We start from the raw sequence: 72,089 nt of genomic DNA, 5'->3' as shown, positions 1-72,089 counted from the left end.
CAGCAGACACATTCCTCCTGTACGTGTGTATCCACTGCCCTCCTGATGTTCTACTTCCCCAGCGCTGTTCGATAGAACTGTAAGACAAAGCTTATTTTTCCATGGGTTCTTCAAGCTAGAATCAGAATTGGAAACCTGATAACATTGAAGTTGTGTATTGCATCATATTCTCACCACATGATGACTCTCCCATTGTTGCTAATTCTGTTTACAGTTGTAGTTGATTATATGCTGTACAGTAAGGGTGACACCTAGACTGATTTGGTAAAGGAGATTTACAGATGTGGAGTTTAACACTCTACAATACTGAGCTAACACACAAGAGAAGAACATCAACGAAAAGAATAAAAAAGAACAGGATCTATTATTTCTGCATTACTGTGGGGATAAACTGAAAAAAAGCAGTTTTTTTATCCTCGTGGTCTCATGTTCCTGGCTATTACAGTATGCTTCTCGAATAAATTGAGCAGAGATATATTGAGATAAATATTCTACATGTTGGGGCTTTCAGTAATATTATACTCTGAGGACGTGAACTTGGGTAAAAGCTATTATCCTTTAGTGATTTTCTTTATAGGACCTGACAGGAGTAGATGCAGATAAACATAAATAGAAAGTTAGAAAAGGATATTATCTCTCACAATCTTGCAAAGGTGATGCTGATGCTGTAATGGTGTTGGATCTCTGTTTTTTTAAAAACATTTGCAGGTCGGAATCAGAGGTGTAGCCTACATACATGTGGACATACAAGGGTGTGTTTTGTATGCTAAAACCATCCAAATCTCACAAAACAAGCAAGAGCAGGCTGAGATGGAGGCCCTTTGAAACTATTTGGAGGGTAAACAGTGAAGAAAACAAAGGCAAGTAATGGCAGTTGGTCCGCAGTCTGTTGATAAGAGACTGAAAAAAATCTGTGTGATATCAACAAACATGCTTGCTTCAATTAAAATGCGGGTGCTGCAATGAGAACAAAATAAGGTTAAAGCTGACATCAAAGTAGCCTCCAAGTCTGTTTAGTGAAAGAAACATTTAGTTTACATAAAGCAGAGCAAGAGAAATCAAAATCTGCCTGCTGAGGGCCCACATCCAGTACACATGGATTCAACCATGCAGTGAAGACTGAAGTCATTTTATTTAGAGGTTTGCATGCTGTACAAAATTATGATAAAAACATAAAAAGTGACATTTGGCCCCTGAAACATGTTATATTTAAAGTTACAAAGTTTTCTCATTGTGAACAAGTTATTCAACTATTATGAGCATCAAAACTACAAGTCTAAAAACTCTAACAAAAGTCAGAGCACTGCTGTGGAAATCAGGTTTCTGTGTGCTGCATACGAACAAGTAAAACTTGAGATTCTTACAGGTGGCAGTATGGATGGACCTGGTGACACGTAGCCATAGGCTGCTTTATTCAGGGTTAACCCAATGGTTCAATAGTGTGGCTGCAAATCATCTGAATGGCCAAGAAGGCATTACATCTTTGAAAATACGGAGAAGATGATTTTTCCATATAATATTGTATAAATTAAGTAAAACATTTACTCAGCATGCCCAGAAATAAAACCAAAGAAATATCAACAGTAGTCTCCAGACTGCACTGGTTTAGGCATGAGTCTATCAACACAAATATAGTTTCAGAAAGTTCACAAAAATCTGTACAGCAGTTTGAAATATCAATATGATATATTTTCTGTAATTCACAATTTTGTAAACCTTTATTTATGCGTAACAAGACATCTAAGACAAGCAAATGACTTTGGTGTTCTTTAGCTACAGGCTCAATAAAAAAAGTCAAAAGTCATTCAAGAAAATGTCCCAATATATTATTCGGGCAAAAGGTTTGATTTCACTTCTGTTCTTCAGTGCAGCCGGGGCAAACTCATTACCCTCAGTGTTCACAGTGGTCTTTATCAGTAAAGATAAGGAAACTGACCACCCACTAAGGAAAGACACGGGTACATTTTTAGTCCCAATTATAATGATTCTTATTTCAGTGCCTAGATAGGGAAATATAAACCCAAAAATATATTTTATGTGATGGCACTGAGGAGAAAAGTCTCTGCATGAATGTAAACTAACCTGCAGTTAGGCTTATTTATTCAAATGTAACTTTCACATCTAATATTTTGGACTTACACAGAACTAGTATAACAACTCAGTACAACAAAGGTTTGGCACTGATTTGCTAAAGCACAGCCAAGCCTATGAAAATTCTTGATTGGTTGCGAATGTGCAGTACATTCCAGTTTCTGAACAATCCTCCCCACTGGGCAGACATGTCCACTAATGATAGAGACAATGGTTTATGGGCACGGCTGCAACTGTGTTTCCCTCTGAAAAATCTGGAGAGCCGAGTTAAAAGAAAGAAATAATAAAAACGCGACTCTCGAAGGATGTGTCCTTGATCTGTTGTTTTGTTTGTCCACTCTTTTCTACTTCTGCTCTCTCATTTGTTTCCCATGCTGTCGTGAGACAGAGCGCTCAAGGCAATTTCACCACCACCACGCAGGCGCCTGCCCTTCCAATGTTGAGAGGGACCTCCTACAGGAAGACAGAGAGGTTAACATACAGCCTCTCATCTGAGGCTGTCTTTAAAAAAATCCCATTTTACTTCATGCTGCTAAGAGGGTTACAGAGACAAGATTGGAAAACATGTTGCAAAAACACAAGAGCAAGCTATATAATATTTATAGCATTCAACGAATTTCAGCAGATTTAAGCTCCCGAAGGGCATTAACTGGAGCCTTCATGTTACATGTAAAAAGTTTGGCAAAAACAAACCACAAACCCCAAGTTTTTAACTGTTTAAAATGTCACAAGTTCACTCAAACATCATTTGCATGATAATATTTTATTAACCTATAAACAACAAGAACAGAATATTTGCACTGTGTTTTTGTTAAGGTAATAAATTAGCTAAGATGGTGTGATTACCTCAGTCCACTCGTTGTTCTGTGCATCATAGGACTGAACAGTGTTCAGATATGTCTGGCCATCATATCCACCCACAGCATACAGCCTGTCACCCAGCAGGCAAACACCCACCGCGTCTCGAGGAACACTGAGGGAGGACACAGTGGTCCACATGTCTGTCTTTGGGTCATACCTGTAATTATAATATGTGGTCAAATGACTGTTATTGCATTGTGGATCGGTTCACTAAAACTAGATTTGTTGTTAATATTCATTCATGCAATCAGCCTACATCTCAAGAGGAAAATAGCACCCCGTCCGCACTAATTGAGGCACCCTTATGTTTGCCCTCTTTAATCACAGATGTCTGAATGGGCACTAGTGGGAACTCTTTTTCAGCACAGACAGAGAAGCTAATTTAAACTTTAAAAGCAAAGCTGTCTCAAACAGCAGTTGGTAGACGCTGGGTCCTGAGAGAGCTGGACTCATCAGTGAGGGCAGAAGTCACTGCACAAAGATTTATTTCACCAAGCTGACTATTTACATATTGAAAACAAAGACATTGGTGTATTTCTTACATGCAGCGTTATGTTGTTTTTTGGCTTGTGCCTCCTATGCTGGCATTAACAGAATATATCAGAATACTAGATGATTAAGACAACTAAAGTGTTTAAAGTGACACGCAAATCTGATGCAGGTATGTTTGTCTGTTGTATAAAATGCATTGCATTGCTTATCAAAGGAGTATTGAATTACACAATGAAACAACATATGGTGGAAATTATAGATATATATGCGTCTGAGGAGCAGGAAATTTAAATTTTTTAAGTTCATTGGAAAATAATGCAATAAATTACTGTTTGTTGTCTTTAATTATTTTTGGGGAGCAAATGAAAATTAGATATGAACACATTGTGAAATTCTGAGCAGTGAATTAACACTAAAGGTCACATCAGGTTAACACCACCAGATGGTGCCAAATACTATAAAATAAAACTATGTGTGGAAAGTGCGATCTCTTCAGTTGAGTATTGTTGTACAACACAGACGTGTGAAAAATGCAGGAAGAGAGCAGGGTGCAATACAGTTTTATTTCCTTTTTATTCTAATGAGAAAGCCTACAGCCTCGTCCCTACACATGCGTCCTGTCAACTGCAATTCAGAACAATTCACTTACATACTCGAGTTTGTGAATTTTTTTAAGAAGAGAAATTTACCAACCTCTCAACACAATCAGAGAGTCTAGAACAGTGGTTGGAAGCAGGGGCATCATGTCCGCCTACAGCATAAAGGAAGTTGTTGTATGTTGCAACACCCACGCCTCCTCGCCTCTTGGCCATGGGCGCACACGTGCTCCACTTGTTGGTGTGTGGATCAAAACACTCCATCGACCTCAGACATGAGCTTCCGTCTCTGCCACCTACTGCATACAATCTGAGAAATTAGGTGAAATAGGTTCAAAAGCTCAAATATTTGACGTGTACCTGCTGTGATACTAAATCTGACAGGCGAAGCATGCATCAGTTGTCAGATGATTGTAAAAATGTGTGACAGAACAGTGGTAATGTGACCGATTTTATAAAATACAGCATTGAGCGGTGGATAGTATTTTCAAAAGCCTTTTCCTTGTGAGTGTTTTCTCCCAGAAGGATCACATCAGTGCTTTAAGTGCTTATGGCTAACAGACCTGACAGCAAGAAAGTAGAGGCTAGGGAAACAATTTCCTTGTTGTCTATTTTTGACCTAGATGCAGAAATAACTCGGCATCGACTTCTACACTGAATACTGAATTCAGCCGAGCAGCAGCCTCTTTTTTCCTTCGGCACACAAACATATTTAAATTATGATGAGAGCGGGTCTGTTCTTTGCCTAATGTACCTTCAAATAGTGGTGTAAAGCATTTAATACATACATAAAGTGTTTTGCTTTATTAAGCAAAACACAGTGTATAAATTACTGTATTAATCACACCAACAACTGTAAAGTACTGCACACAGCCACGCTAGTTTTTTTGCATTCAAGTTTAATGTTACCAAAAAAAGTTCTTTTGAACGTTATTTTAGAAATTTTTTAATTTCAACTAACTTGCAGATGACTACATCTTCTGGATAACCATTTTATTTACCTTTTATATTTTTGCCAAAGTGGGATTGCAAGGAAGGAAAGAATAACTTTCTGGCAAAACAAAGGTCTTATTTGTAATCAAGTTGTCCAAAATGTGCAAGAATGTGGATGAACCACATGGTCATCATAACACTAGAATAAGTACATTTTACATTAAAATTTCGAACATGGAATCCCTATTTTCATTTTTTTGGGTGTGTGTAAATTTCCTGCGTCTGTTGTGGTTTTACAGATGCCAGCTCAACCTCACAAAACACAAAGACAATGATGTTTGCTGTAAAGTTTGAGGCTGCGCCTTTGATCTCAAAAGGATTTGCTCGCATTTTCTTTTGGATTGATTTAAACAGTCCAACTTACTTTCCATTGAGTGCTGTCACTCCCATAGTGCTCCGTGGTGTAGACATGCTGGCCACGTAGTTCCACTGCCTGGCCTGTGGGTCCCAGCGTTCCACTGTGTTGAGATAGCTCCAGCCATCATGGCCTCCTACAGCATACATGGGGCCTTCTAGAACAGCAATACCTGCACAAATGGATGCAAGAGATAGATAGATAGATAGATAGATAGATAGATAGACAGACAGACAGACAGACAGACAGACAGACAGACAGATAGACAGGTAGATTGACAGATAGATAGACAGATAGATAGATAGATAGATAGATAGATAGATAGATAGATAGATAGATAGATAGATAGATAGATAGATAGATAGATAGATAGATGGATAGATGGATGGATGGATGGATGGATGGATGGATGGATGGATGGACGGACAGACAGACAGACAGACAGACAGATAGATAGATAGACAGATAGATAGATAGATAGATAGATAGATAGATAGATAGATAGATAGATAGATAGATAGATAGATAGATAGATAGATAGATAGATAGATAGATAGATAGATAGATAGATAGATAGATAGATAGATAGATAGAAACAACAGCCAGTCAAACAAAGATGATGTTCTTTGTCAAATTCCCATCACAAAGCATAATGTCAGTACAAGGCAATGTAAACCACCTGCTAGTGAATAGTAAATGAACAGAAATAAAATTAGTTTTCCAGATCAAACTTTTTGTCCTCTCTAAAGTTCCTGGAGAGAGCCAAGGTACTTTTGCTACAGTTCTCATTTTAGGACAGAGCGGAGTGAGTCACACAGCTGACCAAATCTATTCAGAAAACAGGAACTATAAAACTGCATTGTTATTCCTCATTCCCAAGTCACAGAGGAAAGCGGTTTCTACCAGCAACAATGCAGAGGATGTCTTAACACAATGGATTTTTATATTACCACCCTTATTTCGAGGGACCGTGACGGCAAGACTGCACACAGAGAACATCGGCTGACATAAACACTGTCAGACAGAGACTATTCTTGTAGTGAAGTTCCATTTTATCGCTGACTGGCGGTTTTAGAATAAAAAAGAAATACTTTGTTTTTGGTTGTGTTTACCCATAAAACTCACAACAGGAAATGGTCATGCAGGGATGCTAGTACATACTAAATTCAAATATATTCAGGCTTAAAAAACATATGCCACAAGCAAAGCAGCCAGAGATATTCTCTACAGAAAAGATCAAATGCAACAAGGTAATCTGTACAGCGTGATCTCCTGGGCTCACTGATATTGCTAACCACACTGGGTGAGCGAGCTGAATGCTTTGACAAGATCTCCCTGTACTGTTACCCAAACCTGTTTCAACTGCGAATCAAAACGCTTCTGATATGAGATTGACTGGGCAGGAAAGGGTAAGGAAGAGCAGGGCCAGCACAGCCTGACAAGCTTTGATAGGGGAATAGGAAAATATCAAAGCCTTATCTAAAAAAGAAATGTGTATTTTTTTTTTTACATTCCAGCTGTGACAATTTTTGGAGTTTCACGTCACCACGGAGTCTGGCTCAACTAAAAGCTTGAAAATAATTTTTTTTATTGTGAGCATCCTCTACTAACACAAGTGTAAAAGCATGACTGCATTATTGGATATTTGTCGATGACCAAACCAGTTACATTCTTATTGACGAAGTAAATGGAGGTGCAGGTGCTTGACCAAATACACTCACCTAGTCCATGTCTGTGTGTTGACATGGGGGGCATGGTGGACCACACTTTGTTGACTGGATTGTAGCACTCCACCATGTTGGATGTCTTGAGTCCATCTCTCCCTCCAACCACATAGAGCTTGTTGTCTATTACAGCCACGCCAAACTGCAGCCGCCTCCCGTTCATGACCCCAACCTGGACCCAAGTGTCCGTCCGCAGGTCGTACTTCTCTATAGTGGTGGAGCCTAAAACCACACACACAGCAAGTGTCACAGGACCGATACCATTTTTCTGTTTATTGCTAGCCATCTGTATGTACAGTAGCAGGCACACCTTTGGTAGCATCCATCCCTCCCACAGCATAAAGTGCACCCACGGTGGACTTTCTAGGTTTGGTTCTTGGGCTCTGAAACATGGGACGACGCTCAGGCAGAAGATGGTACTTCATGGCCTCCATCAGCAGCTTTTGACATTCCAGATCATCAGAGAACATCTTGTTGTTTTCCAAATCTGCAAGGAGCTACATTTCAAGAAACAAGAATGCATAAATGGTATGTATGTGAAGAACCCATAAAAGAGCTTCCGAGTGGTCAATTTCATAGAATTTGTGGGGAAAGTAATAAACTGTATAGACTGTATAAAGTGTGTGTACTATGTGCTCAATCTCATTCTGGAACAAGACACAGGATCTCTGTGACTGTAGTATATTTAGGGGAACATATGCTTAACACTTATCTTTAGGTTAAAGAAAATGTGATTTTACTGTGATTTTATGGAACATTTCACCACACATTTCAGTTGTATTAATGAAAGTTTTGTATGTAGTTATTGATCTTGTTATGCCCGCAAGTAGTGTCAGCAGCACTGTTACGCTTGTCTTTTCACTCTCTAAGTACCCGTTTCAGAAAAACACAATGTTTCATTTCTATTGTTTATTTTCCTCACAGCAAACAGCTCCCAAATCAATGGATGAGACAACTGATGTATTAGATAATATTTCCTCGAGTCATTTGTCATTTAGAAAAAATTAATGTGCAGCAAACAATAGTGCTGCACATTATGTTTTCTACATCTAGTGACTGTGGAGTAAAATATTAATTCAATGTGCCTAATTCGTTTTGGAGATTCATCTGAAAATGAAAGAGCACAGCAATAATAAAAAGCATATATTTTTATATTTAATGCATTTAGTACTACTATAACAATGATACAAATTTGAAACAATGCTTATTCTCAGATGTTCAGCATTTCAATATGAGCTTTACAGTTTTTACTCAAACATAAACTAGTTATATATAGCATGGCAATGCAGGTAAAGCACATGATTTGTTACACTCTAATTTTTATGTATGGCTAGAGAAGAATATTAGTGTATTTTAAACACAAAAATAATGTAAACAGTATGGCTGATGTCAGTATTTCTGGGTGCACAGCAAATTAAATATTACCAGGTTCCAGGATTTCCACTGTGAGGATTCTTTGCATTTCTTAGATTTTTTCTATGAAAAAACGCATGTCTTTATTATTGAATGTTGCAAAGACAAAGCAAAACATTTAAATACATATATTTTATATTTTACATTTACAATTACATTTAGTCATTTAGCAGACACTTTTTTTCCAAAGAGACTTACAAGTGAAGTACAATGCAGCAAAAATCTAAGTCAAGGAGAAAACATCAAGCAAAGTCCTATCAGAAAAGTGTTTACATTTCATGAGATGCAAGTGCAAGAAGGAGAAGAAAGGAAGTTGTATTTTTTTATATATATAGAATAGATTTAAGTGCATAGTACGGTGCGGAAGAGTTCTGTTTTCAGCTGTTTTTTTAATATTGGGAGTGAGCGTGCAGAGTTTGGTAGCTCGTTCCACCATCTTGGGATCATTGCGTGGGATCATTTAGAGACTAAACAACCTTTGACAGGTATACAGTAACCAAGGCCCAAAAAAAAATCAATCAATAGAGCTATTGTGACAGCACTCACCTGTGGGGGGAGAAGCGGCAGGCGGATGTAGGCAAGCAGCACCCCGAGGTCCTGCTGTCGATGCTGGACATCATGGCGCACCCACATCATCAATGCCTGAAAGATTGTTTCTTCATCTGGAACATTGATGTCATCACTGGAGAGCAGCTTTACAATCTCAGCTGTGGGGAGCAGCAGGAACTCCTGGTTCTGAATGACCTCCAGGAAGTGTTCCTGGAACATAAAGGAGACATGGAGGAGGCAGATTATCATCAGTCATTAGCCGAGGAGTATGTTCGGTGGAGCATTGTGTCTGTTCGTGTGTGTGTGTGTGTGTGTGTGTGTGTGTGTGTGCGCGTTTGTGTGTGTGTGTGTGTGTGTGTGTGTGTGTGTGTGTGTGTGTGTGTGTGTGTGTGTGTGTGTGTGTGTGTGTGTGTGTGTGTGTGTGTCTATACCTGCAAGGGTCACATGGCACAAGGACAGAAAGGTGAGAAAGAAATGAATGAAAAGATATAGATCATACCCATTTGGAGGTCTGTAACTATAATAACCAATACTAGAGCCAATGAAATTATCTCAAATTTCCAAAGAACAGATGAGTGTTCATCTGTTTCACTTAGATCATTAAATTAAATAATTCACACAACAGCAGGCTACAAATCAATCTGGCATAAAGCATCTCCAAAGAAAGCATCTTCATAGGCTTATAAAACGTTTTTTCTACAGATCATACATGGCACCATTAAGCCTTTGTAAGCTCTCTAATGAGAAACAGAAAGATGCTGTACACCAACATTAGTGCCACACTAATACAGTGTCCATCTCTAAGTTTTGTGAAAGCTCTATTGCCTTCCTAAAGATTGATCTTCCAGTTACTGGCCAGAAGCCCAGGCAATATCATAGCACTGCATGGCTGCCTCGTCAAGGACATTGTCTCTGGGCAGTCTCATTGGAGATGATGCTATATAACACAGCCTCCCTCCTCAATGCCTCTATGATATGCCCAACTGTAAACACATGGAAGACATGCAGAGCAATCCTTGGACATGATAACAACCCATGTCCTTTTTGGACAAGGCAGCTAAGCATTAAGCATTAAGCTGCCAGAATAACTTTGATAATTCATGTGCTCATTGTGAAGTGAATGTTCAAGATTTACAGAAACACAAGCATGCCACTGATCATCAACCTGCAACAAATGACAGCTTCTTGGTCTGATCCATTAAGAGAGCACGCTTTAAGGGCTTAACACAGACAGCCTTAATTAAATGAGGGACATCTATTGATCTGTTGTTGTAATGCTGTGGGAGAAATTTCATCCAACTCTTTGACGTTGCTTTAGACCAATTATTTGTAATTACCAGTTCCATACAGCTGACAACCAAATTGAATGCTCAACGCAGTTTTTTCATATCCATTTAAAAGGATCTGTGTTCAGATGCTGGCAAACTCATTGGTGAGTAAACTGCTCGGAAAACAAGATCGGCAGGAGGGGATACTAATTGATTTAACTACTGCAAAAGAGTAATTGTGTAATAACAGTTTTTTCTGAAGAGGAGGAAGGCTGATGTTTAATTGAAGTGAGGCTGCGGGAATTATCTTTCAAGAACTTTTCGATTAACATGCAATTTGCAGAGGCTGGCTACAACCGGCTGCTCTATTTTATTATTTTTTTTCTGAAAATGGGATGTACTTATTAAATCCAAATCACGTAGTGTTTAATAATATTTAACTGAAATATAATTTTTTCTGAAAAGAAATACTGTTTTCTAAAACTATGAAACATAAAAGTTTTATCTGCTCAAACATAAAAGGGCAACAACTGTATGTGATAAAGGAAAAGGCTGTCAGAGGCAGATCTCGCCTGCCATTCTCAACCAGGAAAAACAAGCTTATCAAAACACAACTCTCTCCACTTAGAACCCAGAGGATGGACTTCCAGGAAGCCCACAGCTCTCTATGCTCATTACTGAAGTGATTGAAAAGGAAGTCGGCCCTCTTGTGCTGTTTGATGATTAGATTAACCTCCCGTTCCTGGATGGGTCCTATGTAAACAGGCTGAGCAGATGTCCTTTAACAGATAACGCCTGTCTGTCACTGTCATTTCTATGTGACCAGAAAGATGCTATTTGACAATTACGTTCATGGGTCTTAATCCAATGCAAGTAATCTTATATATAGAATATATATATAAAATATATAGAAGTCACATTTTTACAAGTCTAGCAGTGCACCAATTAACGTGCAGCAAAGTGGTATCTCATACTGACAGACACATAGCCAAATTAGATAAGGTGAATGCATGAAACTTTGCAATTTCTATTCAAATCAGTCATCAACAGCTGAAATTTTATAATAAAATAGTCAAGACACCAACTGTTTCACAGGTTATGGCAGGTTATTTAAATTAGCGAGCTAGAATTCAAAGAATGAACACAAACATTTAAATGCATCTACAGACCAGCCATGGTGTTATTTTAACATATTGTATTTAGTGACTGAATTTACAAAACAATTTCTCTGTGTATAGTCAGATTACACATGATATTAACATTCTGGTAAGTTTCTTTTTATGTGAATGTGCATAATAAAAGTAAATACTAACATAATATTTGTAAATATTCTTGTTCTTTTTATTCCTTCAACTTCTCTGCCTGTGAATGTGGTCTAGTTCTACATTATCCACCCTCATACCATAGTGTAGTTATGAGCCACATTTAGCAGGTCCACGCAGCCCTGGGCGTCTGCAAAGGAGCGAATTCCCAGGCAATTGGAGGGATGAAGCTGTTTCATTAGGAAGTTGCAGCAAACCTGGATGACTTGTGAGAGCTGAAGGAGACAAGCAGCCGCCAATAAACTCTCAATGGTTTCCTCTTTGAGCTCAAGGACACCTGAAATGTCAGGGCAGGAGAAATACATTCTAACGTCATGAGCATATAGCTGAAATAGCTAGCACAGCAGTGGGAGAGGTAAGCTACACTTTAATTAAGTAAACTGCAAGAAATATTTTATATTCACAATATATTACAATCATTGTATGCAAAATAATTGTTAAAAAAAGGGCCTTTTCATAGTATTAATAAATATTTGGGTAATAACATGTTTATTTTTCCATTAAAACCACTTCCAGATGTGGAAGTAGATATTGTGAATGTCCTAATCATTTAATAACAAATTGCATGGCAAGATAGCATAATTTTATGCTGACGCCCTGTCCAGCCAGTCGGCAGAGCAATGAACGCCCTTATCGATCCATTTTATTCATGCAGGATTTCAGATGTCTTTTACTGCTTACAGGGAGCTAGTGAATGTTTTTATAAGCACTTACCAGTGTAGGCAAAATGAACCAGGGATCTGAGAGCCTCTGGATCTACTCCTTCCATCTTTATCTCTTCCTGCTTTGCCTCTCTCACATCGCTTGTGAACATCGCAGCAAAGTAGTCCGACACAGCACTCAGGACCAATCTGCCATAAAGAACACACAAAGAATTGATTATGATGATACTGACTATGTTAAGTGATTAGTGAATCAATTTGAAGATTATGTTCTATGCCTTCAAACACTTTGCATCACAACAAATGTCATAATTTGCAGTGGACTGGATAACATCATCATACTGTTATATTTAATGTGGTTCTCTTTCAAACAGAAATTGAGCAACTTACTGTTCCCCCCGGATTTTGTATCTTTACACATTGTCAGTACCCAAAGAATGAAGTTGCCTCAGCTCGCAGTCCTTCATGTTGCTAATAGTTACACTGTTCGGATTGTCAATTACCATGTCAAGTCATTTGTCTAGCTTGCATGACACATTGGTGGATTCACAGGAAAGGACAGATCATAAGACATTGTAATTGAGTGACACTGTTCATCAATCTGCATCCATATTTCCATAATGTTATGGTTTTTAGGGTACATTTTCTAGAGGTTCCTTTATTTTGTCACAGTCTATTCCTTACTTTGCTGTATCCTTTAAGCAAAACTAAAGCCACATTGAAACCAGAGAGCTCATCATTTCACCCATCTAGGTCATTCTCAAGTACTTTTTCTCTCTTTGCAGTGCATCCTGCTTTCTGTTTCATGAGTCTGTCTGGATGAACTAACAAAATACGCCGGTGGATAGATGTACAAACGTGAGCACTCAGTGAAGACAATGCTTATCAGCATTAAGGGAATATCATGTTATGTGTTCACTCTAAGGCCTGGATACCCAAATATTCACACCCCTATGTAAAGATTCACAGTGTTCTTAGTGTTCTTCCATGTATGAATGTAATGTGGAACTGACGAAGGATAGAGGTGGAATTACAGCAGTTTACATTATTTAGATGCAAACCAGTGAACATGGTGTTTGAATATCTCTCGTGTAAGCTGCCATCTGAAAATCAAAGATTCTTGGCATTTAAAAGATTATAATTTTTTTTAAATCATTCCCCAGATGGGTTGGACAAAATATGTTTCTGCACCTGGTTAATGTCCAGACCAAAGCCACAACATGCATATCCACTACTTAATGAACTGAATCCAAACATGTTTCTGTAGCTCTTAACTAAAGCAGATGCAGGTTTAATTACTAAATCAAAGCAGACAGAAGCACAAACACCAACCTGTGAGCTGGTATTTTGTGATCCCCTGCAATCAAAAGGACATCACACAGCTGCTTGTGCTGGAGGTAGGTCTCCATCTTACGAAAAGTCTGTTCTGCATGGTTTGTGGCCTGGAAAAATTCATCTGAGGAGTTGGTGTTCATTCTAGAGAAAGTGCTCAGAGCCAACCTGTGGAAGACAATCAGAGACAGAGGAAGAAGAAAGTGGTGTGAAGAAATACTGCATCTTTGCACTTAGTGCGGTTAATGTACAATTTTAATGGGAATTGCTGCACTTTCTGAACATTTTTTGCGCCATAAATTATTTACTCTTGCTGGAACATTGCAGCAGGGTTTTCACTTTAAATGTAACCTTTACTTTTCATTTTGGACATAGACAGTGTAATAAATAGCGATTTCCCTTTCAGGGGCACAGACAGAAGAAGGATGAAACAACAAAAATGAAAATTAATGAAGAAGATTTGATTTAATAGAATAAAAATGAATTACTGTCACTCACTATTTATTTCCCCTGTCCTAGTATGACATTTAAAAAAGAAAAATTAAACAGCTGTACACTGCAAGATAAGTGACAAATTATGAATGACACAAAAGAGCTTATTTGGACTTGCTGTGCATCTGCATTTTTCTTGCCACTCTAAGCTGAAATTAGAACTGTTATGGAGTAAAATCCAAGCACAAGTGGATAACTATAAGCACTTCTGTCCACTGGGATGAGTAAGCTGCACCACAATCTATGCAACAGCTTTCCAGACAGAATTTCCCAGTGTCTTTATGTGTCCATTCCTTTTGTGTCTTTTTTCCTGTGAGCGTCTGCAGATCTGTGTATGTGCCTGTGTGTGTGCGTGTGTGTGTATTTGTTTGTGTGTGTGTGTTTTCCAAAGACAGAGGCTTAACAAGAGAATAAGCCTGTTCCTCACAGCATTGTGGTGAGGCTGCCACTGTCCCTACAGACTGTTAGATTACATGCTGTTTTACAGGCATCCAAGTAATCCTTCAGACTCGTGGCAAATAATGCAGCCCAGACACTTTGGTGTCCTTCACAGAGCAAGTCCACTCACTGACATTTAGGGTTGTTTGTTACGCTACATAACAGAGCCAAGTTGGGTCTGACAGAATGTACTGTCATCTCATGGTTCTTCTGCCTTATGAAGACTGATGGTGCTCAAGAAAACGTCACTTCTACTTAAAGCGAGGTTGCAAATACCCACTCTTTACCTCTCATACACTGATATGAAAACTGCATAAACTTGTAAAGTTACTGATATATCAATAAAAATGAAGTAAAACCTGTAATGCTTGGCAGCACAATGTATTGGCTCACACTATAGGACTGATTATGTAGGAAGAATGGAGGGCGTCATGGCCTTTATTGATATTCTGATTAACACACCATTATAAAGTTTTTAGCCGAGTGTGTTATTTTCTAGTCTTTGATTAGCCAAAGCAACAACATTTCCCCCCTGGGAACTGGTTATATTGCACTTCGGTCAGTGCAGTATGCTATAGTCTAATCTTTATTGGGAGACTTTATACTAAATGCAAGAGTAATTTATTGCAGCGCTACATTAATTCCCCAGTGACTCTGAAGTCTTGGAGAGGAACACCAAACAAGACTGAATAAGCAATGGGGCTATAAAACAGAGATGCATTGCCTTTGTATTGGCTCTGAGGTGTGCTCCAAGGATTTTTTCATGCCCACCAATCTCTCCAACACTAATTGCTTTGGTATCACATTCAAGGGAGCAGTAAATTTCTCTGAGGTGTATATTTTGCTTTCAGTAGTCAGTTGGATCATCAGAGATACAGCCCAAGTTTATTGAGGCACTAAAGTCCCCTAACACCTTACACCAGAGAAACTGCTGTAGGGACAATGCTGTACATTGCATATCACTATGCAATTCAAATACAGTCACAGTGCTGTACGGGGCATATGGATTTCTTTTGTAGTCTAAACACTATTTCATTATGTCTATGAGCGCTATGAAAAGTAAAAGATAGCTGACAAAATAAAAAAGCAGTGTGGTTTCCTATTCTACCTTATCCTATCAGATTTTCTTTGGTGAGCACATTTTACTTGTACTCTTGTCATTTTCTCTTCACACCCTCTCAAAGCTATCACGCCACACTGTGCCTAATTGGATCTGACAAAACACTATGCATACTCAAAAAATACTCTGCTAGGTAAGTGAAGTCAAATTTATGCAGTTTTCAAATATGCTGTCAAGACAAAGGCCGTGCTATGGAAACCACATGTGCCATTTTTTAAAACACAACACACACACACACACACACACACACACACACACACACACACAAATAGAGAAATCTCATTATTAAATTATTAACAGATTGATGGGGATTGTGGCACCAAAATTAAAACAGTCATTCATGTTTGATGTCTCTTCCATCTGCTTAAATCAAGTCCTCCATGCGCCGACCCTGCCCTCCTAGATGAACGATTAGACAATTCGAGATGTGCTTTCGTCAGCCCAGATTAGCCCCTAGCTGTAAAGGTTATGAGTCAGATGTGTTGCTGAGGATCTCAGTCTTACTCTAACTACTGTCAGCTCCATCCTTCTACAAGAAAGACAGTCATGCCTGCCAGGGCCAAATGGGAAATGCCTCTCTCAAAATGGATTTTAACAGCCATTTGCCCCTGAAGGCTGCTTGGGCTGGATTGAGAATCCAACAACTCCTACAAAGGCTCATAGAGCCTGTGCCAAGTCTATATATTTCTCTACACTTTGACAGTCAGTAAACTGCCATTCGGCTTTGTGTTGAGACAAGTATACACTCTGAATGTAATAACTTGGTCCTGGCAGTGAGACTGACATGATAACTGCAAAGTAATAGAATATTCTTTCTGCACTTTTCCTGTCTCACCAAGGTTCACAACCCAGCAATCTTCAGATGCCATTGTTATGCCAGATGTACCTGCTAAATATTGACAAGGATGACGGAAATGCAGCTGAATACAGGAACTACTACATCTTTTGAAATCTGCTCTGAATTTAGCCACAGGGTCCTTTATGGTAGAAGGTGAAGTGGAAAATTGACTCTTTTTTTTAAATATTAAATGGTCTGACTATTTAGCTTTTTACAATGCTGCTTCTCATTTACCCATTCACACACACACACACACACACACACACACCGATGATGACTGCAGCCATGCAAGTTGCTTCCCTGTCTATAAGAAATTTTGCACAGATAAAATGAGACATCACTAGTCAAAATAACTTTTATTTTAATATTGAGATTCAGCATATGTGACTTGCACAAACAAGTAAGAGATCTGAAGCAGTGGGTTGATATACTTTGGAATAGACTTTTTATGTATTTAATAACAGCATAAAAATATTTATAATATTTATATACTTATAAGTAATAGGGGGGGTGGCAGTGGCTCTGTTGGTAGAGTGGCAACCCAATGACCATCGGGTCAGAGGTCCGCCGTGCCCCACTCTTGCCATATTTTATAATTATGCATTTTCCTAAAATCTTAACTTAACTCTCATTGTAACAGTGCACGTTAATTACCAAAAAAAATGATATTTTCTAAAATTACATGATTCCATGAAATAATTTGGTTTTGTCTACATTATCTTAATGATCACAGTTGTCCAAGCCTCTGTGATTATTTCCTTAATGCAAATTAATGGATAAGTGCCTCAAGACAATGCAGAACTAATTCTTGGCCATAAAATGTACCTAAAGCTGTGTCAAGAATTATTTTCTTTAAATGAAGTCTATTTTACAGCACCTTAAAGACCCCTTCAATGGTTTTGTCAAATGCAGCCCGAGACCATGCAGTATAAGCCTGGTGGTATTAAGAGCCATCCAACAAATATCTGAATTACTGCTTTTGACAGGGAGAAAGGAGGTGATATATATTTTTTCAAAGGCAGTGAGGAGGGAATTGAGATATCATTCAAACTAACAACCCGCTGACTCAAGCCTTTGTTAGTGTTTATGTGGGAGAGGTCAGGGTTTCCATTCCTTTCAAGTTAACTTCTGTCATACAATCCCCTCCAATGATAGGGAGAGGTTATGAGGACTGAACAAATACACAGTGGGGCAAAGATGGGAAACAAAAAGGTATTAGGCCCTATAGCATGAATATCCCACTTAAGACTTTACAACTCTGTGGATGCATGCCAGTCAATAAGATGATAACAAGAATGATTATAGCTGCAAACCACAGCATTATTAAACAGACTTTTTGAATCACCTTCAGGACTAATGATATTCGCAGTTTAAAATGTGCTAAAAATCATAATCAGCTACATTAAATATGAAGACAAAGACCGGTTTCATTAGATCAGTGTTAATGTTTCTAAAAAGTTCCAAATTTAAATCCATTTTACAATAATCTTAAAGGTCCAAATGAAAGAAATGAAGAAAGTGTTTGGTTGGATTTTTACTAGACATTGTGTGACTGAAACTAATCAACGTACGACACAATGAAGTATTATTCAACTAGGGACGGCTAAAACTTTTGTATTTTTCACAGCCAGAAGAAATCATTTCTAGATTCAGCCTGAGGGATTGTGACAATTTATGTGTCAGGGATTTATGATGTGAGACATAATAGGGCCACCCAGCTGGTGGGGTAAATGAATGTGCATATCTCAGTGATATCCACACATCTGCTTAGCTGCCAATGAACATGCAAGCCACGGTGTGTCACACAGTTTCTAGACTTATTCAATGTGCAACTTCATACATTTGCATATGCAGTACGTCCAAATGTCATTTCCAGCAACTACTCCTTAATTCTTGTCGCTACATTTAAAGTTTTTTAAAGATTCACTGAAAGTGAACATCATCATAAAGAGGCATCATGCAATGTGCATTTGCTCTATATATTTGTCTCATAGTAATCAGAAAACACAGATTACAGTACTTGGTTAATTTCCAGGCAGTGGCTGATAGAGTGATTATTTTATTTATATGAATTGAAGAAAGTAGTGGAACTGTCTGCTAATATACAACATAATGTCAATATTATATCTATGATATGCTGCTGTTAAAAATGGATAATTTCTTTCTTTTCTCTGTACATTTTATTTATTTTCTGTGAAAACTTTTGAAAATTTGGATGCAGAAAGAACCAAACCCATTTAAATAACTAAAATCCATTTAGGTCCGATTCTATATCTGATTCATCGAAATCATAAATGGATATCTCTGCAACCAATCACAGCTAAAGCAAGAATATATTTTATGACCCAACGAACTATTTTATTATTCAATATCATTGTCAAAAAATGATAGCTGCACTGTATTTTACATGGCTAGCATCTTTTATGCGTGCAGTTATCACAAATAGGGACCCCAAAACATGATCATCTGCCAATTGTGTCAACACAAAGGGCAGAACAACAAGTTGGGTCCAAGACTGCATCTTCACTCAGAATAATTCAAGTGCTGCTCAGGGAATGTGATGGTCTGTCACCTTCTGTATTTACTTAATCTACATAGACACATTGACACAGAGGTTATGTATTTACATGTATCTGTTTATTATACTGAGCTCTTCACAAAACAAAGGGTTCATTTTCATTGTTCCCTTCTTCATCACCAGGTGCATGGAGCAAAAGGCCACATGAATCAGTGAGGACCAATAACCTTAGAATGTCACAGACAGGATGAAAGGAGGTCTTTCCATCTTTGATGTTAGGGGCTTTTAGTGTTGTGCTCATACAAACACATCTCGAACCTGCTAACTTCCTTGAAGAAGACAGGGGAAGAGCACAACTTGAAAAAACAGTTTAAATTTATAGCTGACTGTGAGAGTTTGGCATGAAGGTAATGTAAAAAGATTTTGGTGGAAAACGCACTCAGTAACCTGTGCCAGCCACAAGGTAGGATAGCAGTCAGCTCATAAAGTGTTTCTAGAGGCAGTTTAGATAATTTATGTTATTGCACTACTTCCTTTTTTTATAGGTCCAGTAGGTGATGTAATGGCTCTCTCCCACTATCGACTTTTAACTCTGGAATGCATTAGTGTGCTGTGTAAAACTAGATTTTTGTAGGGAAAAGGCAAAAGCATATACTGTTCACATAATCTAGACCACAGCACCAACAAGGGAGCAAAACAAGCCTTGGCTTTTGGTCCACTGAATAATTAAAAGGATGCTTTATTGGTTTATCCTGCCTAACATGCTGTGGACAATGACAGTGAGCTGTTCCCAGGTGAGCCATGGTGGCAGCTGCCTAGTCTGAGTAAATTGGAAAATGATAGCTGTGCATATAATTCAAGCCTAGAATAATTAAGGGGAGCTACATGCACCATGACACTGAAGTACTGTGGACACAGTCTTCAAATATGAAAGTATTTAGTCTCTGAAATGATGAAAACTGATTTTAAGTTTGACTGCTGTGTACTTTATTGTTTAAATGAGGGTTGTTTTCTCCTTCCTAATGAGACAAGACAAGCTTTTGACTTTTTGGTCCTGGGGTGCTACCATCCATCAGAAGCATTTAGGAGCCATACTTTCACCATGAGATGTGAGGGAACCATGTGTTATCAAACTACCATCTCCTAATCTGGTTTCTGTTAATAGAGCATATGATGCCCAAAGTAACTGATGTGGTGCCACATGATCAGTCTGTCTCCTCATTATCTAACATCTAGTAACATGCATACCTCTCTTTGGCCTCCACCTCTACAGGTTCCTCTGTGCTGCTCTTCACATCTTCCTGGAGAGTGTTGGAGTCCTCTTTCCTTGTGGCAATGGGGGAGGAACTGCTTTTTGAAGACTCCTCATTGACCTGGAGTCCCTGGATGGTGTTCTGTTGATGGTGCCATGATTGATGTCCCGCTCTGACATACACAGGCGTGGGCCCTGCTGTTGGTGCCAAGATGCTGTGGACTGGACTGTTATTCTTCCGTATTCCTCCTACACCTCTTTCCCGTGAGTGGCTCTTCAGCCGACCCTGGACAGGCGTCCCTCTGTGGTCCAGGCCATCCTGTTGGATATAGCCTCCCACCCCGCCAACGCCACCACCTCCGCCACCAGCTGAACCTTGGGGTGAATGGCTAAACCAGCGCCAGCGGAGCCTGAGGATCTGCTTTACGTCAAATTCCTTCTTCCCCGACACAGACATCCTCCTCTGGGTTTGGAGACGAAGGCAATAGTACGTTGTTTCCCCAAAAACATGGAGAGCAGAGAAGAGAAGAGCCTTGGTTTCAGTCTGCACTGACTACAATATGCCTCTTCCCTTCCGTTATTGTCTCACTACTATCATGACCACCCCCTCCTCTTTCTATTCTATTACTCCTCCGTTGTTCTTTTAGTGGAGATGGAAAGCAGTCCTCTGCAGCTTTTGTTCCTGTGCCTGAGACTACTACCCTCCCTCTAACTCTCTCTCGCTGTCTTTCTCTCTCTCTTTCCCTCCTGTGCTGCTGCTGTATCTGTTTGCTGTTGCTGCTGCTGCTGCTGCGCCGCTGGAGCTGAGTTAATGCACATGCATGATCCACACTCCTTCCCCTTCCCCTGTCTCGCTTTCTCTTTCTCTCCTTCTCTGCTCTTCTCTCCTCTGCACACACACACTTAAGAGATAGACACATGTACTCTATATATACAATAAAAAAAATCTCCCAAGACCTGACCAGTCCACTCTGCTGCTGTCCCTTTGTAAGTATGTGTGTGTGTGTGTATATATATATATGTGTGTGTGTGTGTGTGTGTGTGTGTGTGTGTGTGTGTGTGTGTGTGTGTGTGTGTGTGTGTGTGTGTGTGTCTGTATGTCTGTGTGTCTGTGTGCATGATATCAGGGCTGTCTGCTTATACTGTGAGGGGAGGTGGGGTATCATGGAGCCAGGATGATGAGGTCACACCTTAACAAAGTAATTCACTGTTTGCTGAAGGAGGGAAAACAGAAGACAACTGACTGCGCTGTATTATTAGGACTACAAATAGGAGCTTGTAATGTATTAACATATGTGAACACAGACACTTACGCATCCATAAACAGGAACAAACTGACATTAGTAACTGTCATAGAAAAACAACAAACATCAATTCCCATTATTAAACAAAACTGAAATTTATTTTACATGAGTGCACATCTGTGCACTCTGCTATTCTATATACATCAAATATAATCCCATAGGGGAAGGTCTCTGTACAGGTGCCCATGCAGAAAAACTATTCTCCCTCAGTCACTGTCTTGAAAGCCCCCTGTGACTGCAAGTGAAAAACTCCATACTGATGAACCTTCAAGGTCAATATGCTGCCTTTTCTCTAGTCAGGGCTTTGGAAAACTCTTTTACATTTCAAAATTAGATGCTGCTTTTACAGTACATGAGCTTAGTAATGCACTACCATTAGTAACGCTTCAAAGGGAAAGAAACAGCATACAAGGTAGTATGACTGCATCAATTAAAAGAGAGAGTACTGAGATAGTTTGTAGAGTTTTCTGTTAACAATTTGGGATCTGGGTGTTTTAAGTACTCTATTATGACCCACTTGTCTAAGGAAACTGTATGTGCATTTGGGACAGGAGGTAATTGGAGTCATGAACTGTGAATCTCAAAAGATTGTGAAACACAACAGGCCCTAATACAGCTGCTGCAAAGCATCTGATCAGGAGTCAACTACATCCACATTGGAGTTTCTCAATCAGTGCTATTGTTCTGCACAAAACAGATGAAAACAGAAAAAAAGCAAACCCTGCACTAACCTGCTGGATTTCAATACTGTATATTCTCTCATCCACTTTATGTTTGAAACAATGGATGCAACCAGCTATTGTGTACCTTACCCCAACTGCCTCTGACAAAATTGTTCAGGTGTTGCTCTCACCTTTACATTTTTCCACTCACAGACATGCAGTTTGTCTTCCCACACAAAAATTCTTGGGCCTGTGCTCATTGAAGCATTTTGGAGTTCATATTCCATACTAATATGAACTGAGAGCCTCACCATAAGTCTCTGTGCTCTTCACACACGTACAAAAACACAGTAGGGCCAAAGGGTATGATTTCTACAGAGACAAGAATATTCCCTCTACTAGGATCAAGAAATACACACTGTGAAATCTTCAGGTCAATGAATAATCAAAATCAAGGGTATGTAGAAACTGCATGAAGAGGAGTAGTTCGAAGGAGTGCGAGTACTAGACTTTGTTTATGCTAATAATATAATACTAATGGATGTGCTTCAAACATTATTTTCACTGTCAAGAGGCAATAAACTGAATTAATAAAAAGAGCTTTCTGTGTATATCAAAACATTTTACACGGCATAATGTAATGTTGGAGCCAAAAAAGATGAGTAAACAGCAATTGATCCCTGCTGGAGGTTCTGATAATTGAAAAGGAATAATATACATGCTGTGATTCAATGTATTCACCACAGCAATGGTTTAGCTGCTCAGGGGTTTTCTTTGTCAGTAAAGAAAGCAATCTTGGTTGCTGACCATTTGTCCTTCTCTTTTCAGCATATCGCTTTACCTTTTGAAAATAGCTTCACCACCGAGGTAATGATCATCTGTCTAAAAATTTCCTGTAAGACCCTTTATTAATCAATAATTTGGGCTTTAATGTTGGTGTACTAATCACTCACTCAGAAAAAATATTGCCTATCCTGAGGTAATTTTGTAACTGAACAATATAATTATGTGGTTTCCGGGTTATTTTCCTCTGGTAACAAATCTTTTGGCACAATTGTTATTCATTAAATGTCACTACTACCATTAGCTGCATGCATAAACTCATAAAATCCAAACTCAGAAACTTTAATATACCGTCTGTTTTTTTATTGGACAGAAATTCCCCTTGTGTTTCCCACACGCTTTTAAAGGAGGCATTTTGCATACATTTGCACAACACAAAATGAAACCAGCTCTAATAACTTTATCTTTGAAGAAACCTGTATGTGCTATGTATTGAAAACATTTTCAGAAAATGAAAGAGATACAAAACATATATTAATAGATAATTCCCCTAAAATATCTCATTTTCAGTGCAAAAACACAGATACATCAACTAATCCTTATGCACTTTAAGGCCTCATCTACCAGTGCATCAAAATGTGTCTTGAAAGACTAGATGTACTAAATTAATAAAAGCCCATTATAGTGAGATATGATCCAATGTACAGTAACAAGCCAGTCAGTTGTCAGGCTGATGTGGAAAACCAGATTATCATCCAACATCTGTATTTCCAGTGAGCATAGCTGCGTGGCTCCATCGCAATTCTTTGCCGTGCAAGATAAGTAGAATAGCTCAGCTTGCACTAGCCATCAAGGTGTAACTATTAAATACCATATGATTTATATCTATTGTAGACCTCATCATTATATGCAATGCTGGAAGGGAATCGTGTCAGAAATTGTAAACTAATAAAAGCAACAAAACACACATGAGTACAAAATTCCTGCTTTTCTATAGCTCCCAGAAATTTGGAAGTGATCTGCTTACAAACCTATTGGGCATAATATTATGTATTATTATTTTTATTATTATTATAGTGGTTCTTATAATGCACTCCAGTATGACTCCAGTACCCACTTTGACCTCAATAATAAACACATAGTAGTATTATCACCTTTCTGTTTCAACCTAAAAACTGAGAAATTATAACATTGTAAAGTAGAATTCATGGCAAGGCCACAATTGGATTCCATTAAATTGCACAGGTGGTCATAATGTTATGCATGGCTGGTGTTAAATGTGTGTGTGTGTGTGTGTGTGTGTGTGTGTGTGTGTGTGTGTGTGTGTGTGTGTGTGTGTGTGTGTGTGTGTGTGTGTGTGTGTGTGTGTGTGTGTGTGTGCGTGCGTGTGCGTGTGTGTGTGTTTGTGTGTGTGTACACACTTTATTTGAAAAGGAAACAGCTGGTAAAATAGTGAGAGTGATGGACACACTTGAATGTCAGATAGTATGGGATCAGCTGGACATTAATGACAGAAGAACTCTGAGAAGTGCTAAAGTTTGGTATAACATCCCAAATATTTACTTCTTTCTTTTCAGGTTATATGGATTGTAATATAAATTGTCAGAGAAGGAAAATCTAGAGTGTTGGGTAATGATCCAGGATTTTATGCAACTAAAAAGAGGCTATCCAAAAAAAAAGGAATTGAAATACACAATCGATACCAATTACAACACCTTCACACGCTCACATATCATGTTCACTCATACATACACACATGTGATGATTTGAACTTTCAGTGCTATACAAAATACCTTCAGATATAAGTATATCTCGAATTGTTTCATGTGTCATCCCTGTCCTGACACTGTAAGTCCATGACCAGGTTGTACTACAAACAAGATACAGCCATTCACTCAATACAGCCATTCACTCACCACCGAGATCAGGAGGAACAAGTTAAAAAGTTGTGAGATTATATGTTTAATGTGTCATGTCGCTGATTTGGCTGATAAAATTACTGTACTTCCAGAATTAAAAGCATATACGATTATAGGCTGATATGATCATAACCAAGGTGGTATCTATTATAATGCATATTAAAAAGCAATATTATTAAAATGCAAGAACTCGTTCTTACCTGATTCTGAGTGTTACTCTTCTGCATTCAAACAGTTAGCTTCTAAAGGACTGGCCAAGACAGCATGTATTCCAATAAATTACGCATTAGAAATGTGCAGCCTGTTCCAACTTTTTCTTCTCCTGTGTTCCTTTTACAGCACAAAGTTGTTTGCCTCTCCAGAAAGGAAAGGGGCTCTTTCCTCTTTTAAAGGAAACTGCTGATAAGTTCCTTCCTCTGCACTGCCACAACAATTGCACTCAGGCATCCAGGAATACTGGGATCACATCCTGTGTTTGAGGCAAACCCCTGCTTTTACAAAGCCTTACCCTATGAACTATGATTGTTTAATAGTTGTATAGCTTTCACCAAGATGACAAACTGCAGCTTTAATTTAGTTAAAGTATTTACCAAATATATAGAAATATGTAATACATTTATAAAAAGTTTGAAAACTATGAGTCAGATTCTCATCTGAGTCAGATGAGTCTCATTGTCCATGTTTAATTTACAACAGAAAAGGTCATTTAGGTGGTTTGAATACAATTTATCACTTCCTTGTAACAGTGGTGGATGGTGCTGTAAATCCACCACTGGGTGGCATAATTAACCTTTACTAATGGTGTAAATTATGTAAATGTGCTATTAAATTAATTATTTATTTATTTTAATTAAGGGCACAAAACAGGTTTTAAATTTGCCAAAATCATCCGATTCACACACATTTAAGGGTCATTTGAAGCATTGTGTTGGTAAAATTAACAATGCTATATGTTGTGAAGATCTGAGAATAACAATATTAACAAACAACTTATGCTCCCCACAGTTTTACATGTACATTATAACGTGATGTGGCCACATCCTTTCTTCATGTGTTCTTTTTCTGGTAATTGAGGCTTTCATCAATCAAATAAAAACAATAGGATGACAATTTATTTGGTAATGACACTTGTACACTGTACTCATTTTTAAGCTGATTATCCTGTTGATAATGCTGCATCCTCACTGTGCATAATGCTTTATCTCAGTGAATCAGGAGGGTAGCTTCATGGTACAATTCACAATCCTGCACCTTAAAGCAGGTATCACCAAAGCTGGAAAATAAATGGTTTTCCACTAATTTAGAAGATTCTGCTTAGCTTGGATAATTTAATATACAATTAAACATAAATAGCATTCTGTAGCACCAGAACTCCCCATTCTTCAGCATTAGAGGTAAAAGAACTCCAGGTTACTTTTCAGTACTGAGGCCAGGCTGACAAAGACGAGACATATGCCATGTCAGGGAGACAAACAATTGATAGTCAACAACTACAGACCCATAGGCCTTACATCGGTTATTATGAAGTGTTTTGAGCACCTAGTCTCTCAGCACATTAGAGACTGGCTTCCACTCTCCTTTGACCATCACCAGTTTGCGTATATAGCAAACAGATCCATGGAGGACGCAGTTGACATAACATGAGCCATCTGGAAAACCAGAAGAACTATGCGAGGATGCTCTTTGTGGATTACAGCTCTGTCTTCAACACAATCATCCTGGATATATTGGTCACCAACCTTTCTAACCTGCAGGCTCTTTACCCCACCTGCACCTGGATTAAACATTTCTTAACAAACAGACCACAGTCTATCAGATTCGGCGCACACCTTTGCACCACGCTGACACTAATTCTCCTTAGGGATGTGTGCTGAGTCCCCTGCTGTATGCCCTGTATACCTATAACTGCACTTCTTCCGACCCAACAAATGCTATCATCAAGTTTGCCAATGATACCACCGTGGTTGGGCTCATCTCTGGCGGAGAGTTGACAGCATACAGGGCTGAGGTGAAGAACCTGTCTGAAATCAAAGCCATCACAGGAGATCTTTCAGATCCTGGGCATCACTTGTTTGACCTATTGCCGTCTGAATGATGCTTCACATTAGCAATGACAAGAAAGCCTATTCTATTCTATTCTGCTATTCTATCCACATGTCAGCTTTCCTCATTAAGGACACAATGCAAAAGCATTCAAATCTGATCTTTCTGTGTTGATGGTTCTCATGTATGTTTGTAACACTTCACTCATACATGTCCTGCACCACTCTAACATACTTCTCTGCCACTCCAGACGTCCTCATACAATACCACAGCTCCTCTCTCGGCACCCTGTCATACGCTTTTTCTAAATCTACGAAGACACAATGCAACTCCCTATGACCCTCTATGTACTTCTCCATCAGCATCCTCAAAGCAAATACTGAATCTGTTGTACTCTTTCTAGGCATGAAACCATATTGCTGCTCACAAATGTTCACCTCTACCCTTAGCCGAGCTTCCACTACTCTTTCCCACAACTTCATTGTGTGGCTCATCAGCTTTATTCCTCTGTAGTTGCCACAGCTCTGCACATCTCCCTTGTTCTTAAAAATTGGCACCAGTACACTTCTCCTCCAGTCCTCTGGCATCCTCTCACTCTCCAAGATCTTGTTAAACAAACTAGTCAGAAACTCTACTGCCACCTCTCCTAGACACTTCCATACCTCCACAGGTATGTCATCAGGACCAACGGCGTTTCCGCTCTTCATTCTCTTCAACGTCCTCCTCACTTCACTCTTACTAATCTTTGCTAGTTCCTGCTCCACACCAGTCACCTCTTCTACTCTTCGTTCCCTTTCATTTTCCTCGTTCATCAACTTTTCAAAGTTCTCCTTCCATCTTCCCATCACACTCCTGGCACCTGTCAATACATTTCCATCCTTATCTTTAATCACCCCTAACCTGCTGCACATCCTTCCCATCTCTATCTCTTTGTCTGGCCAACCTGTACAAATCCACCTCTCCCTCTTTAGTGTCCAACCTAGCATACAAGTCCTCATATGCTCTTTCTACCTTCACCTTACGCTGTATCTCCCTGTACTCCTGTCTACTCTCTTCAGTCCTCTCAGTGTCCCACTTCTTCTTAGCTAACCTCTTTCTCTGTATACACTACTGAACTTCCTCGTTCCACCACCAAGTCTCCTTGTCCGCTTTCCTCTTTCCAGATGACACACCGAGTACCCTCCTACCTGACTCCCTGATCAAATTAGCTGTAGTAGTCCAGTCATCTGGAAGCACCTCCAAACCACTCAGATTCTGTCTCAGCTCCTCCCTGAAAACTACACAACATTCTTCCTTTTTCAACTTCCACCACTTCGTCCTCTGCTCTTCCTTAGTCCTCTTCATCTTCCTCACCACCAGCATCATTTTACACACCACCATCCTGTGTTGTCTGGCTACACTCTCCCCTACCAATGCTTTACAGTCACTGATCTCTTTCAGATTACAGCGTCTACACAAGATGTAGTCCACCCTAGTGCTTCTACCTCCGCTCTTGTACGTCACCCTATGTTCCTGCCTCTTCTGAAAGAAAGTGTTTACTACAGCCATTTCCATCCTCTTTGCAAAGTCAACCACCATCTGACCTTCTGCATTCCTATGGGCTACAGGCTATGTACCACAGGCCTATAAGGTAGCTGTAATTAAACCATTACTTAAAAAACCCTGTCTTGACCCAGGTGTTTTAGCCAATTACAGACCAATATCTAATCTCCCCTTTATTTCTAAAATAATTGAAAAAGTAGTCGCAAAACAATTATGTGATCACCTTCATAGGAATAATTTGTATGAAGACTTTCAGTCAGGATTTAGAGTTCATCATAGTACAGAAACAACACTGGTAAAAGTCACCAACGATCTTCTCATGGCCTCAGATACTGGACTCATCTCTATACTTGTTCTGTTAGATCTTAGTGCTGCATTTGATACCATTGATCATAACATTTTATTACAGAGACTGGAACATGAAATTGGAATTACAGGAACTGCAATAGGTTGGTTTAAATCTTATCTATCTGATAGATTTCAATTTGTTCATGTTAATGATGAATCCTCCATGCACATAAAAGGTTAGCTATGGAGTTCCACAAGGCTCTGTGTTAGGACCAATACTTTTTACTTTATATATGTCTCCTTTAGGCAACATTATTAGAAAACACTCCATAAATTTCCACTGTTATGCTGATGATACCCAGCTATATTTATCTATGGAACCAGATGAAAATAATCAGTTAATAAAGCTTCAAGCATGCCTACAAGACATAAAGGCCTGGATGTCCCACAATTTTTTACTTTTAAACTCAGACAAAACTGAAGTCATAGTATTTGGGCCCAAAAATCTCAGAGATATGATGTCCAACCATATTGTTACACTAGATGGCCTAAGTCTGTCCCTTCAGTACTACTGCAAGGAACCTTGGAGTTATTTTTGATCAGGATCTGTCCTTTAACTCACATATAAAACAAATCTCTAGAACAGCTTTCTTCCACCTACGGAACATTGCCAAAATTAGGAGCATCCTGTCTCAAAGTGATGCCGAAAAACTGGTCCATGCATTTGTTACCTCTAGGTTGGACTACTGTAATTCCCTACTTTCAGGATGCCCCAGTAACTCCCTAAAGAGCCTGCAATAAATCCAAAATGCTGCAGCAAGAGTGCTGACTGGAACTAGCAAGAGAGATCATATTTCACCTTCACTAGCTTCTCTCAATTGGCTTCCCATTAAATGTAGAATAGAATTTAAAACCCTGCTTCTTACATATAAAGCTCAGAATGGTCAGGCTCCATCATATATAGAAGACCTCATAGCACCATATCATCCCAGTAGACCACTTCGCTCTCAAAATGCAGGCCTACTTGTGATTCCCAGAATTTCCAAAAGTAGAATGGGAGGTAGAGCCTTTAGCTATCAAGCTCCTCTCTTGTGGAACCAGCTCCCAGTTCAGATTCGGGAAGCAGACACCCTCTCTACTTTTAAGTCTAGGCTTAAAACTTTCCTTTCATCCCGCAATTGTCACCACTGTATGTCATTAACTCTGTGTGTTCTCTCCCGTAGTTGTCTTTGTCCTCCTCTGTCCCCCTCTCTCTGTCCCTTTCTGCAGGTGTCCCCCGGCTTTGAAGCTGTTTGTCTTCCAGCGTGCAGCTACTGGTCCTACCAATCTGCCCGATGTTTTTTTGTTGCTTTTTGTTGCTCTGTTCTTTTCTCTCTCCCCTTTCCACTCACCCCAACCGGTCGAGGCAGATGGCCGTCCACCCTGAGCCTGGTTCTGCTGGAGGTTTCTTCCGTTAAAGGGAGTTTTTCCTCTCCACTGTTGCCTATGGCTTGCTCCAGGGGGAATTGTTGGGTTCTCTTTATATATCTTTATAATCTTGACTTTATTCTAAAAAGTGCCCTGAGATGACTTTGTTGTGAATTGCCGCTATATAAATAAAGTTGAATTGAAATTGAATTGAATTCCTGTCCTGAACACCAAACCTGCCCATAACAGTCTCATCACCTCTGTTCCCTTCACCTACATGCCCATTGAAATCTGCACCAATCACCACTCTCTCACCTCTGGGGATGCTCTGCATCACTTCATCTAACTCACTCCAGAATTTCTCCTTCTCTTCTAACTCACATCCTACCTGTGGGGCATAACCACTCACAACATTGAACATCACCCCTTCAACGTCCAGCTTCAGACTCATCAACCTGTCTGATACTCTTTTCACCTCTAGAACATTTCTCACAAAATCCTCTTTCTGTATAACTTCTACTCCATTTCTCTTCCTATCTGACCCATGGTAGAACAACTTGAACCCTGCTCCTAAGCTTCTAGCCTTGCTACCTTTCCACCTGGTCTCCTGGACACACAGTATGTCCACCTTCCTTCTCTGCATCATGTCGATCAACTCCCTAGCTTTCCCTGTCATAGTACCAACATTCAAAGTCCCTACTGTCAGTCCTACATTCTTAGCTTTCCTCTTCTCTCTCTGCCTACGAACACACCTTCCTCCTCTTCTTCTTCATCTTCGACCAACAGTAGTCCAATTTCCACCGGTACCCTGAAGGTCAACAGCACTGGTGGCGGTCGTTGTTAACCCGGGGCCCGACCGATCCGGTATGGAAGTCTTTGTCACGAATCGCATGTTTGATTTGGCATGTGTTTTACGTCTGATGCCCTTCCTGCCACAACCTTCTGCATTTATCCAGACTTGGGACTGGCACAAGAAGACACTGGCTTGTGCCCCTTGCGGTTGCATTATGACATGTACTAGAAAGCAAAGCTAAAAAAAAAAGGCAGCATCAGGACAGGCATTAGGTGCTATGCTATGCACCATACTTACTACAAATTGTTCATTACATGCATAATATCACAAGGAACATGAAGCAAATCGGTTAATAAGGTGAAGCCCTCCAAATGTCTTTGAAAAGCATGTGATCCTCAAAAAGGCCCTCACTATATCCTACTCTCTGCACAAATTTGGAGTGCACATCTTTTAAGCAGTTAAAGTGAGCTGTGGTTAACTAGGACAGTTGTGGTTACCATATGTTTCCTCCACTGACACCCTGGCAGTGGTGACTACCGCAGCAGCATTTTACTCATTTTAGGACCTGGCTGCAAAGGGTGCACTTCACAGTGGAAAAAAAATCATTTGTCTGTCTTTAAATAATTTACTTAACTGAAACATTCATATGATTAGCAAACATATTCAGACCTGTTGTCATATAATAAGGTGGGATAAATTGGTGAACTGCTGTGAACTGACACATATCCAAAATGCTCAGGAGGTAGAGCACTTGTCCACAAATCCCAGGCTTGTTGGTTTGATTCCTGGCTCCTCATGTCACTTGTCAAAGAATCCTTTAGCAAGACACTGTAGCCGGAGTTAGTTGATCATTGTTTGAGTGTGTGTGTTTTCTACCGATAAGTTGTTTTGTGTCCTGTGCTGTTTGGAAGATGTATCTAGCAGTTTCTAGTGATGTCTTAATAGTACAAATGATAATTAAGATGGATGTGTTAAGGGATGACTCCAAATAATCTTATATTATTTTATATAATTTTATATATTGCTTTAAATTGTACATGTGTACCTAATAAAGTGGCCAGTGACTGTAAGTAAAATAAAAATGCCTGATTCACCATTGAATAAGGTTTTCACTAAGAGATATATGTGAAAATAAAAACGTAGGTAAAACTTAAAAAATACAGATACAGTCAAGAATTGCTCATACTGTATAACATGAATGAATTGGTAACTATTGATAATAATTAAAAAACTACAAAACTTATAAATTCTATAAATCTTTTTATTTGGTTGATTTGGCAGAATGCACACATAATAAACTCCATCATGACAGATCAAAATTCAACCGTAACTCTCTATTAAAACAGACTTTGTTTACACACAAATTCAATCAAAAAGTGACTTTATTTGTGACATTGTTCTTGCTTAATTGTAAGGAGTGTGTACAAAGAGAAAGTAGCAAAAGAAATAATATACAGAGAACTTTAAAAGCAATTATGAAAATGGCAGTAGATTAGGAGGCAAAACACTGAAAACAAATAAGACAAATGTATATTTTGCAGTTTAATGGTAACTTCCTTAAAAATAAACAGAAAAGTACTGAAAGCACTTTTGAGAGTTAATCATTTCCAGAGTGTGATTGTCTTTGCAATTATTGTATATACAACACCATCACTCTTTATTTTATGGGGCCAACAAGTTATTGCATTTATATGCATCTGTACTGATTATACATTACCAAAGCTTGAAAATAAAACAATTTCATACAAAAAAGGTACGTTTTTTTTTTTTTGTCTGGGTGAATAAACATTTTCCTTCAAAAAAAACAAAAAAAAAACTAATGTAACTATCTGTTCTGTGCAATAGAATCCCTTGGATACAAATATACCACACCTCATTAGCAACATTCATTTAATAGAATGGAATAGAATAAAATGAAAGACTTTGTAATAAACCTTTGGTAAAAATATGATAAATGGCATATTATCAATAAATCTGGATTTTGTACAAAAACTATTTATTATTACATTACAAATCATTCATATTTACAATTTGAATGGATTTTAAACAATCTCATGCACTCCTGTCTAATTACTGAACAAAAGCACTTATAGTTAATGACACTGAGATGACTATAAACTTCATCTCATGTTAAGTACTATGAATGTCTGTTTGAGGGTACATGAGAATGTTTAATTTCCCTCATAATTGATCATTTTTTTGGTGAGACAGACAGCTCAACTCTGGGGAACCTAAAACCACCCCTTGAAACACTGTCACTGCTGGAAGATGAAGACAATCTTGATTTTTTAGAGGGTAGGGAAACACCTGCACTTCCTTCCACTCCCACTTCTTTGTCCTCACCTAGTGTCACTTCATATGAGCCTTTTGACTTTGCACCAAAACCTCCAAATGTGCCAAACTTCAACTTGCCTTTCTTTCCTTTTTGCTTACTTCCTCCTAGGTCTAATGAAATATCGCCACCCTCAGTTTCTAAGTTACCTGAAGGAGAACTAGCTGCAAGGCCTCCCTCATCACTGAAAGAAGAAGACCGATGTCTTGATTTCTTAAATAGATCCAATGAGGCTGACTTGCCTTTAGTTGACACACTGAGTCTAGGATCACCTTCTAATTCAAACTTCCCTCCCACTAATTCCCCACTTATGTCCTTTCCACCAGTACTTATTTGCACATCTGGTCCTTGAAGGTCACCTGCACTACTGCCCTTTGCTTTTGATTTCCCAAATAATTTTGGCATCTTCATTTTTACTTTGCCATCACCATGCTTTAATTCTGGACTGGGAACCTCAATATTTTGAGAACTACCTTGGAAACTAAGAGATGGAGACTGTATGTTTATGCTTTTGCTACCTGTAGATTGTGATTCATTTCCTCCACCTTCATGGCCTTCTATCTGAGGCAGAGCAATGCCAAATTTAGGTACTTTCCCTTTGGGAAATGTAACTGTACCCTCTGGGTATTGAAGGTCACCAATTGCACTTACCCCTGAAACACCAGCGGAAATATCTGCACCACCTTTCACATTTAGCATTTTAGTATCAGTAGACCTTATTTTCACATCAGGCCCCTCCAAACTAACATTTGAACCATCAAAACCAGAACCTCCCGTGGCAGTGTTCATGCTAGCAGATGGCAAATTGACATCCGGGAAAGATCCATCACCTTTTACTTTTGATGATTTGATATCTAATTCCACATCAGGAAAGTGAAGCTTACCAAAACGATGCTTCTTTACCTTTGTTTCTTTGACAATGATGGGTGTGTCTACATTAAGGTCTACCGCTGTTGTTTCTGTTTGACCATCAAGTGTCTTTGCCTTTCCTTTTGCTTTAGGAAGTTTAAATTTACCTTTTTTTCCCTTGACATTGATGTTGATATCAGGGGCTTCGAGACTTCCTTCAGTCTCTGGAAGTTTAACCTCTGTTTTGGAACCTGTTGCCTGTGCGCTTATTGTGGGTGTTGTAACCTTGACATCAGCCCTCCCCATTTCTGAAGATTTCGTTCCAAACTTAGGACCTTTAAACTTGGGAAATGTAACGCCTGTCTTTCCACCTTCCATAGTTATGGAAGGTATAGTAATGTTAGCATTTGGACCTTCCATATTGCTTTCTAATGTGGGCCCTTGTAGGCTGAAGTCAATATCAGGGGCTTTAACATCAGCATTGGTTTTGGGAAGATTTATGTCCAAAACTGGACCTTCCATTTTTGGTCCCTTAATGTTTAAAGATGGAAGTTTCATTTTAGGCATTTCAAATCCACCTTTAGAACCTTTGATTTCTATCTCTGAACCTTTGAGGTCAACTTCAGGTGCTTTGATGTTTCCTTCAATTTTAGGAATTGACATATCCACATCACCTTTGACTTTCGGACCTTTGAGGTTGAAGTCCACATCGCCCTTGAAATCAGTATCAGTTTTTGGAAGGGTGACATCAAGTTCTGGGCCTTCAATTTTAGGACCCGTTCCTCCGAATGATGGTATTTTAAACTTGGGCAGTTTTATTCCTCCTTTGTGGCCGTCAATATCAATACTTGTTCCCTCAATGTCAACTTCGAGTCCTTCTACATCAACCTCTGGACCTTCTAATTTTGAACCTTTAAAATCAAGCGTTGGCATTTTGACCTTTGGAATTTCAAATGCACCCTTGGGGCCTTTGATATCAACCTTTGGACCTTTGAGATCAACTTCAGGAGCTTTCATGTCTCCTTCAATCTTTGGAACTGACACATCCACATCACCCTTGAGTTTCGGACCTTTGACATTAAAATCCACATCTGGCATGGAGACCTTTGGTCCTGAAAAACTTGGCAAGTTAAATTTGGATCCTTTGATTTTACCGCTAGGACTTTCAAAGTCAACTTCTGGTCCTTTGATATCTAGTTCAGGTGCTTTAATATCAAAATCAGCTTTTGGGAGGCGGACATCAACTTCTGGGCCTTCAACTTTTGGACCTTTACCTCCAAATGATGGCATTTTAAACTTTGGCATTTTTATTCCTCCTTTGTGGCCTTCAATGTCAATATCTGCTCCTTCAATATCGACCTTGGGTGCTTTTATATCAATATCTGGACCTTCTAATTTTGGACCTTTAATGTCCAGCGATGGCATTTTGACTTTTGGCATGTCAAATCCGCCCTTAGGCCCTTTGATATCAATCTCTGGACCTTTGATGTCTCCTTCAATCTTTGGAAATGACACGTCCACATCACCTTTGACTTTTGGACCTTTAAGACTAAAGTCCATATCTGGCATGGAGACTTTTGGTCCTGAAAAACTTGGCAAGTTAAATTTGGGTCCTTTGATTTTACCACTTGGACTTTCAAAATCAACTTCTGGTCCTTTGATATTTAATTCAGGGGCTTTAATGTCAACATCAGCTTTTGGGAGGCTAATATCAACATCTGGACCTTCCAATTTTGGACCTTTAATGTCCAGAGATGGCATTTTGACTTTTGGCATGTCAAATCCACCCTTAGGCCCTTTGATTCCAACCTCTGGGCCCTTGACGTCTAGTTCAGGTGCTTTAATGTCAACATCAGCTTTTGGGAGGCTGACATCAACTTCTGGACCTTCAAATTTTGGACCTTTCCCTCCAAATGATGGCATTTTAAACTTTGGCATTTTCATTCCTCCTTTGTGGCCTTCAATGTCAATATCTGGTCCTTCAATGTCAAACTTGGGTCCTTTTATATCAACATCTGGACCTTCCAATTTCGAAACTTTAATGTCCATAGATGGCATTTTGACTTTTGGCATATCAAATCCACCTTTTGGCCCTTTGATATCAATCTCTGGACCTTTGATGTCTCCTTCAATCTTTGGAACTGACACATCCACATCACCCTTGAGTTTCGGACCTTTGACATTAAAATCCACATCTGGCATGGAGACTTTTGGTCCTGAAAAACTTGGCAAGTTAAATTTAGGTCCTTTGATTTTACCACTTGGACTTTCAAAGTCAACTTCTGGTCCTTTGATGTCTAGTTCAGGTGCTTTAATGTCAACATCAACTTCTGGGCCTTCAACTTTTGGACATTTCCCTCCAAATGATGGCATTTTAAACTTTGGCATTTTCATTCCTCCTTTGTGGCCTTCAACGTCAATATCTGGTCCTTCAATGTCAAGCTTGGGTCCTTTTATATCAACATCTGGACCTTCCAATTTTGGACCTTTAATGTCCAGAGATGGCATTTTGACTTTTGGCATGTCAAATCCACCTTTCGGTCCTTTGATTCCAACCTCTGGGCCCTTGATGTCTAGTTCAGGTGCTTTAATGTCAACATCCACTTTTGGGAGACTGACATCAACTTCTGGGCCTTTAACTTTTGGACCTTTCCCTCCAAATGATGGCATTTTAAACTTTGGCATTTTTAATCCTCCTTTGTGGCCTTCAATATCAATATCTGGTCCTTCAATGTCAAGCTTGGGTCCTTTTATGTCCAGAGATGGCATTTTGCCTTTCGGCATGTCAAATCCAGCCTTAGGCCCTTTGATTCCAACCTCTGGGCCCTTGATGTCTAGTTCAGGTCCTTTAATATCAACATCAGCTTTTGGGAGGCTGACATCAACTTCTGGGCCTTCAAATTTTGGACCTTTCCCTCCAAATGATGGCATTTTAAACTTTGGCATTTTCATTCCTCCTTTGTGGCCTTCAATGTCAATATCTGGTCCTTCAATGTCAAGCTTGGGTCCTTTTAAATCCACATCTGGACCTTCAAATTTTGGACCTTTAATGTCCATAGATGGCATTTTGACTTTTGGCATGTCAAATCCACCCTTAGGCCCTTTGATATCAATCTCTGGACCTTTGATGTCTCCTTCAATCTTTGGAACTGACACATCCACATCACCCTTGAGTTTCGGACCTTTGAGATTAAAGTCCACATCTGGCATGGAGAGTTTTGGTCCTGAAAAACTTGGCAAGTTGAATTTGGGTCCTTTGATTTTGCTGCTTGGACTTTCAAAGTCAACTTCTGGTCCTTTGATGTCTAGTTCAGGGGCTTTAATGTCAACATCAGCTTTTGGGAGATTGACATCAACTTCTGGGCATTCAAATTTTGGACCTTTCCCTCCAAATGATGGCATTTTAAACTTTGGCATTTTCATTCCTCCTTTGTGGCCTTCAATGTCAATATCTGGTCCTTCAATGTCAAGCTTGGGTCCTTTTATATCAAGATCTGGACCTTCCAGTTTTGGACCTTTAATGTCCAGAGATGGCATTTTGACTTTTGGCATGTCAAATCCACCCTTAGGCCCTTTGATTCCAACCTCTGGGCCCTTGATGTCTAGTTCAGGTGCTTTAATGTCAACATCAGCTTTTGGGAGGCTGACATCAAATTCTGGGCCTTCAAATTTTGGACCTTTCCCTCCAAATGATGGCATTTTAAACTTTGGCATTTTTATTCCTCCTTTGTGGCCTTCAATGTCAATATCTGGTCCTTCAATGTCAAGCTTGGGTCCTTTTATATCCACATCTGGACCTTCCAACTTTGGACCTTTAATGTCCATAGATGGCATTTTGACTTTTGGCATGTCAAATCCACCTTTTGGCCCTTTCATATCAATCTCTGGACCTTTGATGTCTCCTTCAATCTTTGGAACTGACACATCCACATCACCCTTGAGTTTTGGACCTTTGAGATTAAAGTCCACGTCTGGCATGGAGATTTTAGGTCCTGAAAAACTTGGCAAGTTGAATTTGGGTCCTTTCATTTTACCGCTTGGACTTTCAAAGTCAACTTCTGGTCCTTTGATGTCTAGTTCAGGGGCTTTAATGTCAACATCAGCTTTTGGGAGGCTGACATCAACTTCTGGGCCTTCAAATTTTGGACCTTTCCCTCCAAATGATGGCATTTTAAACTTTGGCATTTTCATTCCTCCTTTGTGGCCTTCAATGTCAATATCTGGCCCTTCAATGTCAAGCTTGGGTCCTTTTATATCAACATCTGGACCTTCCAGTTTTGGACCTTTAATGTCCAGAGATGGCATTTTGACTTTTGGCATGTCAAATCCACCCTTAGGCCCTTTGAGTCCAACCTCTGAGCCCTTGATGTCTAGTTCAGGTGCTTTAATGTCAACATCAGCTTTTGGGAGGCTGACATCAACTTCTGGACCTTCAAATTTTGGACCTTTCCCTCCAAATGATGGCATTTTAAACTTTGGCATTTTTATTCCTCCTTTGTGGCCTTCAATGTCAACATCTGGTCCTTCAATGTCAAGCTTGGGTCCTTTTATATCCACATCTGGACCTTCCAACTTTGGACCTTTAATGTCCATAGATGGCATTTTGACTTTTGGCATGTCAAATCCACCTTTTGGCCCTTTGATATCAATCTCTGGACCTTTGATGTCTCCTTCAATCTTTGGAACTGACACATCCACATCACCCTTGAATTTTGGACCTTTGAGATTAAAGTCCACATCTGGCATGGAGATTTTAGGTCCTGAAAAACTTGGCAAGTTGAATTTGGGTCCTTTCATTTTACCGCTTGGACTTTCAAAGTCAACTTCTGGTCCTTTGATGTCTAGCTCAGGGGCTTTAATGTCAACATCAGCTTTTGGGAGGCTGACACCAACTTCTGGGCCTTCAACTTTTGGACCTTTCCCTCCAAATGAAGGCATTTTAAACTTTGGCATTTTTATTCCTCCTTTGTGGCCTTCAATATCAATATCTGGTCCTTCAATGTCAAGCTTGGGTCCTTTTATATCAACATCTGGACCTTCCAATTTTGGACCTTTAATGTCCAGTGATGGCATTTTGACTTTTGGCCCTTTGATATCAATCTCTGGACCTTTGATGTCTCCTTCAATCTTTGGAATTGACACATCTACATCACCCTTGAGTTTTGGTCCTGAAAAACTTGGCAAGTTAAATTTGGGTCCTTTAATGTCTAGTTCAGGGGCTTTAATATCAACATCAGCTTTTGGGAGGCTGACATCAACTTCTGGGCCTTCAAATTTTGGACCTTTCCCTCCAAATGAAGGCATTTTAAACTTTGGCATTTTCATTCCTCCTTTGTGGCCTTCAATGTCAATATCTGGTCCTTCAATGTCAAGCTTGGGTCCTTTTAAATCCACATCTGGACCTTCCAACTTTGGACCTTTAATGTCCATAGATGGCATTTTGACTTTTGGCATGTCAAATCCACCTTTTGGCCCTTTGATATCAATCTCTGGACCTTTGATGTCTCCTTCAATCTTTGGAACTGACACATCCACATCACCCTTGAGTTTCGGACCTTTGAGATTAAAGTCCACATCTGGCATGGAGATTTTAGGTCCTGAAAAACTTGGCAAGTTGAATTTGGGTCCTTTCATTTTACCGCTTGGACTTTCAAACTCAACTTCTGGTCCTTTGATGTCTAGTTCAGGGGCTTTAATGTCAACATCAGCTTTTGGGAGGCTGACATCAAGTTCTGGGCCTTCAACTTTTGGACCTTTCCCTCCAAATGATGGCATTTTAAACTTTGGCATTTTCATTCCTCCTTTGTGGCCTTCAATGTCAATATCTGGTCCTTCAATATCAAGCTTGGGTCCTTTTATATCCACATCTGGACCTTCAAACTTTGGACCTTTAATGTCCATAGATGGCATTTTGACTTTTGGCATATCAAATCCACCTTTTGGCCCTTTGATATCAATCTCTGGACCTTTGATGTCTCCTTCAATCTTTGGAACTGACACATCCACATCACCCTTGAGTTTTGGACCTTTGAGATTAAAGTCCACATCTGGCATGGAGATTTTAGGTCCTGAAAAACTTGGCAAGTTGAATTTGGGTCCTTTCATTTTACCACTTGGACTTTCAAAGTCAACTTCTGGTCCTTTGATGTCTAGTTCAGGGGCTTTAATGTCAACATCCGCTTTTGGGAGGCTGACATCAAGTTCTGGGCCTTCAACTTTTGGACCTTTCCCTCCAAATGATGGCATTTTAAACTTTGGCATTTTCATTCCTCCTTTGTGGCCTTCAATGTCAATATCTGGTCCTTCAATGTCAAGCTTGGGTACTTTTATATCAACATCTGGACCTTCCAGTTTTGGACCTTTAATGTCCAGAGATGGCATTTTGACTTTTGGCATGTCAAATCCACCCTTAGGCCCTTTCATTCCAACCTCTGGGCCCTTGATGTCTAGTTCAGGTGCTTTAATATCAATATCAGCTTTTGGGAGCCTGACATCAATGTCTGGGACTTCAACTTTTGGACCTTTCCCTCCAAATGATGGCATTTTAAACTTTGGCATTTTTATTCCTCCTTTGTGGCCTTCAATGTCAATATCTGGTCCTTCAATTTCAAGCTTGGGTCCTTTTATATCCACATCTGGACCTTCCAACTTTGGACCTTTAATATCCATAGATGGCATTTTGACTTTTGGCATGTCAAATCCACCTTTTGGCCCTTTGATATCAATCTCTGGACCTTTGATGTCTCCTTCAATCTTTGGAACTGACACATCCACATCACCCTTGAGTTTTGGACCTTTGAGATTAAAGTCCACATCTGGCATGGAGATTTTAGGTCCTGAAAAACTTGGCAAGTTGAATTTGGGTCCTTTCATTTTACCGCTTGGACTTTCAAAGTCAACTTCTGGTCCTTTGATGTCTAGTTCAGGGGCTTTAATGTCAACATCCGCTTTTGGGAGGCTGACATCAAGTTCTGGGCCTTCAACTTTTGGACCTTTCCCTCCAAATGATGGCATTTTAAACTTTGGCATTTTCATTCCTCCTTTGTGGCCTTCAATGTCAATATCTGGTCCTTCAATGTCAAGCTTGGGTCCTTTTATATCAACATCTGGACCTTCCAGTTTTGGACCTTTAATGTCCAGAGATGGCATTTTGACTTTTGGCATGTCAAATCCACCCTTAGGCCCTTTGAATCCAACCTCTGGGCCCTTGATGTCTAGTTCAGGTGCTTTAATGTCAACATCAGCTTTTGGGAGGCTGACATCAACTTCTGGGCCTTCAAATTTTGGACCTTTCCCTCCAAATGATGGCATTTTAAACTTTGGCATTTTTATTCCTCCTTTGTGGCCTTCAATGTCAATATCTGGTCCTTCAATTTCAAGCTTTGGTCCTTTTATATCCACATCTGGACCTTCCAACTTTGGACCTTTAATATCCATAGATGGCATTTTGACTTTTGGCATGTCAAATCCACCTTTTGGCCCTTTGATATCAATCTCTGGACCTTTTATGTCTCCTTCAATCTTTGGAACTGACACATCCACATCACCCTTGAGTTTTGGACCTTTGAGATTAAAGTCCAAATCTGGCATGGAGATTTTAGGTCCTGAAAAACTTGGCAAGTTGAATTTGGGTCCTTTCATTTTACCGCTTGGACTTTCAAAGTCAACTTCTGGTCCTTTGATGTCTAGTTCAGGGGCTTTAATGTCAACATCCGCTTTTGGGAGGCTGACATCAAGTTCTGGGCCTTCAACTTTTGGACCTTTCCCTCCAAATGATGGCATTTTAAACTTTGGCATTTTCATTCCTCCTTTGTGGCCTTCAATGTCAATATCTGGTCCTTCAATGTCAAGCTTGGGTCCTTTTATATCAACATCTGGACCTTCCAGTTTTGGACCTTTAATGTCCAGAGATGGCATTTTGACTTTTGGCATGTCAAATCCACCCTTAGGCCCTTTGATTCCAACCTCTGGGCCCTTGATGTCTAGTTCAGGTGCTTTAATGTCAACATCAGCTTTTGGGAGGCTGACATCAACTTCTGGGCCTTCAAATTTTGGACCTTTCCCTCCAAATGATGGCATTTTAAACTTTGGCATTTTTATTCCTCCTTTGTGGCCTTCAATATCAATATCTGGTCCTTCAATTTCAAGCTTAGGTCCTTTTAAATCCACATCTGGACCTTCGAACTTTGGACCTTTAATGTCCAGAGATGGCATTTTGACTTTTGGCATGTCAAATCCACCTTTTGGCCCTTTGATATCAATCTCTGGACCTTTCATGTCTCCTTCAATCTTTGGAACTGACACATCCACATCACCCTTGAGTTTGGGACCTTTGAGATTGAAGTCCACATCTGGCATGGAGATTTTAGGTCCTGAAAAACTTGGCAAGTTGAATTTGGGTCCTTTTATTTTACCGCTTGGACTTTCAAAGTCAACTTCTGGTCCTTTGATGTCTAGTTCAGGGGCTTTAATGTCAACATCAGCTTTTGGGAGATTGACATCAACTTCTGGGCCTTCAAATTTTGGACCTTTCCCTCCAAATGATGGCATTTTAAACTTTGGCATTTTCATTCCTCCTTTGTGGCCTTCAATGTCAATATCTGGTCCTTCAATGTCAAGCTTGGGTCCTTTTATATCAACATCTGGACCTTCCAGTTTTGGACCTTTAATGTCCAGAGATGGCATTTTGACTTTTGGCATGTCAAATCCACCCTTAGGCCCTTTGATTCCAACCTCTGGGCCCTTGATGTCTAGTTCAGGTGCTTTAATGTCAACATCAGCTTTTGGGAGGCTGACATCAACTTCTGGGCCTTCAAATTTTGGACCTTTCCCTCCAAATGATGGCATTTTAAACTTTGGCATTTTTATTCCTCCTTTGTGGCCTTCAATATCAATATCTGGTCCTTCAATGTCAAGCTTAGGTCCTTTTAAATCCACATCTGGACCTTCGAACTTTGGACCTTTAATGTCCAGAGATGGCATTTTGACTTTTGGCATGTCAAATCCACCTTTTGGCCCTTTGATATCAATCTCTGGACCTTTGATGTCTCCTTCAATCTTTGGAACTGACACATCCACATCACCCTTGAGTTTGGGACCTTTGAGATTGAAGTCCACATCTGGCATGGAGATTTTAGGTCCTGAAAAACTTGGCAAGTTGAATTTGGGTCCTTTTATTTTACCGCTTGGACTTTCAAAGTCAACTTCTGGTCCTTTGATGTCTAGTTCAGGGGCTTTAATGTCAACATCAGCTTTTGGGAGATTGACATCAACTTCTGGGCCTTCAAATTTTGGACCTTTCCCTCCAAATGATGGCATTTTAAACTTTGGCATTTTCATTCCTCCTTTGTGGCCTTCAATGTCAATATCTGGTCCTTCAATGTCAAGCTTGGGTCCTTTTATATCAACATCTGGACCTTCCAATTTTGGACCTTTAATGTCCAGAGATGGCATTTTGGCTTTTGGCCCTTTGATATCAATCTCTGGACCTTTGATGTCTCCTTCAATCTTTGGAACTGACACATCCACATCACCCTTGAGTTTCGGACCTTTGAGATTAAAGCCCACATCTGGCATAGAGACTTTTGGTCCTGAAAAACTTGGCAAGCTAAATTTGGGTCCTTTGACCTTACCGCTTGGACTTTCAAAGTCAACTTCTGGTCCTTTGATGTCTAGTTCAGGTGCGGTAATGTCAACATCAGCTTTTGGGAGGCTGACATCAATTTCTGGGCCTTCAACTTTTGGACCTTTCCCTCCAAATGATGGCATTTTAAACTTTGGCATTTTTATTCCTCCTTTGTGGCCTTCAATGTCAATATCTGGTCCTTCAATGTCAAGCTTGGGTCCTTTTATATCAACATCTGGACCTTCCAATTTTGGACCTTTAATGTCCAGAGATGGCATTTTGACTTTTGGCATGTCAAATCCACCTTTTGGCCCTTTGATATCAATCTCTGGACCCTTGATGTCTAGGTCAGGTGCGTTAATGTCGACATCAGCTTTTGGGAGGCTGACATCAACTTCTGGGCCTTCAAATTTTGGACCTTTCCCTCCAAATGATGGCATTTTAAACTTTGGCATTTTTATTCCTCCTTTGTGGCCTTCAATGTCAATATCTGGTCCTTCAATGTCAACCTTGGGTCCTTTAATATCAACATCTGGACCTTCCAATTTTGAACCTTTAATGTCCAGAGATGGCATTTTGACTTTTGGCATGTCAAATCCACCTTTTGGCCCTTTGATATCAATCTCTGGACCCCTGATGTCTAGTTCAGGGGCTTTAATGTCAACATCAGCTTTTGGAAGAGTGACATCAACTTCTGGGCCTTCAACTTTTGGACCTTTCCCTCCAAATGATGGCATTTTAAACTTTGGCATTTTTATTCCTCCTTTGTGGCCTTCAATGTCAATATCTGGTCCTTTCATATCAACATCTGGACCTTCCAATTTTGGACCTTTAATGTCCAGAGATGGCATTTTGACTTTTGGCATGTCAAATCCACCTTTTGGGCCTTTGATATTAATCTCTGGACCTTTCATGTCTCCTTCAATCTTTGGAACTGACACATCCACATCACCCTTGAGTTTTGGACCTTTGAGATTAAAGTCGACATCTGGCATGGAGACTTTTGGTCCTGAAAAACTTGGCAAGTTAAATTTGGGTCCTTTGATTTTTCCGCTTGGACTTTCAAAGTCAACTTCTGGTCCTTTGATGTCCAGTTCAGGGGCTTTAATGTCAACATCAGCTTTTGGGAGGCTGACATCAAGTTCTGGGCCTTCAACTTTTGGACCTTTCCCTCCAAATGATGGCATTTTAAACTTTGGCATTTTCATTCCTCCTTTGTGGCCTTCAATGTCAATATCTGGTCCTTCAATGTCAAGCTTGGGTCCTTTTATATCCATATCTGGACCTTCCAATTTTTGACCTTTAATGTCCAGAGATGGCATTTTGACTTTTGGCATGTCAACTCCTCCTTTCGGCTCTTTGATATCAATCTCTGGACCTTTGATGTCTCCTTCAATCTTTGGAACTGACATGTCCACATCACCCATGAGTTTTGGACCTTTGAGATTAAAGCCCACATCTGGCATGGAGAGTTTTGGCCCTGAAAAACTTGGCAAGTTAAATTTGGGTCCTTTGATTTTCCCGCTTGGACTTTCAAAGTCAACTTCTGGGCCCTTGATGTCTAGTTCAGGTGCTTTAATGTCAACATCAGCTTTTGGGAGACTGACATCAACTTCTGGGCCTTCAACTTTTGGACCTTTCCCTCCAAATGATGGCATTTTAAACTTTGGCATTTTTATTCCTCCTTTGTGGCCTTCAATCTCAATATCAGGTCCTTCAATGTCAAGCTTGGGTCCTTTTATATCAACATCTGGACCTTCTAATTTTGGACCTTTAATGTCTCCTTCAATCTTTGGAACTGACACGTCCACATCACCCTTGAGTTTTGGACCTTTGAGATTAAAGTCCACATCTGGCATGGAGACTTTTGGTCCTGAAAAACTTGGCAAGTTAAATTTGGGTCCCTTGATTTTTCCGCTTGAACTTTCAAAGTCAACTTCTGGTCGTTTGATGTTTAGTTCAGGTGCGTTAATGTCAACATCAGCTTTTGGGAGGCTGACATGAACTTCTGGGCCTTCAACTTTTGGACCTTTCCCTCCAAATGATGGCATTTTAAACTTTGGCATTTTTATTCCTCCTTTGTGGCCTTCAATGTCAATATCTGGTCCTTCAATATCAAGCTTGGGTCCTTTTATATCAACATGTGGACCTTCCAATTTTGGACCTTTAATGTCCAGAGATGGCATTTTGACTTTTGGCATGTCAAATCCATCTTTTGGCCCTTTGATATCAATCTCTGGACCTTTGATGTCTCCTTCAATCTTTGGAACTGACACGTCCATATCACCCTTGAGTTTTGAACCTTTCAGATCTAAGTCCACATCTGGCATGGAGACTTTTGGTCCTGAAAAACTTGGCAAGTTGAATTTGGGTCCCTTCATTTTACCGCTTGGACTTCCAAAGTCAACTTCTGGTCCTTCGATGTCTAGGTCAGGTACTTTAATGTCAACATCAGCTTTTGGGAGGCTGACATCAACTTCTGGGCCTTCAACTTTTGGACCTTTCCCTCCAAATGAAGGCATTTTAAACTTTGGCATTTTTATTCCTCCTTTGTGGCCCTCAATGTCAACATCTGGTCCTTCAATGTCCAGCTTGGGTCCTTTTATATCAACATCTGGACCTTCCAATTTTGGACCTTTAATGTCCAGAGATGGCATTTTGACTTTTGGCATGTCAAATCCACCTTTTGGCCCTTTGATATCAATCTCTGGACCTTTGATGTCTCCTTCAATCTTTGTAACTGACACGTCTACATCACCCTTGAGTTTTGGACCTTTGAGATTAAAGTCCACATCTGGCATGGAGACTTTTGGTCCTGAAAAACTTGGCAAGTTAAATTTGGGTCCTTTGATTTTACCGCCTGAACTTTCAAAGTCAACTTCTGGTCCTTTGATGTCTAGTTCAGGTGCATTGATGTCAACATCAGCTTTTGGGAGGCTGACGTCAACTTCTGGGCCTTCAACTTTTGGACCTTTCCCTCCAAATGATGGCATTTTAAACTTTGGCATTTTTATTCCTCCTTTGTGGCCTTCAATGTCAATATCTCGTCCTTCAATGTCAAACTTGGGTCCTTTTATGTCCACATCTGGACCTTCCAATTTTGGACCTTTAATGTCCAGAGATGGCATTTTGACTTTTGGCATGTCAAATCCACCTTTTGGCCCTTTGATATCAATCTCTGGACCTTTGATGTCTCCTTCAATCTTTGGTACTGACACGGCCACATCACCCTTGAGTTTTGAACCTTTCAGATTGAAGTCCACATCTGGCATGGAGACTTTTGGTCCTGAAAAACTTGGCAAGTTGAATTTAGGTCCTTTCATTTTACCGCTTGGACTTTCAAAGTCAACTTCTGGTCCTTTGATGTCTAGTTCAGGGGCTTTAATGTCAACATCAGCTTTTGGGAGGCTGACATCAACTTCTGGGCCTTCAACTTTTGGACCTTTCCCTCCAAATGATGGCATTTTAAACTTTGGCATTTTTATTCCTCCTTTGTGGCCTTCAATGTCAATATCTGGTCCTTCAATGTCAAGCTTGGGTCCTTTTATATCCACATCTGGACCTTCCAATTTTGGACCTTTAATGTCCAGAGATGGCATTTTGACTTTTGGCATGTCAAATCCACCTTTTGGCCCTTTGATATCAATCTCTGGACCTTTGATGTCTCCTTCAATCTTTGGAACTGACACGTCCACATCACCCTTGAGTTTTGGACCTTTGAGATTAAAGTCCAAATCTGGCATGGAGACTTTTGGTCCTGAAAAACTCGGCAAGTTAAATTTGGGTCCTTTGATTTTACCGCCTGAACTTTCAATGTCAACTTCTGGTCCTTTGATGTCTAGTTCAGGTGCGTTGATGTCAACATCGGCTTTTGGGAGGCTGACGTCAACTTCTGGGCCTTCAACTTTTGGACCTTTCCCTCCAAATGATGGCATTTTAAACTTTGGCATTTTTATTCCTCCTTTGTGGCCTTCAATGTCAATATCTGGTCCTTCAATGTCAAACTTGGGTCCTTTTATGTCCACATCTGGACCTTCCAATTTTGGACCTTTAATGTCCAGAGATGGCATTTTGACTTTTGGCATGTCAAATCCACCTTTTGGCCCTTTGATATCAATCTCTGGACCTTTGATGTCTCCTTCAATCTTTGGAACTGACACGTCCACATCACCCTTGAGTTTTGAACCTTTCAGTTTGAAGTCCACATCTGGCATGGAGACTTTTGGTCCTGAAAAACTTGGCAAGTTGAATTTAGGTCCTTTCATTTTACCGCTTGGACTTTCAAAGTCAACTTCTGGTCCTTTGATGTCTAGTTCAGGGGCTTTAATGTCAACATCAGCTTTTGGGAGGCTGACATCAACTTCTGGGCCTTCAACTTTTGGACCTTTCCCTCCAAATGATGGCATTTTAAACTTTGGCATTTTTATTCCTCCTTTGTGGCCTTCAATGTCAATATCTGGTCCTTCAATGTCAAGCTTGGGTCCTTTTATATCAACATCTGGACCTTCCAATTTTGGACCTTTAATGTCCAGAGATGGCATTTTGACTTTTGGCATGTCAAATCCACCTTTTGGCCCTTTGATATCAATCTCTGGACCTTTGATGTCTCCTTCAATCTTTGGAACTGACACGTCCACATCACCCTTGAGTTTTGGACCTTTGAGATTAAAGTCCACATCTGGCATGGAGACTTTTGGTCCTGAAAAACTTGGCAAGTTAAATTTGGGTCCTTTGATTTTACCGCCTGAACTTTCAAAGTCAACTTCTGGTCCTTTGATGTCTAGTTCAGGTGCGTTGATGTCAACATCGGCTTTTGGGAGGCTGACGTCAACTTCTGGGCCTTCAACTTTTGGACCTTTCCCTCCAAATGATGGCATTTTAAACTTTGGCATTTTTATTCCTCCTTTGTGGCCTTCAATGTCAATATCTGGTCCTTCAATGTCAAGCTTGGGTCCTTTTATGTCCACATCTGGACCCTCCAATTTTGGACCTTTAATGTCCAGAGATGGCATTTTGACTTTTGGCATGTCAAATCCACCTTTTGGTCCTTTGATGCCAACCTCTGGGCCCTTTATGTCTAGGTCAGGTGCTTTAATGTCAACATCAGCTTTTGGGAGGCTGAAATCAACTTCTGGGCCTTCAACTTTTGGACCTTTCCCTCCAAATGATGGCATTTTAAACTTTGGCATTTTTATTCCTCCTTTGTGGCCTTCAATGTCAACATCTGGTCCTTCAATGCCAAGCTTGGGTCCTTTTATATCAACATCTGGACCTTCCAATTTTGGACTTTTAATGTCCAGAGATGGCATTTTGACTTTTGGCATGTCAAATCCACCTTTTGGCCCTTTGATATCAATCTCTGGACCTTTGATGTCTCCTTCAATCTTTGGAACTGACACGTCCACATCACCCTTGAGTTTTGGACCTTTGAGATTAAAGTCCACATCTGGCATGGAGACTTTTGGTCCTGAAAAACTCGGCAAGTTAAATTTGGGTCCTTTGATTTTACCGCCTGAACTTTCAATGTCAACTTCTGGTCCTTTGATGTCTAGTTCAGGTGCGTTGATGTCAACATCAGCTTTTGGGAGGCTGACGTCAACTTCTGGGCCTTCAACTTTTGGACCTTTCCCTCCAAATGATGGCATTTTAAACTTTGGCATTTTTATTCCTCCTTTGTGGCCTTCAATGTCAATATCTGGCCCTTCAATGTCAAGCTTGGGTCCTTTTATGTCCACATCTGGACCTTCCAATTTTGGACCTTTAATGTCCAGAGATGGCATTTTGACTTTTGGCATGTCAAATCCACCTTTTGGTCCTTTGATGCCAACCTCTGGGCCCTTTATGTCTAGGTCAGGTGCTTTAATGTCAACATCAGCTTTTGGGAGGCTGACATCAACTTCTGGGCCTTCAACTTTTGGACCTTTCCCTCCAAATGATGGCATTTTAAAGTTTGGCATTTTTATTCCTCCTTTGTGGCCTTCAATGTCAACATCTGGTCCTTCAATGTCAAGCTTGGGTCCTTTTATATCAACATCTGGACCTTCCAATTTTGGACCTTTAATGTCCAGAGATGGCATTTTGACTTTTGGCATGTCAAATCCACCTTTTGGCCCTTTGATATCAATCTCTGGACCTTTGATGTCTCCTTCAATCTTTGGAACTGACACGTCCACATCACCCTGCAGTTTTGGACCTTTGAGATTAAAGTCCACATTTGGCATGGAGACTTTTGGTCCTGAAAAACTTGGCAAGTTGAATTTGGGTCCTTTGATTTTACCGCCTGAACTTTCAAAGTCAACTTCTGGTCCTTTGATGTCTAGTTCAGGTGCGTTGATGTCAACATCGGCTTTTGGGAGGCTGACATCAACTTCTGGGCCTTCAACTTTTGGACCTTTCCCTCCAAATGATGGCATTTTAAACTTTGGCATTTTTATCCCTCCTTTGTGGCCTTCAATGTCAATATCTGGTCCTTCAATGTCAAGCTTGGGTCCTTTTATGTCCACATCTGGACCTTCCAATTTTGGACCTTTAATGTCCAGAGATGGCATTTTGACTTTTGGCATGTCAAATCCACCTTTTGGCCCTTTGATATCAACCTCTGGACCTTTGATGTCTCCTTCAATCTTTGGAACTGACACGTCCACATCACCCTTGTGTTTTGGACCTTTGAGATTAAAGTCCACATCTGGCATGGAGACTTTTGGTCCTGAAAAACTTGGCAAGTTAAATTTGGGTCCTTTGATTTTACCGCCTGAACTTTCAAAGTCAACCTCTGGTCCTTTGATATCTAGTTCAGGTGCGTTGATGTCAACATCGGCTTTTGGGAGGCTGACGTCAACTTCTGGGCCTTCAACTTTTGGACCTTTCCCTCCAAATGATGGCATTTTAAACTTTGGCATTTTTATCCCTCCTTTGTGGCCTTCAATGTCAATATCTGGTCCTTCAATGTCAAGCTTGGGTCCTTTTATGTCCACATCTGGACCTTCCAATTTTGGACCTTTAATGTCCAGAGATGGCATTTTGACTTTTGGCATGTCAAATCCACCTGTTGGTCCTTTGATGCCAACCTCTGGGCCCTTTATGTCTAGGTCAGGTGCTTTAATGTCAACATCAGCTTTTGGGAGGCTGACATCAACTTCTGGGCCTTCAACTTTTGGACCTTTCCCTCCAAATGATGGCATTTTAAACTTTGGCATTTTTATTCCTCCTTTGTGGCCTTCAATGTCAACATCTGGTCCTTCAATGTCAAGCTTGGGTCCTTTTATATCAACATCTGGACCTTTCAATTTTGGACCTTTAATGTCCAGAGATGGCATTTTGACTTTTGGCATGTCAATTCCACCCTTAGGCCCTTTGATTCCAACTTCTGGACCTTTGATTTCTAGTTCAGGTGCGTTGATGTCAACATCGGCTTTTGGGAGGTTGACGTCAACTTCTGGGCCTTCAACTTTTGGACCTTTCCCTCCAAATGATGGCATTTTAAACTTTGGCATTTTTATTCCTCCTTTGTGGGCTTCAAAGTCAATATCTGGTCCTTCAATGTCAAGCTTGGGTCCTTTTATATCAACATCTGGACCTTCCAATTTTGGACCTTTAATGTCTATAGATGGCATTTTGACTTTTGGCATGTCAAATGCACCTGTTGGCCCTTTGATATCAATCTCTGGACCTTTGATGTCTCCTTCAATTTTTGGAACTGACACATCCACATCACCCTTGAGTTTCGGACCTTTGAGATTAAAGTCCACATCTGGCATGGAGACTTTTGGTCCTGAAAAACTTGGCAAGTTAATCTTGGGTCCTTTGATTTTACTGCTTGGACCTTCAAAGTCAGCATCTGGTCCTTTAATGTCTAGTTCAGGTGCTCTAAGGTCAACATCAGCTTTAGGGAGGCTGACATCAACATCTGGACCTTCTAATTTTGGACCTTTAATGTCCAGAGATGGCACTTTGACTTTTGGCATTTCAAATCCACCCTTGGGCCCTTTGACCTCAACCTCTGGGCCTTTGATGTCAACTTCAGGTGCTTTGATGTTTCCTTCAATCTTAGGAGGTGACACATCCACATCACCTTTGAGTTTAGGACCCTTTAAATTGAAACCGATCTCAGGTGCTTTTACATCAGTTACAGGTTTCAGGTTTTTGCCATCAACTTCTGGCCCTATGATCTTTTGACCTTTATGCCCAAAAGATGGCATCTTAATTTTAGGGATTTCAAATCCAGCTTTGGGACCTTTAATACCGACATCTGGTATTTCAGTTTCCACTGTAGGACCTTTGATCTCTCCTTTAACCTTTGCAAGTGAAACAACAACATCTCCATCGACTTTAGGACCTTTCAATTTTATGTCCATATCTGGCAGCTCTTTTCCTTTTATAGTTGGTACGTCTAGTTTAGGTCCTTTGATGGTTGCATCTGGGCCTCTAGTATCAATCTCAATGCCAGTGTTTGTTCCTTCTGTATCAACTTCTGGACGTGAGGCCTTAATGTCAGTTTCAGCTTTGATAAGTTTTCTATCAACATCTTGACCGTCCACTTTTGAAGCTTCAAATCTAAGCTTAGGCCCTTTTATGTTTAGTTGGGGTCCTTCACTGTCAGCGTTAGGACCTTTTATTTCTCCCTCAATCTTTGAACTTGACATGGATGGCAAATCAGACACGGTTCCTTTTATTTTTACATCAGTGCTTTCAACAACAGGTGCTGGTGCTTTAATGTCAGAAACAGAAGATTTTGCATCAATCTTTAGACCCTTGCCTCCAAATGATGGAATGGTTATCTGAGGCATTTTTGAGTCTATTTGTCTTCCCTCAGTATTTATTTCTGGACCTTTAATGTCAACTCTGGGTGGCTTTATTTCTCCCTCAGTCTTTGGCACTGTTACATGAAGATTTCTCTCTGTCTTAGAACCCTTTAGGTTTCCATCTATATCTGTCCCAGATAATGACGAAATTTTAACCTTGGACACCTCCATTTTATATTTGCTATCACCCTTTGGTACAGTCGTGTGAATGCTAGAAATAATTTCCGGTGCTTTAAAGTTACTGTCTGCCTCTGGAAGCCTTACAGTTGTTGGACCTTTGATCTGCATATCTGTATTTTTAGTCTCTAGTTCTGATGTTTGTACCTCTTTATCTGGCAAAGATACGGACATTTCAGCATCACCACTGAGTTTAACTTCAATACTAGTTCCCTCTTTCTTTGTTCCTTTTGTTCCATATCCATGCATTTTGATTGTTGACATTTTTATGCCACTCACATTGCCCTCGGTTTCATAGCCCGGAACTTCAGTGACCATCTCAGATGTCTTTATTTCTTTCCTTGTGCTAGGCAGGTTGACATTAACTTCATCTTTCAACTTTGTACTTATGTTTACATCCACACCTGAAACTGAAACCTTCTGTGGCCCCAAGGAATATCCTGAGGTCACACTGCTTAATGTTATTGCTGATCCTCCTATTCTGCCACCTTTCTGCTCAGTAGCAAAATCTATGGAACCTCCACCAAGTCTGGTATTTTCAGTACTACCTGATCCCTTTGCCTGTGGATGACTGATAGGAATTTCTGATACTTTCACCTTTGTTCTGTCATCTAAACTGGTGTTAACACTTCCTTCTTCTGTATCTCCCACCAGTCCCATTTTAACATGCCTAACACCAGTGTTTGTGCTGTCTCTTAATGTCATGCTTTTTTCTGACATTTGAACATTTCCACCTCCTTGTTCTCTACTTGATCTTGAGATCTCAAAACCTTCCTTGACTTTACCCATTGTTATGCCAACGTTAGGCTCTCTGAATCTGAGACCCTTATCCCTTTCTATTTCTACATCTCTAGTAATTGTGGTGGTCACTTCCCCACTGCCCCAGTGTGTTTCTGTGGAGCTAATGTGTGGCCCAGTGTAGGAGACATGGCTTGGTTCAAAAACTCCCTCCTCCGATCCCTCTTTACCTGGAGGGCTGCCATGTGTGATTCTGATGCGAGGAGAGCCATCTGCAGATTCGTGCCTTAGCCCTTTGAACTCTGGGCTTGAAAGTTCAAGGTGCTCACTTATGCCAGTTGGCATATCCACAGTGTAGGTAGTGATCCGACGGGTGATAGTAGTTATAGTGCTGCCATCACTGCTTGTGCTGCTGTGGCGCTCTGTGCGAACATCAACCCCTTCAGCAAGATCTTCAGATCTCAGCCTTGGCTTGATCTTTTTTGTGTATATTCTCTTATAGTCCTCATCATCTCCACTCTGTTTAACAGAAAAAACAAAAAGGCAAACAAGATGGACATTTAAATATACCAGGAAACCCTGTCAGGTAGCTGCACTACAAACAGCTAAGTTGTCATACCACTTCAAAAATAACATAAAAAAACTTACAAGTATGATTTCTGGACTGGAACCTCCAAACCTAGTCTTCCCCTCCCATGTCAGTGTTCCTATAGGTGAACGACACGGTGTACTCAAGGGAGAACAGTATGGGGATTTGTCTCTGTTTTGTAGTTTCAACCCAACCTTGTGGCGGTTCAGTGTCTTCAATAAGTCAGCTGTTTCTTCTGAGCTCATGTTATCAAAGTAGATAGTGGCACCAACAATCTGGTCACCTATAAATTAAATGGACAAGTATGTTAAAATTAAAAGCATGTAGGTGAAAAGTATTTTTATTTTATGCTTGATAAACAAATCAGATGAGAGAAACTAAGGAATTGGCTATACCTTCGTATACTTTTCCAGATCGTGCTGCAGGTGACTCTCCTTTCACCTCCTTAACGAAAATCTCTCCTCCACTTGTCTGTTCAATGGTCAGGCCAGTTTTGTCTGGACCCTCCCAGTCTGGAAAGAGCACCTCTCTGGTTTCATCCTCCTCGGCCATCTGTAAACATAACCGTTTCAGTAACTGATTCAACAGAAAAAAACAAGCTAGCTGGCAGGTCCTTGTGCATTTGCATCTAGATATAAGAAATATATAAAATATACGGTATTAATTATGTATTTAACTTCAATAAATACCTTGTTTTTGCTTTCTTCTTTTTAGGCCCTGGTGTGATCGGAACTCTACTTTGGTTTTCCTATATAAAGAAAATGATGATCATTATTACAAAATCATAAAAAAACACAAAAATGTTAGATTATATTCATAAAGTATTTTATTCCAGACAACATGCACTTCTTTTACCCTTAAAACAAAACCTTTGTTAACAAATGCATTTTGTCAGGTCTGGCATGTAGGACACAATGACCAACACCAGATGGTGATAAAACCCTGTCAGGAAACAGCCTTTACCTCCCCAAAACGTTGAACCATCAGCTGCCTCCTATGTAGGCACTTTGTGTTTTCGATATTTGGTTAGAGTCAGACCACACCCTGCCCTAAGGAAAGCAATCCAATCCTGTGCCAACACCCCAGCTCAAATGTCAAAAGACAGAATAATGCTAGTTACAGGTGCCATGCTTCATGGAAAAACAGAGATGCAGAAATGCACAGCAGTACATTTGCATCACAATGATAATAAGGTTTCTTTACATCATTCTCATGTCTACCTCTTTAGAAATGCTAACTATTCCTACCCACCTTTTAGAACAGATAATCAATCGTTTATTAATGCCAGACTCTTGAAAACCTGCCCCTTCAATTACACAAACTGTGTGTAAAGCTGCGTGTCTTTAAGTAGCAGTGGTTTGCATGGTTTTATATTTCATTCATTCAAAACACTTGTTTGTCTATTTAGTCCATACATACACACACATCTGGAGCAATTTAATATCCATTTTTTTACTCAAAGGCATGCTTTATATGTCAAGGACATGGACTCTTACCCAACTACCACTATTACCACTTGAAGTATAGGTGTTCAGCTCTGTAAAAGTGTTACTTTGAAAAGCCACAGTCATTCAGTGTGATGTGATTCACTGCTGTATTTGACTTGATTATAGCAACACCCTGTCAATATTTAACAGTGGTAAAGCGTATTTATTAATTAGTTTTTTTGCAAAATGATATTGTACAAATAAACTGTGGAAAAGCTGCATCCGTGTCAGTCTTTTCAAGCAACATAAATGGCATAAGCCTGTACACTGGATGGTACAGAAGAAACAGGATATGAGTAATGGTGTTATCTGGTTTGGTCTATGTTTTTAGGGGTGGATGACAACCAGAGACCAAATTGGAAAAGGACAGAACGAGAACACTATAACTTTAAATAGTCTATTGAATAGCTATTCAGAGCATTGAACATGTAGTTAGAATGCTTACATAATGCATTATAAGCTGTGGATAGTTAATTTCAAACAGACCTGATTAAATAACCAGACTGCCTAATTCATAGGAAAGTGCCCCCACTGGCCTGTAACATGACAATGGAAACCAATTAGGAAGTCAGCTGCGTTTGACTCTTTTAGGACAACTATAACCAATTCTCCTTGTAATTCTTCAAATAGTCTTACTACTGCTGTAGTGAAACATAATAGCTTAAAAGCACACTTAAATATTTTGTCATGCTGTTTTCAGCCCTGTAAGCCACAAATCCCTTCCCTATTCACTGAAGCTGCCACACTGCTCTGCAAGATAACAAGCTGCTGGGTACAAGATGAGGTTAGGGCAAAGATAAAGCAACAGCTGTTTAAAATGAGTTTGTAATATCCATCACCCAAAGGCCATTTGTCACTCTTGTGACACTGCCAATATATTATTTATTATAATATGGTCTAAAATGTGTTTTAGACAAATTAGATTAGAATAAGACATTGGCATTTTAATATTGTGTTTGCGTTATTATGCCTGGCTGTCTTGATAGCATCACATGAAATTGAACGACTACCAAGTTAATGAAAAAAACCCAATTGAAAACAGGACAGCCAAATTTAAGTGCACATATACAGTAAATGGTCAAACTAAAACGAACAGGTTAGTTTTTGTGGTGTAAAGTGAGTAAAAAAAACAAACACCAAACAGACAGTTTGGAATGCAGAGTGATTTGCAAACTGGTCTCCCTTATTTTTCTGGACCCTATCCAAGGACACACGACATGCAGTTCACCGATTAATGCAAGTCAAGAAATAGAGGGGGCCTACATAATTTGGAATACTTGAAATTGTATGTAGTGCTTTGAGATAATTATCCTCTCTAAAACAGCTTTCTGCAAACTCTCAGCATTGAATAACAAGTATATTTACACCATATAATACCAGAGGCAGTGGTGGGGTTTATGCCAACGGTTATACCAATCACTCATAAGAATCTACAACCTGATTTTCTCCAATTTCTCTCTCTTCTTCCTTTTTACTCCCTGCTTCTAACTAATTTTGTCTATCCAGGGAACCTTACTGAAAACTTGAAAACTGTTTCCTTTACATGCATATTACATACACATCATAGCCTTATGACAACTGCACAAAGCTGCACAAAATTTACTAAATCAAGAGGAGATCAAATTCCTTTTATCTTAACCGATATTACCAGCTATAATATTTTAACAAACCCTTTCTAATCATGGCCTGAAATTATACGGTCTAAACAAAAAAGAAATTGTGTTTTGCCCTTTGGTCACAACACCGCTCACCGCTTTACACATCCACCTCCTCACTTCCTTTTGTCAGTGATAACAGATAAAAATAGCTGACAACTCTTGCATTTATTTTTATTCATATTCTTCTTAAGGCCTATTGACATTACATAGACTACATGTGTTTAGTGCTGAAGGGGGACAGTGTATATTAACTATATTTTTTAACTTTGTTACTGTACTACTGTACTACTCTTTTCAAAGAGGAGGGAAAGTGGAAAGCACGATCCAGTTTATGTGTTCACCAAAGTCTCAAAGGAGCACGCTTTTTCATTTCTATAGCTCTCACTAAAAGAGAACCTGAGGACACAACTCTCTTGGTTCTCTGTTTAATTTGTTGCTGTGCATGTATCTATTCTTATACATAGTCACCTTAAACTTCTTTTCATTCTCACTCTGAGGCTAAGAGAGAGAACCATTTGGGCCTTCCTTGTTCCTATAGTTTTGACATAATGCTGGAGGCAAGCTATAGGTAGGTGCTGAAACCCAAAGCAATGTAGGAGGAAAACAAGGAAAAAAGACAAAATGGTAAAAAAAAAGAAAGTAGGAAAGGCAGAGTAATGGTTGTGAGACTGCTCCTTGGAATGGTGGCCTATGAGTGAGGTTAATCTTAAAAGGAGTAAAGGCACATGAATGTGCAAAATGTGAAGCTATCACTGAAAGGCGAACTAAGAAGCTTAGAATAACATTCGACATGGGGCATCTGTATCCTTTTTCTAATTGATTTGACAGAATCATCAAGTTATGCACTCTGTTTTAAACAGAAGCTAATTGAGTAAGCCTCTGTTCTTTGCATCATAAGACAGACATGCAGTCTGTAACAGTTTGACAATCAGCTTTTCCTTTCATTTATTAATCTTTCATGCCTGAGAGTGGCATTCCTTATTTGATTTGTCATTTCATCTAGCATATTTGCAGCATATTTGAAAAGCTTTGAAGGAAACCATAGAGGCCGGAAGGAAATTAGCGTAAACAGACATGCTCATGTATCTATCATGATTTATTATGGCCTGGTATGGGTATTGAGCAAGGGGGTGTGAAGAACCAGCCAGACAAAAGCTTCTGTTAACTAGAGTGCAACCACAGAACATTTCTGGATACGCCTCTCTTATGGCCTGACCATGGCCTACACAAGCTGCACACACTTTTCACCTTTTCTGCTAAGATTAGCCTTCACTCAATATGACTAACCCAAGCTAACTACAAATAGTTAAAGTAATGTGTGCTTGCCATGTTTTTGACAAGGTTGTTTCATGGGGGGGGGGGGGGGGGGGGGGTCAAGTGGAACAGGTGGTCTCTGAGGGAGAAAGGAGGGGTGCAAAAAGGAGGCACAAAGTAGAATTAGCCAAGTGTCAGGTTTCTACAAGGCGAGCCCTCACAGCTGAATGGTGGTGGCATGACCTTCTAGGTTCAGGAAGTTTTACAACAAACATTCCAACAGAGGTTTTCAATCTGGCTACATAATAAAATGCTTTTCAAAAGTGACGCAAGGCACTTCGGGACCAAACAATTCTCAGGACGTTCTAGGAACTACTCCCTGTGGGGTTTTCCCCCAGAACTACTCCCCTTCAGGGTCTTTTTTGTGTTTGCATTCGGCCTCCAGTAGTAACTTAATGATGCAGGATGGCAAATATTTTGAATCCATTTATGTATTCCTTTATTGATTTTATGTCGTAATATCCAATAACATGCATGTGAACTGGGAACTTTCCATTCAGGCAAATGGCAAAAAAATGGCAAATTCTGACACAAGCGTCTATCTTCCAAAATTATTGATAACATTCTGTGCTATGATCACAAGCCAGCAGTAAATTAACATATGGTTAACTGAATTAAGCTGTTTGCATGCCCAAGAATGAAGGCGGATGTCGGTTGCTCGTTTTCAGGAGATGTGCTACTGAGATAATCATGAGATGTGCTGCTGAGATAATCATGCTCTCGCCTGGCACGGTAAAGCCAGGCTGTGAAAAAATAGAGCAACAGTCCTACGACAAAACACAACAGGTTTAGGCCTTGACCACCGATCACCTCTGCATATCTGTTCTCCCCTGGCACCTCCACGTTGTGAGATCTGAATCAAATGTATGAATTTGGATAAACTGATAACATCTTTTGAATCTAAATGGGAACTTTCTTACATGAACAAAATTCAAAGCTTACTAAAGCAGCAGTCCTGGGACAAAAAATACAACAGGTTTGAGCTTGATCAATCACCAATGCATTCTTGTTCTCCACAGAATAGTCACACCAGTTACGAACATGATTCCTATTCAGCTGATAAAATACCTACTCTATAAAAGCAAAAAATGTTCCTCAAAACTGACACAGGAAAAAGAATAAACTTTCGATTATGAAAAAAAAATGTTTTCTTTGCTTAATTAAATCATAGTGAGGACCCTGTGTGTTGGGTTTGACGACACTTACCTCAGATTGCTCAAGCAAAGCCGAGGGCTTCAATCAGATGCTGTGGTTATTCTTTCTTGACTTCTGTTGACAGAAAAGAGCAGAATTGGGTTTTAGATAAGATAGTTTAAATATATAAATGGGCAGTTCAAAAATAACCTATTCTGAATTTCTCATGGTGCTCTCTAACATAATATAATTCCATGTTTAATGTTTCATATTTGACAAAAAACAAACAAACATTTGTCACACATAAGTCACGTACTGTGGCTACATTCAGGATTTACTCATGGCATTTACTGTTCATGCTCACTGGGCCTCTAATTCCCAATCTGAGCTGTCAGAGCTTCAATAATTAACTAGTCAATGGTAGTAGTATTTACCCTGGTCAGTAATTATGCTAAATGTGCCCCTCAACTAAATAGTTGCATGTACTTGTTTGGTGTGGCTCTTTCTTCTGCAGATAGGCAAACACAGTGTTAAACTGGGAGTTAAAAGAGCTAGTTCATTTCTAAAATAATTATAAATGTAATTATAAAGTTAAATTGTTGATAACCATGAGATAACACTGGACTGCTAATTTGTATAAGTATAAAACCACTGTAGTAACACAGCACAGAATCAGGAAAATGTTGCAGCTATATTCACTTGGAATCTGTCATTTTCACATTAAGTTAATCTTTCAGGACCTATGACGATTGTGGCTTCAGTCCATCGGCATATTGTGAAACAAAGCCTTCTTTTTGTCAGTCCCAGTACAAACAGAGACAGACTTGATGTGTGTACAGACAGGCATCTGCCAGTGGGAACATGCCCCTCAGAAAAATTCTTCTGGGACAGACTCTTCAACCCCATCATTAACCTCCCCCGTGCCCCATATTTGGTATACTACAGTCAGGTTTTAATTACCTATAACAAACACTAAATCAAAAAGAGAAAAATTGAGCAAAGATGATTCTCAAAACCTACATAATTAGTGGGAATCTTATAAAATAATTTATGCAAAACACTCAAGAATGCATTCTTGTTGATTGCACTTTTGAACTGGACCCATACTGAAATAGATGGGACATAGCCGAAATGAATGCCAGCCAGTACGTGCTTGTCATTATGTTTGTGTAGGGGGACAGCAGCTGTGTACACTCTCTGGCCCATACTCTAGTTACAGAGATGTAGTGTAAGACTCCGGTGATTCAGATAGAGTGATAAATGAAAACCAGTTTCCACAGGTAAAGGTACCAGACTAATGAGACATGAGTTATAATTGGCTTGTATGAGTGAAATAAAGAGAATATTAGACCTCTGCAAGAAGTGCATGACTTGTTTGTTGTGAGATTTGTGGATGATTGTGATTTTCTATTGCACCCTGATACATGAAACGGAAAAGCAAATATTGGTTCATGCAAGTAAATTTCTTTTACAATGGTCATATCTGTGTAAACAAACTCAACAGACTAGACAGATGCTCCCCTCCCTTCTCTACTTAATAACTTGGTAACACTATACATATAAACACACAAATGGAGGCACAATAATAGTGAATTATGGTCTCAAGTAATGTGGGAAACAAATATAAACACATCTGTTAAAAAAAGTAAAAGTACCACACCGCAATTCACGAGGCAGATCACGCCGCTTTGCCTTTGCCTTTGCTCAGCATACAGAGGAAGCAGCTCAGTGCACAGCCCCACCCAGGCCTCCAGTCATACACATTCCTTGATAGAGCTGTCAGGCCAGCTGGAAGGGAGCCCAGCCTCTCCCCACAGTGACTAACTCCAAAGAAATGTCCTCTTTCTCTCTTACTCTGACTCCAGCCTCGTTCCCTGCACCCTGCGTTAATGCCCACCTCCATGTAATCAGTCCATCGCACCCTCATTCTCCAGATTTTGCTCAAATATACAAGAATGCCACATTCAGTTAGATTGGCAAGTTACATTTAATGAGTTCCTTAAACACATTCTCTCAGACAAATGGATTTAATTTTCACCATTCATATCAACATCACTGCCATTGTTATTTTAGTGTGCTCCACCTTTGCACACAGTTGATGCAACATACAGCTCTCTACACCTCATTGCTATCCTCTTCCACTCCGGGCCTTATCTCTTATACTATCCCTTGATGACACAAACCTGAGCTGTTCTATACTCAGTTGTACTTATGTAGGTCACACCTCTCTGGAAACCGATCAAAGGGACTGTAGTCAGTCCATCAACAGACAACAGTAGCAGTATGACAATGATTAAAGCTCAATTGTAAGTGAATCAGGCACAGTGGTGCTGGAGAGGGACACAATTTGATTATGAGCAAACAAAAAGGCCTCAGTGTAAAAGAGGGAGATACGAGCAGTGACCAAATCAATCTTGCCGTCAAAACAAAACAGATTCCCTGTTCCCCTCTCTGTGATGTAATTTGATGCAGCAAGTACAGCAAATACAAAAAGAGATATAGCAGCCACCAGCATAGGTTCCAAAACACAGATAGGCCATGTATGTGTGACACATATAAAAGGAATGTGCGTCAAAATAAAGGGTTCTTTTCGGCACCCCATAGTCCACATAACCCTGAAGCAAACCACAAGTGCTGTAGAAGACCAAAGTCTGCCCACTGACGCCAACTTGGCCTGCAGCTGATTAAACCATTGTGACTTTGGCAAGAGTTCTTTGCGCCAAGAAGAAAAACTAAAGAAAACCCTTAAAATCCTTGTCTCCTGCTTTTAGATCACAAAATCACAAGATCACAAACAAGGCAAGGGGTTGTGTTGAGTCATTTCAACCTTGCCTTGGTTTTCCTGTAAGTCTTAATTTAAGTCTCACGTTCACAAAATGTACTGAAAACGTTCCATACTGTTTCAGGTGGTACGCATCAGATAACTCATCTATCATAAGCCTTATTTGCAATCACTTCCCTTAACATTATCAGAGGGAGGATCTTTAAATTATCACTGCTTTTCCTTATGCGCTCATATGTTAAGAGGAGCTTTTCTTATATTCCTGGGAACCTAGGCGGCATCAGTCCTGCTGAAAATCCTAAGATGCTCTTTGTAATTTTTGGCTATACAAATACACAAGTAGTATTTTTGCAAAAATGAAACAAAACATTTCAGTAATAGCTGAAGTGATGAAATGAGAAGTGCTCCTGGGCTGGTTCCTACAGGCAGTTTCAGGGCCAAGAACATCGAGCAACTAACAAAGCATCACAAATGGGATTTAGAGAAGCAGAGCCATGTTTTTCCACATCGAGGCAAACATGGGAGAGTTGAGAATGCAAATTTTGAATTGGTTCTGAATTAGTTCTGTCATCCACAACTGCTGTTTGAACAAGAATAAATGCAAGTCCATTCATGGAAACAAGAAGGTTAAGAGGGGGACTAGATGGCAAGCAGAGTAGCAGAATGTCCTTAGGTATACTTGAAGCATAAGCACTGCATTAGGATGTGTATTCATAGTTAGAATTTAGTCTACACCAGAGCAGTGCAATGACAAACTGCTGGATTATGACTGCCACCCTTGACTATCTTGAACCAGATAAAGAAAGCCTAAACAAAGCTCAATGTATTTCTAAATTTACATTCCAAGCTCTGCTGAGCTGACATTTCTGGCAGGTCATTCCAAGAAGAGTTTTGTAACAGATGCTTTATGTCATATCTTGTTCAAAGAAACACCGGGATTTGCAGGGCACAGGCCAGACAGTTAGTGAGGGCCAGGTAGGCTGCACAGTACAACAGTTGTGCAGGATTCCAAGATTTAGCGCTTTTGGATACGTCTGTTTTTCAGATGTTTGGCATTACAGTGTTGGAAGTTATTGGCTTATCTTATTTTTAATTTGTGTGCAGAAATCCCACCAAACTTTAAATACAATAAGCAAGTATGAATTGCATCCAGCATGTACCCATGTAGGGTGTGGCTTGCAGGGGTATTATGTGTGACTTGTGATAATTGTCTCCTTGTAACTCTCAAATCACTATTTCTCAACAAGGTAAGCAGTGCTAATGATAGACAGTCCACAGAGTACACAGAAGACACACTAAACTATTCCAATGAGCACTCAGTGGATAAAAAGGGAGTGGCTGCTGGGTGGCTTGCCTAGAAAATCATGCACTGCGCTTAGATGTTTATTTCGAGCTGGAGGAAAACCCCCTTCGTTAGAACAGTTGTGTGCTTACGAATATACTATTGTGTTATTTAACCATTGTCCAGGGCATCTGCTGAGACATCAGAATGCCCACTTTTTCACATTTATGCTAAATGTGAAAAAGGTCACTCTCCCTTTATTCAGCCCACCCACTACGTATAACTCGATCTTGTCACCTCTGTCTGTGCATCCTTACAAACACCCATTCAACAACCTCATGAGCAAATGACAGAGGAAGTGTGCTAAAGATGAGTTTATTTCCGTTTCACACTGGCACTCTAAGTAACATCACTTCACTCATCTGTGCTGCCAGGCAACAGGACTCGTAGAAAGCTATGCTAAATATCTTGACACGGTTGAGCTAAGATTCCAAAGCCCTGATGCATGCCCTTTTCTTCAGGTTAGGAAGGATATTGTTTGTCAATTTAGTCGAACAGGGCAAAATATCGGCTTGAGATGCTGACTGAGCAACATCAGATCAAGAAAGTTGTTTTTTCTAAAATTCCAGTGTGTTTTGTGGAACTCTAAAATATCATTCATTTTCATTCTCGCGTTATTTTAGGTGAGAACATAATGTAGCCTCTGTACTGCTGCCCTTGTAGAAAGTGCAAGCATTTGGACAAACAGTAACCGCCCCAGGCCAAAATGAGGCCCTGTGAACCAACAGACGTTGTAGCTGCAGGCAATTAGAAACCAGCTCTGAAACCTTCAATGCTTGAAATAGAAGTTGAATATCTATTACATTTCTATAGGTCCATGCTTGCTTGCAGCAAAAACCTACACCTGCAGTAAAACATGTAATACAGCACTTCATAGCATAATAACGTCAAGCGCAACATGTCTGAAACGCTAAAAACACAAAAAAACATACTCCATATTATTATATTTTATATATTAATACATTAAATGAGAAACAACTAAAGAGCTTCTTCAAGCAGTCTGTGTCAAAACCACCTGGGCAAGAACAACTGAGAACCGGCGGACTTTGACAACTTTGGGGAACACAGCGTGAGTTAAGTGAGCACTGCAGAAAATGCTGCGCAACGCAGAGCAAGTACCAGCCCTCTCTCCACAGTGAAATTAAGTTTGGGTGTGGCAGGAGGGAGCAGTGGAGGACAGGCTACAGCACAAAGACAAATATGACTTTTAACCAAATTAAGATTGTGTGTGACCGGATTTTTATATCTATTTTTTGTTCTTCAACTTGAACAAATGTATCACTTCAAATTTAGACTATGCACTATATGTGATCATTCTAGTTTTAATGCACAGCTGAAAAGATGCCATTTATGCTTCAAGTATACACTAGGCAAAGAAATATCTCTCATCTTTTGGGTTAATAAAACAAACGTGCAAAGTCTCAGCTTCCCCCCTCTATGCCTCAAACCTGGTTTCAATTAGCTTGTCTTTCCAAACCACTACATTCCATTACTCCCCTCCTCAACCTCGCCCCGCCCATCCCCCCATACTAACTCACTCCCCAACTCTCTTTCCCCATCTTCCTCCTCCCCGGCACACGCTGCCCAGGATCCCAGGTTATGAGATCCAAAGTAAAAGAAAGAAACAGAAATCTCTCTCTGTCTCTTCCTAAGACTTTGAAAAGTCATTAAAATATGTGTATGTCTTGACACAAGACAGCAGCGAGAGTTTCCCTCTTTCTATTATGTAACAAGTTATGTCTTCTTTAAAAACTGATTTTTCACATACCAGGTACATTAAGATAGATATAAACACACACTACAAGTCTATATATGAAATTTTCATTGTTCCTAAAAACTAATAACTGTACAGTGCCCTATCACATAGTGGGGAGTTAAAAGAAAGTTATGATTAATACTTTTAATACTTTACTCCTGGATACTGTATAAAGGTCTGTGTGAACGACTTGCTGCAACAACAATCTAGAACATGTATGTGTTAAATCTTTTTCTCTCTTTCTCTTTTTTTTTTTTTTGTCCTTGAAGGGTGTGGAGGAGACAGCAAAGCAAGAAGGGAGGGAGAAAAAAGGAGGGGGTGAAGGGAGGTGAAGGAGAGGAATCCACACCCAAGCTTGTTCCTGCAGGTCCTCACAGGGAAGTACCTTTACTTTTTAAATTCCCAAGTCTTAGCAAAGGGCGTTGGTCAGACAAGACAAACACTTGAACGATAACATCAGTATACACTATACACATTTTCAACCAACTTTGGTCCAGTGTGTGGGATTTCCTAGTGCTCTAAAACTGTTACTATCATAAAAGACGGGATGACATAAATGGAAAGGACATCCATGTTGCACACCATTTTAATCACTATACACAGAGTGATTGATGTTAGGTGTTATGCGTTCTTTCTAAAAGCACTAAAATCATGTGCCGATACACCAAACTCTCTCTAGGGCCGTGAATTCATCACTTGTATGCCCCTGGGATAACAACCACTAGTTGCAGTAACAGAAAAGTGAAGTGCGCAACTCCAGTCAAGTCCTCTGCATTCATGTGGTGGCTGTGGGTACACACCCACTTTTCATGTGCAGTGCTATTATTATAACATCAATTAAAAGTTAAGATTATATTCATACCAAATTACTGCGACATTACATCATCTCAGACAAGCAAAGTAGTAACAAGCAAGTTTTGTCTTCAAACAACTGAACAACATTGCAAAGCTTAATTCTAGGAAAAAATATATGAATGATATATGGAGATAAACATATAACAAAGTAAGAAAAAGTCAATGTGATGTTGCTGCAGATACACACATTCACTACAACCACCCACTATATTATTACAGGAACACTGGACTAACTTTTAGAACTTGTAACTAAGTAGCATCGATCAACTTTTTGTCATTAAAATGTACTTTTAGAGCAAAGTTAAGTTTTAATCAAAGCACAACTGGCAACAAACTTCAGCAGCACTTTGAAAAACAGACTCACTTGAATGTGCAGAAGGAAAAAAAAACATCTTTACCTGTGCGCAGTCTTTGCGCTCAAGAAGCCTCACTCCAGCTTGAGCATCCTTGAAAATGTGTCCTCTCCCCTTCTCCTCAGTCCAAGAAAAGCACTTCTTCCACTCACAACTTTGCAGTCTAGTAGGATTCTGTCAGTCTTTTCCTTTTTCTCGATCAACCAAGTTTCCAGGGCGTTTCCTGTCCCCCTTTCTCCCTCCCTTCTCTGCTCTGAGATGATTTAAACTTGTTTTTTTCTTAACAGCCTGCTCCTCTTGGCTGATCAGAGTGGCTGGACAGGGAGCTGGGTAGGGCTCCTGGTTTGCAGAAGGAGGAGCATACAGGGGAGGGAACGAGGGAGTGGTCCTTTGCAGCCATGGGACCACCCACTGCCTCACAGAGAGGGCTCTGACTTGCAACAGGAAAGTAAACTTCTGCTTGAAAATGTCATGAATGTTAGTTCACTGTAACATATCTAACATATTATATATCTTATGTAACATATTAAATATTGATATCACCAGTATTTTAACAGTATTAAGTGCTTTTGAAACTGTCAAAGTACTAAAGATTTTCTTAAATAAGATGACATTTTTGAAATGAGCTTGGAAATTTTTGTTTTGGCACTAGTAGTAATAACAAAAATGGAAGAAAACATTTGACTGTTTTAAACTTATTCAAAGCATGTGACTAACTCACTATACCCAACACACACCCATACACAAGGGACGGCCGCCTCGTATTAATGCTTGCACATTTATGCAAAGCAGCACAACAGTCATAATCTACTGCATGATTTTATTCTAATTTCTCATTTTCATCCATTTCGGGACAAGATTGAAGTACACTATGAAGCACCACAGAATGAATATCATATGATTAGACAATGACATAAACATGCTATTATAGCATTTAAATTACTGTCCACAGAGCGACACAAAGTTATCATTAACAAAATGACTCAGTCCTTTACTTAAATTCATAAGGCAACGTGTGTATTTACAAGAAAGGATTTGCTGAAGTTTTCTTTTTTTTTTTTTTTTGGTTTTGTTTGTTTATTTGTGTTTTGTTTCGTTTGAACACAGCCCACCCTGAACCAGGTCACACAGGATTGCAATACCTGCATGTTTTAAACATAAGACTCTTAGCACATGCTTTACATGTTTAAATATTTTCCTCCATAAATCTGAAAAAAAAAAGCTATTGTAACAGTCATTTCAGTAAATGATAGTGGGAACACTATACTCCCACTATATTCCCATCCTCGTGTTGAAATAATGTTGTCAGGTGAAAGATTTTGTGAATGTTGAGTTTCCACAAGACAACACAGCAACATGCAACATCCTTCTATTATCAGTAGCATACGTATCACATTATGCTCATGTTAATTTCAATAGTATATTCAAGTAATTACTCTTGAGGCAATTAACACAGCTCTTGCCAAGGTAATCATGTGATAACTAATGAGCCCTTGGCATTAAAATTATGTGAAGAGTATAAGCAAATATTTTAAATAATGTTGGACTGCATAGCTGAACAAATACAATGGTAACATTACACACCATGATCAAAATTTGAAGAAAGGAATGATTTGTATAAATTCAACGATTCATAGACAACAACAAAGACTATCTGAATTCTAAATTTGAAAGATTTGAAAGAAAGCTTGGACCCGTACAACACTGTCAGAACCAAATAGTATGATTTTCACCACTATTTACAAAAATCCCACTGGTAAAACGACAACCATTTGAACTTTGATCTTTTAAAACAAACCTATCAACAAGTCAATTTCATAGACTCAGAAGAATTAGCAGTTTACGAGATAGAGTACAAAGTGAAAACACAAGACAGCTTTTTATACATATACTTATTTCTTTTCTTCTTCATTTGTATCTCAAATATTTATGGCGTACTACAATGATCCACCATTTTTAACTATGTTGACTGTTCCATTACTGTCAACAATTGTGAGCAGTGAATCCATCATTTTTTAGGTTTGCCAACCATTTATCAATCACTTTGAGCGAGCATTAATTTACCTAACCATTTCACTACATACAGCATCTTTTATTTTTAGCAAATTATTTCAACTATTTTAGGTATTTCAAATATTTGTCAATTTGTTTTTGCTAGCTATTCCAACTATTTCTAAATTACTCTGAAGTATTTGCAATGCATACTTTACTTTTATATATTATGTATTTCAATTCATTCATTTATTTTGGTATTTAGTTTTATTTTAGTTTTTGTTTACTAGTTAATGTTAATACATTATTTTAAAATTTTATTCTTTATTCTTTTCATGCCAATGCAGCCCATGCCCAAGCAACCCCACCCACGCCCAGTTAACAGTTCCTTTGGTTGGGAAAACCTGAGTTAAGATATGCATGAACATTGTGATGGGATGTTGATGCAAGTGTGCTTGTTCACACCAGTGTTACACCCATGTTCATGGGGGGAAATCGTTGTAAGCAACATCCAAGAAGTTGTCCGAACACAAGAAAAAGTTACTGTGTGGCTTCATGGGGCAGGAACAGGGAGTGGCACACACGCTTGTACATGTGTGCACACAAGCGCACACACATTTTTTCTTATTACCACATCACACCACCATGAGTCAAGATCATTCTGATTTTGTTTTACCTAAAAAAAAAAGGAGTAGTTCTCCCTTTCTGTGTGTGTGTGTGTGTACGCGCGCTGTGAAAAAGCAAATTTCAAGAAAAAAGTGACCTTTTTTAACTCTGTAAAAAAAAAAGTCATCATGGCATGTCTTTACTCTTTGGACTCAATGTGTATTACATCACTTTCTTGAGTGTAATTTTTTTTAAAAACTTTTCTAACACATTTTGTTGCTGCCTCAGCATAATGCAGTCAAACACCCTGCTATTGTACCTGTTTGCTCAGCTCAGAGGTGTGGCTGCTGTTCCCTTTGACGAACAGTTGCAGCTTGGTGCAAACAACAGACAACTCCTAAAACATGTGTGCATGTAAACAGCAGGAGATCTTTCTGAAGCATGTGCTGTGAAACACACTTTGTACAGGTTTTTAATGTTTATGGTGACCTAACAACCCCACAGTAAACACTCCCCCTGCAGCATGTTTTTCGCTGCTTAATGACCTTGTTTATGCACTCTCACTTTTCACAATAAAACATTCTTGAAAATGTAAATCTGAATTTAAAAATCACATCATTTATTGTTCTTCCCCTAGCAAATCTAACTAAATCAATCCACAGCAAGACTTGGAGTTTAAGAGCAGAGTTGGAGAATGATCTATGAGATATGGATTGTGCAATAGGGACTAAACTAAACCTTCAGGAGGTTTCCTGAATATTTTGCACATGGAGCTCATGTTTTTACATACTTTTCTGTCTGTTACTGCTTTGTGGCAGGTCACTCTAGATGAATGCAAGGATATGTGGGAATGGGTGTGTTTCCTGGTCTTAGGTGTGTCAGCCAGTGTGAACCAGCGCAAATAGCTTGGCTCAGACGTGCGATGAGTCACAGACCATGACTACAATGAAAACAGGGCAGCTCAGACTCTAAAGGAGAGGAAAATCAGAGGATTAGACGGGATGGACGGTTGAATGTGTGTGTTTGTGTGTGTGTGTGTGTGTGTGCTTGTTTGCGTATGTTAATGTCTCCCGCAGGATAAGGGAAGTCACATGGCACCGAACTGGGCAAAAGCGCAACTTGTGATCTGATTAAAGAGAAGTAACACCACAGCTGGATTCAATGATTATTTCAATTCTGCCAGATCTCCTAGAACAACTTCTTGCCCTGCCTCTGCTCATAGACAACAGAGTCAGATGGGTGGGAGTTGCACATTTGATTGTGTAATGGAGGCTTAATGATACACAAAGGACAATCTGAACACATTTTAGAAAAAAAGTCCTATAGTAGTCCAGGGAAAAGCTGATAAAGGTTAGAATGTAGTCAAAATGAAATGAAATTCTTTTCTAAGCGCAGACAAAGCACGCAGTGTACTTGGCAAATGGCCTGTTTGTATGAGTCATGAAGATTATTAGCAAAAACACGTGATACAATAGAAGGATTTTATCGTAAAAGAACATTTAAGAATGTGACTTTGTTTTTGTTGATCTTCTTTAATACTCGCTTTTCTTTTTTGTGTGTTTGCTACAACAACTAATTTCAAGGTGAGGTGTAATCAATAACTTAAATCTCAAGTCTGTAATTGCCTGTGTCAAATTTTTAATTCTGGTTTTTGTGTTCTCTTTTATTAATAGCCTCTGTTCAGTAACAAAAGCCAAGTAAAGTATCATTTTCATTGGCAGTTATCCAAACACAATAGCGATTTACATGTTCAAGCCATCTGCTTTAAGTAAAACGGAACTTGTCTGCTGCCTTTCTAATTGCTTGAAAATGCCAACAAATGCAAACTTCTTTCCTCAAAGTTATTTAACACTCCAGTTTACATCTGGAGAACGGCAGGCACTTTGTGACACAAACAAGATTGTGTGTAAATAGAAAAGTTCCTTGTGCCCAAACTTTGTTAGATTTTTTTTCATACAATGCACCATTGTCAGTTTTGCTTCACCAGCCACTGCAGAAGACACAGCCAGATAAACACAGTCAAAGAGTCATTGTCAACGTCAAAAACTCTCAAAGAAAATTTGCTACAGATTCAGCTTGTGTTCTTTATAAATGAATGAATACGCTATTGTTGAAGATTAGTATAAAAATGAAGAAGCACAAAGAGTGACCTAACATATGATGCTGTTTCCAATTTATAAATACAAAATCTAGTTTGTTGTATTTAACATCTGTATTTTCTCTTGGCCTTAATAAATATCATCCTTCCACCAGCATAATGATTGTGACAAATGCAAGTTATGTGGGATCATCTGCAGCAACTGCTCACTTGACTTTTAGTTAAGGGTGATGGCAGAGAGCTGAGCAGGTACAAAGACAAAAAAAATAGAAATAATGGCCTAATTAGTGCTATCTTTAATTTTTTAATAGAAACATTTTGAGAGATACCCATGAGTAGAATATAAAAGATAGACTTGACAGTTGAGATAACAATGTTAATCCAATCAATCGATGTCTTTTTACCTCGTACATTTATCTAGAGTCCTAAGCAGAATGTTAGTGAAATCAAATGCAAAGCAAAACTACAGAATTTTGTGCAATGCAAAAAATTAGGAATGAGAAAAGAAGAGAAAGGACAAATTGGAATGGAAATTGACAACCTG

General features: G+C 39.6%; 2 protein-coding genes across 4 annotated transcripts; both read right to left on the bottom strand.

Moving 5' to 3' along the window:
• Positions 1–1,108: 1,108 nt before the first annotated feature.
• klhl4 (kelch-like family member 4) lies at positions 1,109–25,340 on the bottom strand. Of its 2 annotated transcripts, XM_067519014.1 has the most exons (13): positions 25,185–25,340; positions 20,313–20,779; positions 13,659–13,826; positions 12,379–12,515; positions 11,745–11,941; positions 9,072–9,284; positions 8,538–8,588; positions 7,423–7,609; positions 7,110–7,334; positions 5,398–5,560; positions 4,138–4,350; positions 2,938–3,109; positions 1,109–2,544 (listed from the first exon to the last, which is right to left on the bottom strand). In XM_067519014.1, exons 1-13 carry the CDS (start codon positions 25,209–25,211, stop codon positions 2,485–2,487), a joined length of 2,280 nt encoding a protein of 759 aa, XP_067375115.1. In that variant the 5' UTR covers positions 25,212–25,340; the 3' UTR covers positions 1,109–2,484. The 2 variants fall into 2 exon arrangements, with proteins under 2 accessions (XP_067375115.1, XP_067375116.1); XM_067519015.1 differs by lacking the exon at positions 8,538–8,588 and having other exon boundaries at positions 25,185–25,339.
• Positions 25,341–32,297: 6,957 nt separating this feature from the next.
• On the bottom strand, positions 32,298–67,164 carry ahnak (AHNAK nucleoprotein). 2 transcript variants are annotated; one of them, XM_067519318.1, is made up of 7 exons: positions 66,895–67,164; positions 59,834–59,896; positions 54,858–54,916; positions 54,564–54,720; positions 54,228–54,451; positions 39,275–54,098; positions 32,298–38,668 (listed from the first exon to the last, which is right to left on the bottom strand). In XM_067519318.1, exons 4-7 carry the CDS (start codon positions 54,718–54,720, stop codon positions 33,249–33,251), a joined length of 20,625 nt encoding a protein of 6,874 aa, XP_067375419.1. In that variant the 5' UTR covers positions 54,858–54,916; positions 59,834–59,896; positions 66,895–67,164; the 3' UTR covers positions 32,298–33,248. The 2 variants fall into 2 exon arrangements, with proteins under 2 accessions (XP_067375419.1, XP_067375418.1); XM_067519317.1 differs by having other exon boundaries at positions 32,298–54,098.
• Positions 67,165–72,089: the final 4,925 nt, after the last annotated feature.

The sequence above is a fragment of the Channa argus genome, chromosome 10, assembly GCF_033026475.1.
Source record: "Channa argus isolate prfri chromosome 10, Channa argus male v1.0, whole genome shotgun sequence".
NCBI lineage: Eukaryota > Metazoa > Chordata > Actinopteri > Anabantiformes > Channidae > Channa > Channa argus.
Note: the sequence above shows the minus strand (reverse complement) of the source record. Positions and strands in the feature narration are given on the sequence as shown.

Coding starts and splice junctions, on each gene's coding strand:
- ahnak (XM_067519317.1), bottom strand. CDS start 54,720: ATGGCCGAGGAGGATGAAACCAGAGAGGTGCTCTTTCCAGACTGGGAG. Junction 54,452..54,563: donor ATCTGGAAAAGTATACGAAG/GTATAGCCAATT, acceptor TTTAATTTATAG/GTGACCAGATTGTTGGTGCC. Junction 54,099..54,227: donor CCAGTCCAGAAATCATACTT/GTAAGTTTTTTT, acceptor TCTGTTAAACAG/AGTGGAGATGATGAGGACTA.
- klhl4 (XM_067519014.1), bottom strand. CDS start 25,211: ATGCAGAAGAGTAACACTCAGAATCAG. Junction 12,516..13,658: donor CACAAAATACCAGCTCACAG/GTTGGTGTTTGT, acceptor TCTTTATGGCAG/ATTGGTCCTGAGTGCTGTGT. Junction 2,545..2,937: donor AGAACAACGAGTGGACTGAG/GTAATCACACCA, acceptor GTCTTCCTGTAG/GAGGTCCCTCTCAACATTGG.